Source organism: Lepisosteus platostomus, chromosome 14, assembly GCF_059453375.1.
Source record: "Lepisosteus platostomus isolate fLepPlt1 chromosome 14, fLepPlt1.hap1, whole genome shotgun sequence".
NCBI lineage: Eukaryota > Metazoa > Chordata > Actinopteri > Semionotiformes > Lepisosteidae > Lepisosteus > Lepisosteus platostomus.
In genome coordinates this window covers 34,904,533-34,962,871 of record NC_142624.1, presented here as the reverse complement: position 1 = coordinate 34,962,871, position 58,339 = coordinate 34,904,533, and the positions used below count along the sequence as shown (strand labels likewise).

Below are 58,339 nucleotides of genomic sequence, written 5' to 3'. Positions count from 1 at the left end.
AGACCTCTTGACTCCTGGCTCCAGATCTCCGTCTGCCACCGCGCCTCACAGACCACGCAGGCCCCAGCAACTTCGTTCCAAGCCCCACCGGTGCTTCCAGAGGCTCTCTGGAATGCTGAAACCTTCCTGAGCGGCCCTGATGCACTGCTCATTCCCACCTGCTGCTGCAGACAGCTTCCTGAAGGTGCGCAGTGGGTGGCACACCAGATATAACCCCCAGGCCTGCAGGCTGCATGGGTGATGTCTTGCCTGGCCCTTTTGACAGGCAGGTTAATGGATCTGAGGACCTCACCCAGATGTTCCTTGAAGGCAGCCAAAGAATCCATGTGCAGAACAAATTTGTTCCATCAACACTCAGGTTGCCCATGACCCATTTTCACCACGGCCCCTTCACACACAGATTCCAAGCACCGGCAGCCAGCATTCCTGGAAACACGGCTGAAGGATTGCCCTCATCACGCACACCAGTGTCAACAGCGGGTCCCCTCCCGGGGTGCGATCTTCCATTCTTTACTGCAACTGCAAGCATTTACACGAAGCAGAGAACACCCCGCTTCCCTCACGTGCTCTGGCGGATTTACAGTACCACAAGCTTGTGAAACGCACAAAACTCACAATAAATGTAGGAAGGCCCCGTCCGATAAGATCCTGCACATTCCGCACCTTGCCCTAAAGGCTCTAATGGAACGTGCCGGTGGAATGTTAAAGATTCCCGGCATTCCTGAGTTCTGACCTCGCCCGATTGAGGAAAAACAACGCAGGCAGCAGACAGGAGTATTCAGGGGAAACAAGGCGATGCATTTCAAATACATTCGGGAGCACAAACTAAAGTACTTGAATGCGATTTGTAAGATAGGATGATAGCTTTTCGGGACACTGGTTCCATCACGCAGCGTAAAAAAAGGGAGAGTTTGGGCAGCAGACTCACACGACCCTGGATTCCTCCCCCATTACAACTAATCTGCTATTCGATCCCTGGCCTCATCAAAAGACTGTTAAAACTACGAGCAAATGGGGAAAAAAAACTGGACAAAATCTTTTATACACAAATGTTTATTCTGCCAAATAAAGAACATCCCATTAAGAACAAAAAAAAATGGAATATCTCAAACAGCTGATCCACAGAAAAAATAAGTCATGATCATAGAGTTTCTCACCGACGCCTTTCACAGCGGTGGTGCCTAAGCCCTCTAGTGATCCGTTAAAAAAAAAAAACTACAGGTTCTAGACCCCTTTAAATTATTTTTTTGCTTTTTTCCACTTTTTTTAAAAACGGCTCTGGGTGGCCACCACCCTGGCCAAGTGAAGGACCAATCAAATCGGACACATGGAAAGACATCGGGAATAAAAGTTGGGAATTCTGCATGGGGGGGGGGAAACAGATAGCTGGGGGCGGGGTGGGGGGGCTACAGGAAGTACTCGAGCTCGAAGCGAATGTAGGTGTTCTTCTCGTCGTTGTAGATGCGGGGGTAGTGCGCGATCAGCGCATCCTGAGAGCCGATGTAGATGGAATTGTAGATCTTCCAGTAGACGTCCCGCACCTTCCTGGCCGGGTGGAACAGACCCTTTGGGGGGAGACAGGGAGACGGTCAGTACAACAACGCCTCTACGCGGCCCCCTTTCCTCCCACCCTCTCAGCCCCGCCTCCCCCACCACCCCCCCGGCGCACGGCCTACCTGCAGGCAGTACTGCAGCATGCGGCAGGGGCCGATGGCGACGCGCAGCCCCTCCAGTGCCCCCATGACGGCCTGGATGACGTGCGGCGAGGTCTCGAACACGTTGGGCCAGACGTAGTTGAGCAGGTGGTTGAGGGAGTCCTCGCAGCCGAAGCCGTAGACGCCCAGGGACATGTGCTGCACCACGGCGCTCGCCGTCTGCCTGTGCACCAGGTCCCTGCGGGAGGAAAACGGAGCAAAGGAGAGTGAGGGGGTGAACGAGCGAGAGCCCGGGGTTTCGAACGTCAGGGAGGGAGACGCTTAAAGGGATTCGCGGTTAGCGAGAGCAGCGAGGAGTCCGAGACCAAACTGAAGATCCAGAGTTAACGCGGAGAGAATTTAAACACAGAGATGAGGGTCAACACTGATGGCTGGATTGGGAGCAGAGAGATGGAACAAACTCAGAGGGGAGGGGGTGTGAAAGTCATGGTGAAAGAGGGTGAAACTTGAGACAGAAAAAAAATCACCACTGTGCCAATGTTAATATGCAAGGCATTGAAAAGGAAGCCCCACCAACCAGTTCAATTCTGACTCAGGAAAGAGGAAATCTGTTAGTGCACTGACTCAGAGAGAGGAAGCATCGTCTGCCTCTGCGTGTTCACCACTCAGGACGCAGGAGGCACTGGGTCTGCCGGAGCCCAGCTCAGGCTCACCTGTCCATCAGTGCGTCCTCCAACAGCGGGGTGACGGCATAGATGTAGTCCTTGCCCATCTCGCCGATGTACTCAAACAGGAAGGAGAGGGACTTGAGCACGCCGTTCTGCACGTTGAGCTCGGGCACGCGGTACTCGTTCATCAGTGCCGGCAGCACCGTGAAGGGCGAGCAGGTCTCGGCCACGATGGCGATGGCCACCGTCGTGCACACGCGGTTCTGCCGCTCCTGGACCTTCAGGTTGTTCAGCAGCGTGGCCAGCACGTCGTGGGGGCTGCAGGGCGGAGAGAGACCCGTTACACCCCAGAATCATTCATCTGACAAACCCCCCCCCCCGCTGAACTTCAAGCAAAGAGCTCTGGGATCCTCCCAGAAAACAGCCAACTCGCAAAAGGCAAAATTATTTTACCCTAGGGGAAACAAAATCACATATGGAGGCACAGGGATTTTGAGAAGCCATCTGTGGTTCTGTTCTATACCAAGCGGGACACCCAACACACGAGTACAAAGTAGGGCACTATGTGAAGGGTAGAGGGCTGAATTTTGAAATGACCCTGCCCCCAGGGAGCAAAGAACAGGCCATGCACACTGACCCGATAGCCTTGGCGATGTAACCGAAGGTGTTGACAGTGGCTCGGCGGATGGCCTTCTTGTGAGCCTTCAGCAGCTCCAGCAGCTCAAAGCAGATCCTCATCCACTCCCTGGCCGACACGTACTCCGCTCCCCTGTGGACAACAGACAGGCAAGTCACCGGCGGCTCCTCAACGGGGACATTCGATGCGTCAGGAAGCGCAACGCGCCCCCACACACGCGTCTATACAGAAGCAGAACTGCATGCAGCCAGTTCCCTGATCGGCACACGCAGACCGTGCCAGCAGGCGGCGCTCTACTGACCTGTCCGCAATCCTGCCCACCAGGTCGATGCAGTTCTCCTGCACCTTCTCGTGCCGGTTCTTCAGGATGGGGGTCAGGCGGGGCAGCAGGTCTTTGATGGGAGGGGTCATCTTGTGCATTCCTGTCGAGACCAGAAGCGCATTGAACCTGGGCTGAGGGGCAGGCACACTTAGCTGCACACAGTCCTGGACAGCTGCTACACACATGGGTACAGGAGGTGGCCCTGCTTATCCACCCCTCCTAACAACTACTGTAGCTATTAATCACTGTCATACTCATACTGCCTGCAGTACTGCGATGTGTATCATGATTTTTGCATTATAACATGCAAACTGAAAAGGCACAAATTAGATTAGAATCATACACACACATTCTGCATAATACTGTGATAAAAGAAACTGCCATCAGAAGAAATATCCTAGTTTAGAGCTGTCAGAATTGCAGCTGTGAAATGAATTAGTAGAAACTGAAACCAGTGTGTTTGAATGTGGAGGGGGGCTCTAAGAATTAAAACATCTCAGGTTGAAAATGTAGAAGTTCAAGTAGAAACATATTTGGAAAAAGATGGTTAAAATGGGGGGAAAAAAAGTGTAGGATATCCACCTTGGTAACAGAACAGAGAATGATCCAGCAGACAAGGGAGATTGGGGATAATGTTATGTTTGAACATTACAACAAAGTTAAAGAAAGTGACAAAAAAGATAAGATAAGCTTATCAGCAGACTGGAAGTTCAGCTGAAGCTGTCTGGGCCTACAGGAGACGTGCAGGTCATACCAATGACGTTGACAATGGCCTTGAGTGCTCCCAAGATGCTTCCCAGGACTTCTGGGTACTCCTCTCCCAGATACTCATACAGCACTACACCAAGATGACCCATCAGCTTTTCCTGCAGAGAGGAGGAAGAGGAAAAGGGTCAGCAGGCCGTTAGGAGGAAAGATGTAACCGACGTAAGCGAGGTTTCAGCGCAGGTGAAACCGCTGCTGTGCCGAACCTGCCAGGCACCACTGCTAATTTTTAAAACAGTTTTCTTTTCTCTGCGAAGAACCTGTTTTTTTTAAAGCTGTTTGCTGACAAGAGCCCCATGAAGACTGTAGATATCACCCCCCCTCCCTCCCCCCGGGGGTCCCACTAGACCTCCTGGCCTCTCACCTCTTGGCAGGTCTTCATGACGACAGCCGTGCGGGAAATGAGATCAGCGGCCTGCTGGCGGACTTTGGCGGATTTGTTGTTGAGTCGCCAGAGGACCGTACCGCAGATCTGAGGCAGGTATGGTTTCACCCTCTTGCCCAGGGCGTTCACCACTGTGCCAAACCCGTTCAGCATCACCGAGTCCTGGAAAGAACGCGAAAGGGGGAACGGTCAGATGTCATAATAGAGGGACGATAAAAACCCCACCCAGTCCTTAAATCCAATCAATGCGACTTTCATCAAGTCTCCACCCTAGATGAGCCGAATGGCTTCCTACCCTGCATTACTCCGGCAAACCCCTCGAAACTCCCCCTCACCTCAGTGGTCTGCTCCTGGAAGGCGTAAAGGATGCCGTCGATGAGCTGCTCCTCCAGCTTGTGGTCGATGTCGGCGGCCCCCAGGTTGCCCATGATCTTCTCGATGGTCTCCATCACCATCTTGCGGTACTGCTCCGCCTCATCCTTCAGGTCGTCCACGATGCGCGAGATGATCTCTGCGGCCCCCACCTTGTTCGCCAGCTCCACCGTCGTGTCGACCAGCTGGGTGAGGGAACAAGGCCCACGGACGTTAACAACACTGCCAACACCTCTCCCCCACAGGCACACGCAGGACTAGAGAAGAGAGCGCGGGGTTGTGGGTACCTGTCTGTAGTTCCGCCTGTCCAGGGCCATCCTATGCTGCCAGAAGTGCTTGAAGAAAGGGGGCAGGATCTCCGTCTTGATGTAGTTAGCCTCCACACCATCTGTGCCACAGCACTGCTTCACCACCTGCGGACAAACAGGAGAAGGTCAACCTGGGACCTAAGAACTCCGAAGTGCCCGTAGGCCTCTCCGACATTCTGCTGGGAAAACACTGGGATTAGGAGACGCAGGAGTCACGCAGGCCAGCCCTGTGGATGTGCTCAATTAATAAGACACAGGAGGTAACCTTACAGCAGACAGGTCTCACGTCCTGATAGACACCGCTTCGCACGGATGCGATACTTCACTTCAGACCACAGCGCCGGTGCCTCTTGCTTACCTTGAGCACAATCTTTTTCATCTCTTCGTCGGGGGACTGGAACTCTCGAATGAGGATCAGCATGACCTCACGGGTGTAGTAATTGGCGTACTCGGCATCCATCAGAGGGATGAGGTATCCAATAGCCTTCAGGAAAGCAGCCAGACCCTGGGGACAGAAAGTCAAGCCTGAGGTTTCTCCGCCTCAACTACTGACATCGGCTCTGCTCTTTAAGAACTTGAGATGCAATATTTTAACCCGAGCAACCTTGCACAACACGGAATATTAAAGTCTGCACCAAAACAAAACGTTGTTAGTTCTCCCTGCCATTCTCTGTATTACACTCAGGGTAACAATCCAAACAGGTGGGGATGGAACTGGAATGCTAAGCTAGCAAACATAATGCGTTTAAAGACCACTTATTGTGATTTCTGTGTAACACTTCACACTAACAGCACACACACACACAACAGTAGTATGTATACAAAACAGTACCAATATATAATAGACTAAAGGCAATGGAAAAGAGGTTTCAGTATAGATATGCACATTAAGAGCCCCCCCTCCACAGAAATGAGAAAAGCCCTTTTTCTCCACAGATCGCCTTTACCTTGCCTCTGTGCTGTCGGATGCCCTTCCACAGGGGCTTGAGCACGGAGTCGAAGGACTCGATGCCGTAGGGGGTGGCGGCCTCAGCCAGAGCCGCGATGGCCAGGGCGCTGATGGTGCGCACTTTCTGCTGCTCGTCTACCAGACCTGCGGCACACAGAGCACACGGACCACACCATCACAACACGGCCGCTGACCGCCATCTAAAAGGCACGTCTCAAACCTGCACACCGGGGCCATGTTTTTTTAGAGACAACGATAAGAACGGTTACAAACGAGAGGAGGCCACCCCCCCCCATGGTAGTTAGGAGACAATTTATTCTGAGTATGCCGTCCTCGACAACATGCCTGGGAACTTATACAATTTTCTCAAACCTTTTGGTAGAGGAGGGCATCCTGTTCTCTGAAGCACGCGTCCCAGTAATTTCCACTTGTGCCCTCTGAATCGTGTTCAACTGCTCATCCTGGTGAGCTTTCTTCGCTGTTCAAGAAGCCCACTGGACCGCCACTCTCAATGCTTGCATTAGATTATGCCCACTCTTAACCTCTGCTCTTCCCCTCCCGACTGGTTTATCTTCCGTGTTAATCAGAGAAGCGAGAGCCCCGAGCCACACACTCACCGTGCTCAATGATCTCCACCAAGCTGCGCAGATGGGGCAGGATGGCACAGCCCATGAGGATGGCGATCTGCTGCACGATCTTGATGCCGGTGTGCCTCGCCTGCCACGACTTCTTGCTCTTGCAGACAGCCTTGAGGAAAGGCAGGAGGGAGGGGATGCCGAGCGCCGAGGCCACGACGGCGAAGGCGCGGGCTGTGGTGTTTCTCACGTACTCGTCCATGTTGTCGATGTCGGGGCGCATGGTGGAGATCATCGTCGCCAGCCCAGCTGCCTGCAGGGGGCAGACAAGAACAGAGCCTCCTCACTTTTTGAACACTTGCAAAAAAAATAAATAAATAAAAGACTCCATGGCGCACTAGCATATAGTCACTATCCTCTGGAAATGGTGGCAGTCTGGCCCCTTCAGTCAAACTAACAATTCTTGTTTTCCGTGTACCAGTGGATGGACTGAAAAGCAGCAACTAGAAAATGCTATATACTCCACACAGGCCATTTTAATTCACCCTTATTCCATAGGACTCCAGTGTATATCCCAAGGTACAAAAATTAGGAACAACTGATGATGATGTTATCCGGTCAGTCGGATCCGACTCTCGGCGATTCTATATATATATATCTATCTCTCGCCACGCTTTCTGGTCTTGGACTTTCCCTTTCAGATGTTCTATGCCTAAGCCAGTGTCCGTTTTGATGGCGTTGAGCCACCATTTTCCCCCTCAGCACCTCATACCAAGAAAAAGTTAAATGTTTTTAAAAAACGATGTTCCACGCCACAGTGGGATCAACACCCCTAGACTGCAGCAGCAGGGACACTCACCTTCGCCAAGTTGGAGATGATTTCCCTGCCCTCCACTCTGGCATAGTAATCTTCATCAATCAGCAAGGGCTCAATCACCACCAGGATCTAAGACCGCAAAAAGCATCACGTCACACACAGCATCACAGCACGTGCTCTGCCAAGCAGTCAAGATTTTTTTTTTAGAAGAAAAACATTTAACCTAGATTTTTTGTTTGAACAAAACGTCACAGAATTACTAATAAAGAAACACCGATTGAACTTCATATAGTTGATCACATTCAAAATAACATTTCATTTGGAGCACAGAGTTGAGGAAATCAAAATAGGAAAACCTGGCAGAAGCTACTAGGCTTGCTTGCCAGAACTCACCCGCACAGCTCAGACTAACCTTGTGCACATAAGGTCTGACCAGGTCATCCAGCTTGTAGAGGATTCTGTCAATGACCTTAACCAGCAGGTGGCGCTCCTGGTCCTCCAGTGTAGGGGACATGAGCAAAGGCAGGATCTGATTGAACAGAGGCCCAGCGCCAAACTCCCGTGCCTTGTCTGTGATCTGACGTAGCGCTGCCTATGGAGAGACAGAAACACATTTAGAACAGACATGAAGTGACATTTGGCAAAAGCCAAGCAAAAAAAGCGCTACATGGAGAGGGGCGTAGTGTGTGGGATGAACACAGGGAAACACTTACCTTTCTCATGGGAGGGGTGCCATTTTTGATCTTCAGCAAGAGCTTCATGATCTTTCGCTCTTTCTGCTCCTCGGGGCTTAGAGTTGACTCATCTACCTCCACCTGAAATACAGAAGAGACAGTCAGTCACCTCGTGGCTCTTACTGCCAGCACCATAGAAACCCTTTCTCTCCCGTTTCACGGGAATAATTTAAAATCATTTTCACCAGTCACTGGTCACCTGTCTTCATCTCATATCAGATCATTTATCTTTTGCAAGCTTAGCTGGTTAATGCAAACACCGGCAGCCTTCACAAGCACTTCTGAACACTGCAGTCCTGTGAAAACCAGACACTACTGAGCTTTCCCCAATTTATCATCTTTATCCTATCCCACATCCCCATTCTGAGAAATCCATGATCCCATAATCCCCACCGCCCTGCTCACCAGCAGCTTGTCGAAGTACTGGATGTCGTCGGGCTTGAGGAAGGGCAGGTTTCCGGACGGCTGGTCGTTGACCGCCTTCATGCTGCGGTCCTCGGTCTGCATGTGGAAGCCCGTCATGCCCCCGATGGGCGTGGGCGTGGCGGTCAGCTTGCGGGCTGGCGTGCGGATCGGGACGTACCCCGCCGGGGGGGGCAGCACCTGGCCAAGGGGAGGAGAGAAACTATTTAAAAAAAACGCCCTTCACGTACACTTCCCGTGGGAGAGGAATGGTCAACAGGCAAAGGCCGTGCGACTAAAGTTTGCAATCTGCCGAACGGGATGGTTCCACGTTTGTTTAATGGAATGGGAAAGGTTTAAAAAGAAAACTAAAAAAAAGTCATGGCAGCTTATTCAGATTTAAGTGCTCATTTAAGTACTGAACTACCCATAAGAACCATCAAACACATATCTATCAAGTAGGTAGCTGCCTTTACTTATGTCTCAAGCTACAAAGGAACAAGTAAGTTTATTCCATGTTGAAAAGAAGAGAACATTTCAGCTGTGGAGCCTTCTTCAGATGTAGCCTTTAGGTCCACAGCCGAAATGTCTCTCTTCTTTTCAGCATGAAACAAACCTTTACTTGTTCCTACCCATCAGAAACACCCTGTAAAGGTGAAGGGTTGCGTCTCCGAGCTGTGCAGACTAAGATGTACCTTGTAGCCCTCTGGGAACATTGCGTCCAGCTCCTCATCCGTGAGGGGCCTGTTCCTCTCGTCGATCTCCCTCTCCCAGCGCCAAGCCTGCAGCTGTTCCGGCGTCATGCTCATCAGGTGACCTGTGGCAGGGCAGGCAAGCAGCTCAAACAGCAGCACACAGTGACCGAGCACTACGGACTTCCGTGCAGCCTAAAAGGCTGGCAAACCGATTTTTTTTTCGGCTAATCAGGGCCTTGAATAATGACAGGCAGAAAACCATGGCCGAGGGTAAGGGTTTAAAGAACTTCAGAAAAGTACATTCACAGGATTCAAGCGATCAGCCTAACTGGGTGTTGGGAGACATTACGAAAATCACTACATTGGATATTTTATGTTTAAAATCTTTGTTATTCAAAGCTAAATCTAATTTTTGACGCTACAAGCTTTTGAGAAGTGGTACAATGGCTCCATGCACAGGCACAGAAGGGGTTCGGGGCTCAGGCGGCCTACCTGGTGTAGGGGTGGCCATGTTCATGGCAGGCGTCCCAATGGGGGTCTTTCCCGGGGTGAGCAGGGGCGTGGAGGAGCCCATCTGGCTGGCAGGCGTCTCATCCCAGCGCGACTTCCTCTTGCTGGCCCCCGGGGTTGGCGTCTCCCCCACGGAGTCGCCCCCTCGGTCGGTGCGGGGGGTCTCAGCCCAGCCGCTGCCGTGGCCCGGGGTCTCTGCGCCGGAGAGAATAAAGGGATACTGTAGGAAGAGCGGCACAGCAGCTAACAGTGTTCCGAGACCGAAATGAGAGGGAGAAGGGGGAGGAGTCCGGAGGTCATGCAGCAGGAATGCACGCGGCGCTTCTAATGTTACTCGGTCTCATTAAAAGTTAGAAACGACGGATCTAAAATCAGAATATAATAGAATAAGAACAGCAAAGACTAGCGACAACTCAATGAGCACTTTGCAAACAATGTGCCTAATACAGCAAAGAGTAATAGCAGTGACCAGACTGAACCTACGTCCCGCTGAACTGAAGGTAATGTTAGCTAAAACAGCATGCATTGAGACAATAGCTTACTCCAGAGTCAATACAGAGCTTCACACTACAGAAGAGCAATTCTATCAAAAGAACACTTCTGAAAGTCACACTTTCAGCTGCTAGACGTTAAGTCCCCCCGAGCGCTGACCTCTCTCGGTCTTCGGCGTCTCATCCCAGCGGTTTTTGCGCACACTAGAGGAGGCCCCTCCGTGGCCCGGCGTGGCGTGCCCTGGCGTGTCTCCGCGGCCCGGCGTGGCGGCTCCCGCGGGCGTGTGGCTTGGCGTGGGCTCCCACATGCGCGTGCTGGGCGTGGCGCCAGGAGTCTCGCTGCCCCGGGCCCGGCCGGGGGTCTCGTCCCAGCGGCTCTGAGACGGAGTGTGCCCTGGAGTCTGGGACAGAAAGAGACAGCTCCGTCACCTCTGGACAAGCCACACTCTTGTCCAACATACAGACTTCCACACAAGCTCCCTACAGATGTGACAACCACCACAAAGAGCCTTTAATCACGCACTAATCTGAAAACATAATTCACCACATCTGTCAGTCTGCAAAAGCCACCCTATTTCACCCGAGTACCCCTTCAGCCAGTCTTGCTATGCCTGCGGCATTCTGCTACAAAGATTTATTCTGGCTTGACTGTGATCTCTCACTCGGCCCTGGCATCAGGCGCGCGCTCTGGAGAGAGACCGGCGCCCGTCCCCCAGCGCCCGTGCGTACCTCAGAGGCGGTGTCCGCTTGGTCCCAGCTGGAGGCCTTCTTCGGCGTGGTGCTGGCGCTGCCGGGCGTCTGGTCAGCCGTCTGATCCCAGCGGCGCTTGCGCTTGGCGGCAGCCTGAGACGCCGCAGAGCCGTTCACGGCTTTCAGGTCCCCCGACTTGGCTTTCTCTGCCAGCTGCTGGCGGATCTCTTTCTACAGCGGGCACAGGAACACAGAGAACACAGCTCAAGAGCAAGCCCTGCTCACGAAAGCCCGCCATGCCTCGCTTATAAGTGTAAGAACAGATTGCCGTCGTTGGCTTATCTTTCCAACGTTGTCTCCTACAATTTCATTTACTTATCAAAAATATGACCAAGACAAAAGACTCATATAAAGTAGACTTCTATATAAAGTGAAACTGAATTGCAGCGTTCGGAATTCAATCCCCAAAGTCCCAGACTGACGGTATTAATAGCGGTGTATTGGGAACGTCAAGTGGAGTTGTGCTGGCCAGGCTTGGGCAGCGTGGGATTGCACAATGGCCTCCCACCCCACCTGGCCCACAGGCGCAGAAGGGGCCGCCTACCTCCTCCTTCGTGAGGTGCTGCTCTCTCATGACGTCCATGTAGGTTCGTGCCTGCAGCTTGGGGTCGGGCGTTTTGCCTCCTGTGGGTGAAAAGAGCAGCAACAGGACACAAAGAGGTGAGGGAGACAGGACCCGTAATGCCACTAAAATGCACAACACACACGAGCATGAGTATTCACAAGAATAATCAGCTGCTAACCTAACTTTTCAGCAGTCCATTTTTACTTTTTTTAAAAAAAAATTACTTTTGCAAACAAAGCGGATTAGCTTTTTAAATAATATTGCATATCAAAGACCTAAATACATAAATACAAACATTTTAAAGGCATAAGACTTGTCATAACATATTGCAGATACAACAAAAATGCTGACAATTATAAGAGGAGATAAGGAGAGGATATAGCCATCACTGAAGCTGGGGGTCCTGGGCTGTGCTCTCCAGAATACGTACACTTTCTGTGCCAGGGTCCTTCTGCAGTGTCAGACTTCAACCGGCAGAAAAGAAGCCTAGAAAATTTATCTCTTTACCATTAGTAACACTTTGGAAAGGGTTTGAACTCAAACACACAGCATACCACCTGTTATGTAACTTTTGAAACAATTTTAAACCCTCCTTGCACTTAACCACAACCATACCTAGTTTATTTTAGCCTAGCTTCAAATTCAAAATCTAATGAGAAACTGAAAGTCCATTTTTGTTTCCATATTCCAATCTAGCTACAGCTATACTCAAACTGCACTCCGGGCCTTTTTTTCTTTTGTGGAGAAGGACACAAAAATTACGGCTCATGCTTATAAGTTGTCCGATTGTCTGAAAATGACGAATCGTGCAAAGACAAATGCTAAAAATCGGTCCCAAGTAAAGGAGATGGGTTTGAATATGGAAAAGTCAGAGCAGACAAACCGAAGGTTACAGTTATCCATCTGACAACCTTAGGAAACCTACAGCCCTGAAAAGCCAGAGGCTGGTCTTTAAAGGAGCTGCCCTAACAGCCAAAAAGTGGGACGGCAGGGGTGCGAGAGGAGACGGAAAGCACCCTGTGTGAACCACTGCGACCAGAGCAGACCAACATCTGCTGCTCGAGGGACGACTCTCCTTTTACACCAATGGAGCCTGAAGAAAAAAAAAAACTTTTCCATCTATAAGCGAAGCAAGAGAAACGGTCGGGTGTCAAAAGGCTGGAATGACACATTCCATAACCCCGGCGTACAAAATACGCAGAGACAGCGCTGTGTGGCGCTGCATGTCAGCCACAGATGTGCAGAAACACAGCCGCCTCTCTGGAATAGCCTGCCAGCAGACCGAGAGATCTCCCCTTTTCTCAAACTCCATTGCTGAGACTGTACCGAGTACGACAAGCTCAGCTACTGCGCAGCCGAAGTGCTAGACAAGAGCTCACTCCAATTTTATCCACCTTTGTGAGGCGGCAGAAAATGGGTTCTTCATTTATCCTGCCAGCAAACTATTCACTTCACATCCTCCAGGGTGAAATTCGGGCTTTTTAGATCCCGAGTTTAATGTTGGAAAAATATGAGTCCCAGACTTGTCCTTAAGTGGTTCACACAGGATGCCATACATCACCAATTACTAACAAAAGGTAATAAAAAGGTTGCAAAAAAGTTAAGCTAACATTAGGTCTTTGAAGTTTTTTTTAAACCCTTAAACACTCTTGAAATTTAAAAGAGATGAACTATTACCATTTTTATGATCAAACAGCTGAAGGGACTTATCTGCGTCTGCTGAATGAGTATATACACACTATCGCCCCACCATGATGGACCATGTTAACCTTGGTAGTTGTAGGAGAATACAGAGAAGTTGTGGCTAAGGAGGTATAGGATCCCCTGTCATGCCAAGTCAGTGAGCCCACGGGCCCTGACAAACTAAGAACACTCCCTTGGGGGCAAAATCTTTTTGTGTTCACCATAACCTACACAGGATGTGTTGCGCTGCACTCATAAGAATGCAGACAGGACTGGCATAGCAGTACTGCTGTAGGAGAGAAATTAAGGACAGTTAGTATGGGCCTGTGGAATTGTAGTACACAGTTTTATAATTTCTTTACACAACAGTTTTTTTGCTTGTATGACAAAGACAGAAGTCCATTATAAGCTACATGCAGGCTTAGTAATTTAACCCTACCCCAAAGTTAAAAAGCAGCTACCCCCTCCTGCTGCTGTTTACTGATCTAGAACTGTAGCCTTTAGGCTGCAGGAGAACATGAATAGACTGGCTGTTTCTTGAATAAAAAAAATGAAAATACCTCCACTGTGTTAAAGAGGAATGCACATGGAACTTCTGATGTTACTTAGTCTCATTAAAAGTTAGAAATGATGGCTCTAGCATAAGCTATAGGCCATTACAACAGAAGGGCTGCTGAATTTTCGTATAGTACATACTATACAAGATTGCTGAAACACCACCCATTCAAACTATTGGTACAGTAATTATAACTACAGTGGAGGCACTCATATGCTACCACACCTCTTAAGCCCTTTTCACACTGGCAACCGGACCCAGGTCACAGCATGGTTCTAGCTGTCTGGGTCACCCTGACCCAGTTTGGAAAAGAGCTGACCCAGCTCATCAGCAACCCACCTCAGCAAGCAGGATGGCGGCAGGCTCACAGTTAAAACCTGCTTTCCCCATTCGCTATTTATGATTTTGAATTTATTTTACAAAGCCTGACACCAACAGGTGCGACTATTATACACCCTAGCTGAAATGTCACTTTCTGTCGCTCCCCTCTCCATTCACTGCGTTTCCTACAACAGCAAGCTCCACACAGTTGGTAGGCATCCCCCCCCCAGAATTCTCTTTTAAAAGACATGACACCAAACAACACAAATGAAAAACTAAAAAGAAAATTATATTTGAGCTAGAAAACCTATAATTCTAGAAATGTTAGATTAAACCTCTCTTGCTCACATTACACTGGTGTGCCCTTATCAGAGAATGCATGGTTCTCAGTTGCACTTCTGTGGCAATATACCAATGGGTTTTTATATAAACTTCCAAATCCTTCTGTGTACAATGTTTATCACAAAGCACAGTGACGTATAATTCCTTCAGAGCCCCACTTTTAACACCTGGGGTAGCAATTCAGTTTGAAGACATCAACGTGAGAGTCTAAGGTTAAAAAAAAACTGTTCCAATAGGCTGATCCTCCTTGATTGACCTTTAAGTTGAGAGCGGCCTAACTGAACCACATGAAACCATGTCTCAACCCGGGGCTGAGTCTGGCCCAAGCAGAGTCTGCTACTCAGTGTGAAAGGGGCTGAAGTGTGCTTAACAGACAGCTTAGAAATGCAAGCTGCATGCAAAGGTCTGGAAACAGGAGCCGTGCAGTTCTGCAGCAGTCTGAAGGCTATACCCAGACACAAAAGTGGACTGGAAACCCCACATCGTGAACCTGTACACCTCTCACTTCCTTCAATCCTAAGTTTGAGGCTCCCTTTACTCTGTAGTGGTGCCATTTGTGCTACTGATGTAAGGTAAAACATGTGAGATACCCCGAAGATGTCTGCAGCAAGAGATCTCCCAAGGCCTCAGTCACAGCTGGGTGAATAGCTCTGTGCAACATGGTGAGAACTCTGTCTCCACTAAGACTATCTTTATTGACTGACTGAATGGGACACTGGGACAAACTGACTATGCAAACACTTCATTCATCTGTGTAATGCAGCTACTTTGCTCTCTGCCAACGTTTTGACAGTTTATGTATCCTGCAGTTACGGTAACACACTACTTACTGGCTTAGAACTCTGCACCAGGTCTGTCAACCAAGTCTTGGCTTTCAGATTCCTGAGCAAGCAGGTTCCATCCCAGTCTTATTAAACCGAGAAAAACTGCACTGTTCTGAACTATACCATTCCATATGGACAGCTTCAGACGGAATCTAAAAAGCTAGCATTTCCCAGGACACTATATCACTCTGAATACTCACAATCCTCTCACCTTAAGTGGAAAAAAGAGCACATTGCTGATGGCAGACTTGGCCTGCTACAAGTTTTTAAACCAGATGCGTGTCAAAGTCTTAACTGTTCTTGTCATCTGCCTTAAAGTAAATCAGAACTTCATTAGGGGTTATTAGTAGAACTCCTGTCATATCACCCTGCACCACCTGACTCCAGTCTGTGTGTCTGAAGTAAGAGTCTAGTGTCAGATCTGTGCTGCGCTACATTTCTGTGCTTCCACCTGCTGCTGTTTTCAATCCCTCCCCCTCGTCCCAAAGAGTCTGGAGCCAACCGGGAGTAATGTACCATACTGACCCCCCTTGCAGCGAACGCCGCAGACCTCGACCAAGACCAGGAAGAAAAGGTGGATCTCGCCACCAACTTTCCAAATCAAAATAGTTGGAAGGCTCACACTGAAATAACCCAGCTGCTGCACACATACTGATCTGGGCAGTGGGCAATATAGTGCCAAATACCCACAGCGGCGCCAGCAAATTTCTGCAGGGACAACTAGGCTGAACATGCTTTTAATCACTGGGGAGCCAAGACTAGGCAGGGGGCATCACCACAGCACGGGGGGGCTGGAGCTGCATGCTGCAAAGGTGGGTAAATTATTCCCTGAAGGTGACTGCAGAAACCTTAGGCGATTCACAAACCCACTTCATTACCAACGTTACAATTTAAAGGTACACAGCTTTTAAAACAAAAAAAAAAGACCTAGAAAATCTTTACTTTGTGGCACATTTTGCACACCAGAAAAAGGCCATTAACCCTTCGAAACACACTCCATGGCAACCCAAATCACATGGCGTTGGTATGAACGCTCGATTGTCTGCCTCTCAAACCCATTTCAACTGCTGTGGCCAAGGGGCCCTTGTTCATCGTCTCAGGACCTCGGGGCAAGCCGGATTAAGAGAGAGCGCAGCGCAGGCTGCACCACAGAGCCCCCGAGAAAGGCCGTACCCAACAAGGCAGAATTAGCAGAATGCCTTGCCGCGGATTTGTGGGGCAGCGTCACAGGATTTGCAAGGAGAAATCTTTTGTCCGGCAAGTTGGGCTGCAGGGTGGTGCTCGAAGGGCTAAAGCCCAAGCAGGCTGGACTGGCGTGTTTATCCCTGACATGGGAGGACTGGGAAGGGGCAAGGGGACCTGAGGGGAGCGGGATGGCGGCGAGGCATGGAATTTACCGTCTGCGAAGGGGTCGAGCCGCTCGGGAGAAATGATCATCTGGCGGCGGCGAGCTTTATACTCGTCCTCCCTCTCGGCGATCTTCTGGGGCCTGTGCTCCGCAAAGGGGTCATACTGGGGGGCAAAGGGAGAGGCGGTCACTGGGAGAACACGCAGCAAGACACCCCCCCGAGGCACGAGGAGCAGGAGAAAGCAACAAACAGAACATCTGCATCACCCTCCAGCCCACAGCTGGCTCCCCGCTGAAGCTCACTACGTGCGAGCCAGGTCAGGACCTGGATGGGAGACCTCCTGGAAGAGGCGTTAGTGGGGCCAGCAGGGGGGCCTCACCCTGAGATCTGTGTGGGTCCTAATACTCCAGTATAGTCACAGGGACACTATACTGTAAAAAGGCACCATCCTTAAAATGGGACATGTAACCCAGGTCCTGAGTCTCTGCGGTCACGAAAAACCCCAGGGTGTTACTCTGCCATCCTGGCCAAATTTCCCCCAGGCCTTTACCAATCATGGCCTCCTCATAATCCCCCTCTCTGAACTGGCTCCATCACTCTGCTCTCCTCCCCACTGAGAGCTGGTGTGTGGGGAGAGTACTGGAGCATCATCCAGGAGGGGCTACACACTGGTGGCGCTTTGAGTAGTGTGCAGAATAAGTATATTACCGTTATTAACAACACGAAGCTAAATAAAACGGGGGGTGACAGCGAGCCACCGGAGGTACGGACCTGTTCTGCAGACTGGGGGATGTCGTTGAGCAGGGCCACGGGAGCATGGTACCCCGGCTTCTTCTGTCCCAGCAGGCTGGTGGAGGAGTCTTCCTCGTCATCCTGCGACCAACACAGAAAAAGCAACAACCTCATCAGTCCGGCTCTGCGGCAGCCCGCCTCGAGAGGAGACATGACACCACCTCCAGCGCCGACTTAAACATCAAACAGGTACGCAAAGGAACAAGGAAAGGTTTCCTCCACGCTGGAAAGGGGAGAAGAAACGGCGGTGAAGGCCTTCTTCGGGGGATAAAGAAGGATGGTCCAGTTTCTTTTCTTCTCTCTTCAGCATGGAATAAACTTGTCCTTGTTTGTTTGCAGCCTATGCAGCTCCCTGCTTGAATTAAACCCAACGGGTATGTACACTTTCACAAATCTTACACGGAAACACGAGAGAGTCTGCAGAAACACTGCAGGGCCACGCTACACACAAATCACAGGGCACTTTGCGTCTTGCTGTTCTAAAAAAAAAAAGGCATCGGACTAGTAACCGATGACCGTCAAAATACCTGAAAACGTAAAGAGATCCTGGGAAAGCACACACAACTGAACGGATAGGGAGGAGCATCAGACCTTGGACGACTTGAACTGTTAAAGATCGTGCACCGGCCCTTCATTCACGCATCGCGAGTTAGCCTCGCGAAGCAGAAAGTCACGATCGCCATTTCTCCCCACAATAATAAACGCCGGGTTCCCTCTTTAAAAAAAAAAACAACTCACATCCTCGTGCTCGTTGGCGGCGATGGAGGTGACGTAGCCAGTGAAGCGACTGTCGCTGCCGCCGTAGATTTCCTGGTCGTAGTAGCCAGTGGAGTCCAGGCCCACGCCCCTCTCGCCCTCCTCCAGCAGGGCCGCCTTCATGCCCTGGATCTCCAGGATCTGCGCCTCGATGTCTGAGGCAGGCAGGCAGGGGTGGGGGGGGGGGAGAGTGAGGGAGAGTTGTGAAAGCAGAGAGGAAGAACCGGATCATCAGAAAGAGCACCGATGAGGGGAGGCCACTTCGCCCCTGGCCATTGCCCACCCCAGCAACAGAACAACAGAAACATCCCATCCTGACCCCTCCCTCCCCTTAAAAAAAAATCAAACTTTTTTAGCAAAAACCCATGCACACAAGGCAAAATATGCGAGCTCCACACAGATGGGTGCCCCCATCTCAGAATCAGATCCCAAATCACGAGGCACTAATGTCCCTCCCACAACATCACAGTGCCACCACACCAACGGGGCGCTGAGCAAAGAGACTTCGCTTCACTTCATATTTCAATCTCTCAGCACATCACACCCCAGCAAAGGCTCTGATCCCAACAATCGCACCTTAACAACTGAGCCTTGAATGTGCATCGGGAATAAAGAATGGTCATTGAAGCGCAGATTTCAGAACACACCGAGAGCGGATATCAAGTCGTAACACCCACTGACACTTGTACGACAACATACGCAACGCCTGTTTTGTACTTCATGCTTGCTACCATGTTCTCAATAACATTTACAAAAAATAAATTTACACGACCAAGGCCTTCTGACAGAAAAGACCTTTGCACATGCCACTGAAGGGGCTCAAGATGGAAGATCACAGTGGTGTTTAAGCGTCTAGTGGCGTGCAGTACAGAAGGAGGTCACTGCCCAGGAAGAACAGGAGACGCTCCAGGGTCAAGACTTCCCCAATACAGATGTAACGGTACAAGCTCTTAGCAGAGCATCAGCAATTAACAAGACAAGGTAAGGGAGGCTTCCCGCGGAGCTGGGCTAGCTCTGCCTCGAGTTTAAGCGCGACTCGTAGGACCGGCTGGACTGTGGCTCTCCAGGCCCAGCGCTGGCCACTCCTGCCCGCACCTGCGCGGAGACCGCGGTGCAAAACCACCCGATTCCCATCTGAACCGGATACCAGACCGCAGCCTGTTTCACGCCAACTATTTCGAAGGGGGGGGCGGCGGTTCAGGGAATCGGGTGAATTTAACCCGAGAGCCGGACTGTTAGCTCTGGCAACGCTGCGTCAGGGACCGAGGACTTGGAAGTTTCAAACTAGCAGCCTAGACCAGCCTCGTTGTTGAAATGAACGACATGTTGCCCCCCCTGGGGCCATCGACAATTAAGATACTTCACGGGCAAATTTAGTACCATTCACAAATGCACCGAGAGGCGAGCCCGCATGAGCATGACTTTGGTCGCAGCTTGTGCACAGCTGAGTGGCCCTGGCTGGCGTAAACACTAACACGCCATTTTTATTCAGCCGGCGCTCGCTGCACCGCGCGTCTGATGCCAACAAACAACCCCCACGCCTCTCGAGGGGCGATTACACGAATGCCCTCCGTTAAAAGACGGCTGGAACGGATGAGCTCGCCTGAGCATCTGCTGTTCTTTCTGTCTTACGAAACGATGCCACATGTCCGACGGGCATCTCAATGCGCATTTTGGAATCGTAGGGCTACCTACCGAGAACGCGCATCACGCAGTTCCCAATCAACTCTTTATACATTCGCGTGCAGCTACGGATATTTAGTCTAAAATTACGCAGGTTTTCGTTTTGGACAGGTTAAAAAACAGCGTCGTTTGAAATCATAAACTCCCTGCGGAGGCGAGTCTGCGGGCGCCATTATCTCTCTCTCGGTTCACACAGCGATCACACTGCGCGGCCGGCTCCCCTCACACTCGACAAAAAAAAAACACCTAAACCTGCTACACATAACCCGACTCTGCTTTCGCAGGGTGCATTAGGATCTTTACCCATCCATATGAACGATTTACAGCGATTTACTTTGAGGATTTCCTCTTATTCTCCTTACCTTCGTGTGTTTTGGCGATCTTCGCCATTTTCGTAAATCCGAGAGTCTGTCCGGAAGGCCAAGCTCGAGCAACTTCCGCTCTCGCTCTAAAGGAGAGGTTTATGCGCCTGCGCAGCAGGGAGGAGGGGTAGGAGGGGCTTAAGACGAAGAGCTTTCGCGCTTTGGGTGCAAGACGCCACCTTGTGGTGTCCTGCTGTATCGCCGGGGTTCAATCTGTTAATTGAATAACAACGATGTTGATGTTCAGATCAAAGATGATCAGAGAAGACCGGCGCTCAAGCTCCACCAAAGAGATATTACATAATTAAACAGAAATGTGTATGTTCTAATTCATAATTAAACATAATGAACAGGTTTTTGAACCAGGACATAATAAACTAACCAGGCTCACACCCGGAGGCTGGATACATTGCAGAGCTAAATAACGAGTCTTTGTCCGTACCCCGATTGGTCTCGTGAATAGGGTAGTGAGAACCCGAACTTTTGTTTTCTCTTGAGTTATCGAACCTAAGCCCTCATCTGAACATCGCATCTGGTTCACAATAATTCACTGAGCATTAAACTGTGTGTAATCACTTACTGGGTCATTAATTAATAATTAATAATAATTGCTTACACTTATATAGCGCTCCACTCAAAGCGCTTTACAGGTAATGGGGATCCCCTCCACCACCACTAATGTGCAGCCCCACCTGGATGATGCGACGGCAGCCATAGTGCGCCAGAACGCTCACCACACATCAGATATCAGTGGGGAGGAGAGCAGAGTGATGGAGCCAGTTCAGAGACGGGGATTATTAGGAGGCCATGACTGGTAAAGGCCAGGGGGAAATCTGGCCAGGACACCAGGGGGCACCCCTCTACTCTTTTCGAGAAACGCCCTGGGATTTTTAATGACCACAAGGAGTCAGGACCTCGGTTTTACATCTCATCCGAAGGACGGCGCCTGTTTACAGTGTCCCCGTCACTCACGATACTGGGGCATTAGGACCCACATGGACCACAGGGTGAGCGCCCCCTGCTGGCCCCACTAACACCTCTTCCAGCAGCAACCTTAGTTTTTCCCAGGAGATCTCCCATCCAGGTACTGACCAGGCTCATACTGCTGAGCTTCAGTGGGCTGCCAGTTGTGAGTTGCAGAGTGATATGGCTGCTGGCTCATATATATTAGATATATTAGTATATATATATAGCGTTTTAATCATTTTTCTCTCCAAACCTAACCACTCGGGGTTTATTAGCATATTGTGCTTATTTTATATTGTAATCTCTTGTAAATGTTTGAATCCTATCGCCTTCCCTTAATTGTTAATTATACTGGGGGCCTTTATTACCATTAACCGTGGTTATGGTTTCTCATGAACCGTAAAAACACTTTGAGAAACTGCTTACAAACCATGCATTAGTATAAGAACGAAGACCTGTTGACATTCAAAGAATGTAAAAAAAAAAAGAGAAGATTGAGCGACTGACGCAGGGGGACTGACTTTTACACATTCACATTTCACGCACAATTAGATAACTCCCCGTGCCCTCACCCCAAATTTAGCCATAACCTTTACTTAGAAAGGCAGGGCGCCCGGAGCAACTCAATCCAGCATCTCGTGACAGGCCGGGGCACACAAACACCGCAGAACACACACGCGCCCCCCCCCCTCTCCAATGACGGGCGGCTGGAGCCGCCAATGACGAGTCAGCGCTCCGGACCAGGGGCCAATCAGAGCCCCGGCCCTGCAGGGTGTGCTCGGAAAGGGGGGCGGGCCGTCGCTACAGAAAGTGTCGCCTGCGCTGGGCCTCACTTTGTTAAAGCGAAAATGGCGAGAGGCTGTAGGAGCCTGCGGAGAGCTGTTGCCGAATGTATCAATCAGTTACCGGCCGCCGCTAGCCGGGAGAGGCCACCCAGGAATGGCGTCAGGTAGGGTGTCACCTTTTTTTTTTCCAAAAAAAAAGTTTCTTCGCTCCTGCAGTCTGTGTAAAATTTCCGACCTCAAACTCTGCTGGGGTCAAGACGGTAAAACACATTCGCATATTTTTTGTTTGTTTGTTAAGAGCCGACATATGTTTTAACGAACGTGTACTCGCATAACATCTGCGTTTGTCATGGCCACTTGTTAGACGTCTTCGGAGTATGGAGATGTTTAAGTTCACGAAAACTCTGTGCACTGTGTTTTATTAAATAAAGTACTAACAGCAACATAAGGGACACTTTCGTTTTTAGATGATTTTCTCGCTTCTCCTTGAGATTTCGAGTGTCTTTGCAGCGTTTCGGTGAGTTTTAGCCCTGTGTTGAATAGTTTAAAAGTCGACAGCTGTATCGCTTGACTTGATTAACTGTGCGGAGGGGGGAAAAACTTTTATTTTTCCGGGTAGCTGGAGGACAGTACTTCGGAGAAATAGTTTTAAATCTGCAGTCACCTCTCGAGGCGGGTGGGGGGGTGGAGATTATACAAGACCTCTGCACGATTAAAACAGCTCAGGCGTACAGACGCCGGCCGAAACAAACAAACAATACAGTTATAATCACTTGCAAATATGGAAGACAGAACTGCATTCTTTTTTCTTAAGAAAAAGGCCCCTCTCCAGAGTGCTAAATGCCGTGCATAGTTTCTCAGTACCGCATCTGGGAACATCTCTCTGGGAGAGCACGGTGCTGTGAATCGGTGGAGGAAAAAAAAAATTAACTAAACGATCTTAATCGCTTGTAAGATTAACGATCCGGATCAATAGATATACACGCCTGAGATAAGGTGGGGTTCTGTTGCGGTCAAGCAGAGAGCTGACGGCTGCAGGGACAAGATATCGCCGTCCGGTCGGTCCAGGCTCGGCCTAGGTCCGGTTCCCCTCCCCGGACCCCACGGGTCGACAGGGCTGCGGTGCCCGTGTGTGTGGGGGGCGGGGGGTGTAGTCTCGGTGCCGGGGTGTTACAGACCGGTCCGGTTAAGTAGCCAGTAACCAGCTGGGTCAGTTCGCCAGGAACCGGAAACGGCACAGAACCCCTCCCCCCGACCAGCGAGGAACACCCCTGGATCAGGGGCTCCGCACTTGGAATTTTGGGGGGGTCCTGGTGTTGTGCCAGTGGCCAAGCTTGACCTGCTCTCTCCAGCCCTGTGTGCGTCAGTAGTGACCCAGGGGGCAGCCGGGTGGGTCACTGCGTTTGTGATGTCGGTTGGGCCGATGGGGGGGACCGTGGCTCTGGGCAGCAGGAATGGGGGCTGCAGGGGCCCTCCGGGACTCTTCCGGGCCTCTCCTTCACTGGGGCTGGGGGACTGGGGGGACTGACTGACTGGCTGACAGGACGGGGCCTTCTGGCGCTGTGAGCTAGAGGGGGGTCTTCTCCAGAGGTCAAAGGCATCCGGGGAGCCCCGATTTTACCATCCCCGGGGGGCAGGGAGAGCCGAGGGGCTCCACGCGGAGCTGGGGCGCAGGAAGAAAGCCCGGGTGTCGGCTGGGGCAGGCCTCAGGTGTGTGGTGGTGGGGTGTGAGGCTGAGGTGTGTGGGGGGGGGGGTGAGGACAGGCGGCTGGTGGGGAGGCGACGGGAGCTTCAGAGAGATGGGAATCAGGCAGGCGAATTCCAGGGGCCGAGCGGAGCCGGGGATCTGGGAGTGCCCTGGAGGGAGGAGCTGATCGTTAGCGCGAGAGCCGGGGGGGAGGTGTGATCCTGCTGTTCGGGACAGCCGTGGTTCGTGCCCCGTCTGTGAAGCAGGAGCGGCGCCTGGTGTACTGCCGCAGGTGAAACGGCGACTGCGTCTGATGTCTGTAGATTAAGAAGAACAGAAAGGTCGCAGACGAGGGGGCCGTTCGGTGCAACGTGGTTGTTTGGTCGTTCGGGGCTAAGTGATCCCGGGATCCCAAGCAGTAAGTCCTTGCAGGAATCCGGGGAATCCCCGTTGACAATATGGCTGGCCGGTTTGCTCCCTGAATGTGGTCAGCCATGTGTTTCCCCCAGTCCTGAATTCTGAAGTGTCCTTCTGCGAGATCTTCTCAGCTGTCCTGTGCTGCTTTTGCAGTGTTTGCTAATCCTCCTGTTTTGTTATGTGAGCCTGACTAGTTGATGAACTACATCACTATCAATGATCTACAGTGATATCAACAGCAGTGGTCCTAGTAGAGATCTCTGTGGTACGCCACTAATTACATCAACCCTGAATTGAATGATCATCACTGGTCTGTGCTGTGTTTGTGTCCATTAACCAGTTCCCAATCCAAACATCCCCCTAGAACCTTATGTAACAGAGGTAAGACTTGTTGATTCATAGTTAGTCTTTGGTTTTTATAAGTAAGAGGTACATGAGCAGTTTGCCAGTTCAGAGATATGATCCTGGTCTTGAGTGACTGGATCGCATTGCTGCTTTCCTTTCATACAGCTGGTAGAAGAACATCAGCTTCTGGACGTGTATACTGTGCTTTAATACTGCTGGGTATAAAACTTTTAAAATAATACATATAAAACTCTTTCCTGAGCCTGAAGTGGCCTCAGGCATGTTGTCAAGTTTCTCCCTGGTAAGCACCTGAGTACAATAATCCCCAGTATTTTCTCTGGCACGCTTAAAGGGGAACTGCAACATTATTTTTATATTTCGGGGTTTGAAAGAATCAGCATTGATGAGTGCATTTCAAACTGCCATGAAAGTACACTAACTTGTAAAAGCCTGCAGACTACATTTCCAGGTATGCGCAGCGCCGTGTTCTGCGATTCAGAACGAGTCAGGAAAATGTCTGGTAACGTGAAGTGGCCTTATTACATTGGAAATAAGCAAGCTTGTGAAGATATCTTTTTTTTTTTAACTCGGTAGAAATATTACTCTTGACTTCAAGATGGTTTTGTCGATAAATACTGTTTAACTCTTAACTCTGCACGCAGATCGTGTTGGAAACTTTCTGCTGTATAGCCTGTATTTACACACTCGTGTGTCACATTTCATTCGTTATCAGAGTGACTAGTGAGCAGGAGGGGCCACATCAGGTCACAATTCTCACAAGCTCTCCGGGGGTCCCGGGGTTTGTGACAACATGGTGACTTTGAGTACTTTCCGAAAGTTCTTGTTTGCTCTTAATTCGAAATTTGTAAATAAATGATCACATCAATGAATTCATTTTGTTACAGAGATTTAATAACTGGTCTGAACATATGAGGGCTGCCGTATGCCTTTAATGCTTCACCATTGTTTTGAAGCTGTATACTGAGAGTGTTATCTCCCATCTCTCTTGGACTTTAATATCTTCATAAACCTGTGCTTGAAATTCTTTGTACTCCATTTCTTTTCCTGCATGGAAAATTCGATTCTATTTTTTTTTTTTATCGTTTCACAAAGTGCTTCCTTACACTATGGTGGACGTGCAGTAAGCTGACTACAAGTATTTGTTACACCCGGGCTCTGGGCACCCGTGCACGAGCCCACCCCACCGGGCTCTGGGCACCCGTGCACGAGCCCACCCCACCGGGCTCTGGGCACCCGTGCACGAGCCCACCCCACCGGGCTCTGGGCACCCGTGCACGAGCCCACCCCACCGGGCTCTGGGCACCCGTGCACGAGCCCCGTTGTGTAAATCAAAAGCCCTTGTGTGAATCGCACTTGCTTCCACAGGAGGTCAAGGGTCGGGGGAATCTGTGGCAACATGCAGAAGAGCCCTCAGACGGACGCGTGTCCTGTGGACGTCAGAGAGTCTCTGGCCTCAGTCTCTTTCTATCTCTGTCGGTCTGTCAGATTGTAATATTAACCCACTCGGAAAAACACAGGCTGTAGTGTGGTTAGACCACAACATTTGCCCGGAAGACTGTTCAGTGCATTGAGCAATACTATAAGGACAGAATACATAAGGTGTCTTCATGGGTGGTTGTGCAGGAATATATACATATATGGAGGCAATTAGGCACAGTAATGTGTCTTTAAGGTCATAATAAGGGATAATGCAGACTCTCTGATCTTGGTTTTCTCTTGTGTAGCTGGCGCTCAAATGCCGGCTCTGGAATAGGAATGTATAATGTATGTGATGGTGTGCGTCTGGGGTATCCAGTCCTGGTCCTGCAGCTTTTCCAATTCAAAGCGACAGGTCTCTGCAGAGCTGGGAGAAGCTATTGAGCCAGTAATGAACCTGCCCCTTCAGGACCAGGCTGGCCCATGTCTGGATACACACGGGAATCCAGCGCGAAGCGGGTGGCTCTGCTCTCTTCCACTCCTGTAGAGTCTGGAGGGCGATAGCTCTGGGCTTGACTGTGCATGCCCAGCTTGAACCCAGGGCCCTGCATCTCGCCCGTGAGCAGCCGGGGGTTCTCGGTGCAGCAGGCTGATGTTGGAAGCTCCGGTTGTGATTCTGCAGCTCTCGAACCCTGGGCAGGGCTGAGGGTGGCCTGCCAGTCCCCGTGACCGCTCACCGACTGTTCCTCGGTAGGTGAGCAGGCAAGGGTCAGTCTGCCTGTCCTAGCCCTGCGGCAGCAAAATGAGCAGGGGAAAATTGCTGCTGGTTTTAATTGCCCCGGCGTTTCAGCCAGGAATGGATGATGGGTTTGGAGGTAGCTCCGGTAATTCACCTCCGCACGATCTGGTCTTCCTCTGTCTGCCTGCTGTCCAGGTACCTGTCCTCCTGTGGCATCCTGATGACCCGAGGGGCGCCCCTCCTGGCGCCGCCGCCCGGGCCCCCTGTCCTCGCGTGCAGGCGCAGCTTCCTGAACCTGGCCGCGCCCCTCATCAACAAGAGGAAGGAGTACTCCGAGAGGCGCATCATCGGGTGAGTCGCGTCGCTGGGCGGCACGGCGCTGAGGTGCTGTCAAGCAGTCCCGCCGCAGTGTGCCGGGGTGTGGCTGGTGAGTGCGCAGGTGTTAGCACAGCGTGCGCTGGGCTGGTGAGTGTACAGGTGTTAACGGTGCGGTAAGGTGTGTACAGGTGGCTGGTGAGCGTGCAGGTGTGCGCGAGGCCGTTAAGGTGATTGGAGAGTGTACCGGTGTGCAGGAGGCCGTTAAGGTGGTTGGTGAGTGTACAGGTGTTAACAGTGCGACAAGGTGTGTACAGGTGGCTGGTGAGCATACAGGTGTGTGCGAGGCCGTTAAGGTGGCTGGTGAGCGTACAGGTGTGTGCGAGGCCGTTAAGGTGGCTGGTGAGCATACAGGTGTGTGCGAGGCCGTTAAGGTGGCTGGTGAGCGTACAGGTGTGTGCGAGGCCGTTAAGGTGGCTGGTGAGCGTACAGGTGTGTGCGAGGCCGTTAAGGTGGCTGGTGAGCGTACAGGTGTGTGCGAGGCAGTTAAGGTGGCTGGTGAGCATACAGGTGTGTGCGAGGCCGTGAAGGTGGCTGGTGAGCGTACCGGTGTGTGCGAGGCCGTGAAGGTGGCTGGTGAGCGTACCGGTGTGTGCGAGGCCGTGAAGGTGGCTGGTGAGCGTGCAGGTGTGCGCGAGGCCGTTAAGGTGATTGGAGAGTGTACCGGTGTGCAGGAGGCCGTTAAGGTGGTTGGTGAGTGTACAGGTGTTAACAGTGCGACAAGGTGTGTACAGGTGGCTGGTGAGCATACAGGTGTGTGCGAGGCCGTTAAGGTGGCTGGTGAGCGTACAGGTGTGTGCGAGGCCATTAAGGTGGCTGGTGAGCATACAGGTGTGTGCGAGGCCGTTAAGGTGGCTGGTGAGCGTACAGGTGTGTGCGAGGCCGTTAAGGTGGCTGGTGAGCATACAGGTGTGTGCGAGGCCGTGAAGGTGGCTGGTGAGCGTACCGGTGTTAACGGTGTGATAAGGTGTGTACAGGTGGCTGGTGAGCGTACCGGTGTTAACGGTGTGATAAGGTGTGTACAGGTGGCTGGTGAGCATACAGGTGTTAACAGTGTGATAAGGTGTGCGCCGGGCAGCACGTCTACAGGTGTGTGCGGTACCAGCTGTGTAACGGCGGCGCTCTGCCCTCTCTCCCCAGGTACTCCATGCAGGAGATGTATGACGTGGTGGCGGGGGTGGAGCAGTACCTGCACTTCGTGCCGTGGTGCAAGCGCTCGGAGGTGATCTTCCGCAGGACCGGCTTCTGCAAGGCCCAGCTGGAGGTGGGCTTCCCCCCGGTGCTGGAGCGCTACACCTCCCTTGTCACCACAGTGCGCCCCCACCTGGTCAAGGTATGGCAACGCAAGGCCCCCCCGATTCCAAGCAAGGTTAGGTCTAGGAGCCTCAAACCCAGTCCCCACTAGCTGTGGCCTTGTAATTGTGAGTTTGACTCTTAGAGGGCTGCGGGTTGGGTCTGCTGCGTATTGTGATGTATTACCTAACAGGATTCATGTTCTGGGAGTTGGCTCTATAGAGAGGCCTTTGAGCCCCAAAAAGAGAGGCGCCTGGCGCAGGAGGAGGGAGTGGAGGTTGTAGGGTGTGTGGGACAGGGGTCAGAGGTTGGGTCCCTGAGCCGCCGCCCAGCTGGCCTGTCGCGAGCGCGTTCTTGAGCTGCCCCTGCCTCGTGCTCACCCTTCCAGGCGTCCTGCTCCGAGGGCAAGCTCTTCAACCACCTGGAGACGGTGTGGCGCTTCAGCCCAGGGATCCCGGGGTACCCGCGCACCTGCACCCTGGATTTCGCAGTGAGTGCGGTTAACCGGCCGGTGGAGGTGTTACTGAGTCCTTACTGACGGGGCGCTCAAACACTTGCACGTGCCATATTCACAGTCTTATCATTTTGAATATCTACAGAACTGTAAATAATTGTGCATTCAAATTTGGCAGAAAGATGTCATGCTTGTCCCATATGAAGGTTGTCAACCTCTTTTCACTTAAGAGATGCGCCGAGATGGACACTTTGACCAGGGGGTGCCTGCAGCGTGCGGATGCTGCTGCCCTTTGACCTCTAACCTTTAACCCCCCCCCATCCCCCATCCCAGGTCTCCTTCGAGTTCCGCTCGCTGCTGCACTCCCAGCTGGCCACCGTCTTCTTCGACGAGGTCGTCAAGCAGATGGTGTCGGCGTTCGAGCGGCGGGCCGGCAAGCTGTACGGCCCCGTGACCACCATCCCCCGCGAGCTGATGTTCCACGAGGTCCACCACACGTAGCCCCCCCCCCCGGCGCCCGCGGGGGCGGAGGGGGGTGGGGGTGGGGCAGGCAGGCGTCTGCAGCCGCTGTCCCGACAGCCACGGTGGGACCGGGTCCCGAGTCAGGAGGGGTGGTGGGGGGTTCATTTCTGCTCCCCCGAAGCCCCCCGCCCAAGTGCCTCATTCGCCCCACACGTCCACCCTCCTCTCGCGCCCGCCCCACGGCAGCGCGGTCCCCGCCCACTCCACGGGACCGCCGCCGTGCCGCTGTCCTGCGCCTGCACAGAGTCGGCACAGATCGCCGGCCGCCGGGACAGCTCCCGCTGAGGGGCGTGCCGGGGCAGGGGGTGGAGGCGTGGACCAGTCCCTGGTGTGTGGCGGCGGGGGCCGGCTCATGTTTTCTGAGCTGCCGAAATTTGTAAATAAGTCAAGTTAGTGATGGATATTTGGAGTGTTGTCTGATGGCAAGGGTTAAAGACCAGTGCTGACATGTTCAGGGTGCAGGGTGGGGCACTGTGGACCCCCCACTGGCCCTGGGCACCCCAACACACCTGCTGGGTTTGGCTCTACCCAATAAGATGTTTCATCTGTTTGTAGGAAGTTGCTCATTTAAAATTCTTACACTGCTGTGATAACTTCATACTTCCATACTTGAGCAGAGAGGGAGGGAAACAAATTGCAGAGGTTCCAGCAAAGCAAGGTTCGTTCAGTGGAGGGCTCTTTTCGGCAAGAGCTTGGCTGAAGTGAAGCCCAGCAGGTGTGGGGGTCCCTAGCGCCAGCACTGGGAGAGCCAGACTGTAACTCATCACAGTTTCAGTGCTGCAGGCTGAAGGAGAGCTTTGTGGATGGAGAGCAAGAGCTGCTCTCGAGGAGGTGCTGGGAACTCGGCCCCAGGCAGGATTGTGTTTACATAAGCTCTAGTAAGTGTTTGGGACACCAGATATCACAGTTGCACAATGCATGTTTGCATGTTGAGTGTGGTGAAACCGAGGGAACGCTGACTGCTGAATGTTGAGTGTCTGGTGGTTCCACACAATGGCAGGTGTAATTAGTTTTTGTTCCGCTCGGGCACAGACGCTGGCTGGAGTCTGTGGATGTGTCGAAGCCTGGGGCCTCAACGGTATTGTCAGCGCTGGCGTCTGGGTTGTGCTCAGGATGTCGAGCTGCACAGGGGAGGGTCTGAAGCTGTGATCAGAGGATTCCTGACGTTCTCCTTGCTGGGAGGGGGGGGGGGGGCGGGTGTGACCGTGCTGAAGTGTGCAGGGTTCTTTTAAACGTTGAATTTGGTTTTATTCTTGTACACGTCTTTTACAAACCTCGTGTTGGCGCCCTGCCCCCAGTGACCACTCTGTGATCCACGCGGTGTGCTGATTGTGTACTGTACATCTGTTGTTGTAGAAGACCAACATTTTTTAATACTGTAAACCTCACCCCTCTATAAACCCTTTCTGCCCCCCTGCTTGTTCCCTTATTTTTACTTAGGCTGTATATTGGCACCTTTGTTAATTTATTTAGTTCTTGGACAGACACATGTATATACAGTTATAAAGCACAGATAAGAGATGGAGGGGAGACATGTTTTGTTGCCAAACTGTTACCTTAAATGTAATTAAGATGTTATGGATGAAGACACAAATGCATTCTGGTTGCATGGTATAATAAACTATTTTTCTATTAAAGTCTCCATACAATTTTTTAAATGTAATATAATGCATGAGTTTCAGAGTCCTTATTTTCTTCTGTAAATGTGAATTCATGTAAACTGATATGAGTGGCTGCTTGTATGTGTGCGCTACCTGGACTACAGGGGAGTGCACAGGATTGTAATGAAGTTTTAATTTCCAATTACATTTCTTTTAAAACTAAACTTGGGATGGGAGTTTTATTTAGCAAGATGTCTTTCATCTTCATACCAGAGAACTGGAATGTTCCAATTGTCTTCATTTGTGTGTTGTAGTGAAGGATGGCTTGTCTTCAGGCCCCTGCATGAACAGCCCCTTGCACATGGGACATACTGGACCTATGCAGCCATCTAGTCCTATTTTACAGGTGGTAGCTTTCTGCGAGGGTCCCTGCTGCCCAGAAAAGGGCGTGGAGTATTGTCCTTGCCAGTGCCATAGCTGTCTGTATTAATTTACCCCATTAGCAGACTGCCGCTGGAAGTTCATTCTCATGAATCCCCCGCACCCTGGCCAGGGATAATCATACTATACAAATCATGTTCCAAAAGCATGAATGTGGAGTGGACTTGCACCAATCATGGGCCAGTTCACCGTGGACCAACCCAGTCAAGACATCTAGTCCAGTTGGTAGGTAGGTTCCACATCCCCATTGCTGTGCAGTATCCAGTGTGGCCCAGCTAAGGGCTTCATCATGGATATGAAATCTCTTATCGGGTAACTGCTTGCTTAATTGGCAGCTCTATTGCATACATCTGTTACTCTCATGCATTGATTCCTACTGTATGACACCTGGTGGCTTTGTTGGTGTATGTGGCATCTACTTTTCCACGATTCTGAAATCCTCTGCCTGTTTATAAATGCATGTGTTTTAAAAAAGGAAAAGTTCAATGCATTAAAAAAACCTCAGAGCTGAAGCAACCCTTTCCCCCCCAGCAGTACAGTGAACAGGATCTTAGTCTTGCTCTAAAACTTAAGCCTAGTTTGTACAGTTCAGAGGCAGAATATTCTTTTACATTGACTTTTAAAACTGCAGGGAACAATCCTCCGGTCTGCTGTCAGGGGGGATACACTCAAAGTGGAAAAGGCCCCCTATTCCTGCAAGAAGGATTTGTTAGATTTGTCTTGAATGGGCTCTCCCAGTTAGTCACATGGCACAGCTGCATCCAGCCCCAGTTTGGGAACTAGTGCTGCTCTGTTCCATCTAAAGGTCTAAAAAAAAAAAAAAACCATGGTTGAACTACAATAAAAGTTTGGAAGGGTGAAGCACATAACTGTTAACATTGTGAAGGTGTTGGTCTGCAGTTGTGTTTCCCACTGGACATCCATTCTCACATCCAGGTGGTGATCATTGTAGGAAAATAACACAGCTGGATCTGTCGCAGATTATTTGAATTTTATTAAATAAAAAAAACTGACTATTGTACAAAAAAAGTTTCATAACTTGCTCGCTCCCCCCACCCCCAAAAAAAAAAGTTGAAAGAAGTTACCAACGGTCTGTCGTCATGAAGTTGAACATTCAGCTGCGATTCCCACCTCCTCCTCCACACACGCCCCCCAGCACAGGAAGTGGACTGAGGTGGGCAGAGTGTACCGGGGCTCCGACACCTGCTCCACTGTCCCCTCCCAGAGCAAGATCTCACAGGGCTCAGGCTGGGACAAAGGGCAGTGGCCTCCCCAGCTCATGCAACCCCTACCCCCCCATCTCCTGCCCCCAGCCACAACTCAACTCCCCTCCAGGACAAACATGCTGCCGGATCAGGGTTCCATGCCTATCAACCCCTGACACGCCCAGCAGTTCAGCAAAAAGAGCCTTTCCTGTCCTGTATGTGCCCAGGCCTATGAGCCGATCATCCCAGCTCCAACACGCCTGGTCCTATCCCTCAAAAAAAGGTCAGGGTTATCATCTCTGGGTAAACTGCTCAGGCCAGAGGAAAGTTAAAACTTCGCTTCAGCAAAGAACTGAGGGCCCCTGATACTCTACAGTGGAGGTCTCTTTGGCCCACAGTCCCCCTACTCTGCCACAGAAGCCTGCTGTACACACAGCTCAGGGGTCCTGCTCCACAGTACAGAGCTTTGAACAAACAAAAGTAATTCAATAAGGCAGCTCTCCAACCTGTTACAGGATAAACACATACTTCAATCCATGCGCGTAAACAGCAGAGATTTAATGACAACTTGTGAATTTTAAGTACCAAAGGAAAGTTGGGACAGTAGTGCACAAAACAAGTATTTTTTTTTCCATAAACACACACATATAAAAAAAAAAAGTTACAGAAGAGGATGAACCAGCATGGGCAATGGAGGACAAGCCATTACTGGGCACAGAGAGGATCAGCCTGAAACTACAGTCTCAACCAGAGGCCATTCGACAAGATCAGGAGCAGGGAGCTGTACTGGGTCAGCACTAGCAAAGCCCTGGGGGGGGGAGAAAGGAGAAGAGACCACCTGACCTGGAGGGGCAATCTTCCGAAGCAGTCCTGGCTCACGACAGCCCCCCTCGTCCCAGCAGGGGGCAGCAGTGGGAAAGCAGAGGTGCGCATGTGGGTGGAGGGGGTCACAGTTCCCCAGCAAACTCTTGGCCACCACGTCCGACAGGGAGAAGGCCAGGGAGCGACAGGGTATGAGAATACAGACTCCCTAGCGACCCCTGGCCACTGCCCCCCCCAGTCCAGTCAGTCCATCAGAAAGCAGGAAGGGGGCCGTTCCCAGTTTAGAACATGCCCCCGCCCATGCCGCCCATGCCACCCATGCCCCCGCCCATCGCGGGCTCCTTCTCCTCCTTGGGCACCTCCGTGACGACCGCTTCCGCTGTGGACAGCAGAGACGCCACCCCGGCCGCGTCCAGCAGGGCCGTCCGGACCACCTGCAGGGGGCGCCAGAGAGACGACGTCATCGCCGTGCAATGGGTGTGCAAGAGGGGTAACATACCGTCCATGCAAAACGCCCTTTACCAACAGCAACCATGGAGCGCATCTAAAGTGGGGGGCTGCTAGTCACAAGTTCAGGATTTTCCTTACAAAGTGAAAGTTAAAAGATCCAACATTTTCAAGAGCTGGGAAGACAGTTCAACGAAGGGTTTGGCTGGAACAAAAACCAGCAGGTAGGTGTGTGTGTGTGTGTGTGTGTGTGTGTGTGTGTGTGTGTGTGTGTGTGTGTGTGTGTGGTCATTAGGACCCAGGACCAGCAACCCTGTGACAGTCCCGTTTGGACCAGGAACCACGGCTCAGTGTGCTGCACAAACCCGCCTACCTTCGTGGGGTCGATGATGCCCTTCTCCACCATGTTGACGTACTCCCCCAGCATGGCGTCGTAGCCGATCTCCGCCCCGCTCTGCAGGATCTTCTCCACCACCAGCGAGCCCTCCACCCCCGCGTTCTTCGCGATGGTCATCGCCGGGATGCGCAGAGCCCGCCGCACGATGTCGATTCCTGGAACGGGGAAAGGCGAGCGGGACGGGTTGGCGCTGGCAAGCAAGGGGAGGATTATGGGAAGGAGGGGAGTACGCTGGGGCTGTACGCGTCTCTCCACTCACCGATCTTCTGGTCCGCGTTGACTGGCTTGATGCCGTCCAGGGCAGGGATGCAGCGCAGCAGGGCACAGCCGCCCCCGGGCACGATGCCCTCCTCCACCGCCGCCCTTGTGGCGTTCAGGGCGTCCGTCACCCGGTCCTTCTTCTCGTTCACCTCCACGTCGCTCGTGCCCCCAACCTGACGCCCCGACGGGAACACAGACGTTTGCCATCAAAGCTCCTGGCAAAATCCCTCACCCGCCACACCCTGCCCCCTCCCAGAATTCTCCACTCTTCTTTTCACGTTCCACGAAGCGAGCCCCCTTTCTCTGCCCCCCATCTCCCTGGGGTACTCCCCATCCCACCCCCCCCTCGTTTCTCTCCTCCCCTCACCTTTCTTTCTTTCTTACCAAAATCCCACTCATTGAAAATCTCCCTCTACCATACATGTCAAAAGCTCCCTCCCCATCATTTCCATCCCTTTATTTTATTCTGTTGATGCATATTTTTGCACATAACCTGTTACTTTTTTTGTTGTTTTGCACATCGTCTGTTGTTTTTTGCACACTGCCCGTTGTCTCTGTCTTTCTTTTGCTACACAATTGTATTGTTGTGTTTTTTTTTTCCCTCTTTGTACTACTTATGTTCATCTTCCACGAAGCGAGCCCCCTTTCTCTGCCCCCCCCCATCTTCCTGGGGTACTCCCCATCCCACCCCCCCCTCGTTTCTCTCCTCCCCTCACCTTGAGCACAGCCACCCCGTCGGACAGCTTGGCCAGCCTCTCGTTCAGCTTCTCCTTCTCGTAGTCGCTGCTGGTGACCTCCAGCTGCTCCACGATCTCCTGCACGCGCTTCTCGATGGCGGCCTTGTCGCCCTTCCCCTTCAGCAGCATCGTGTCATCCTTCGTCACCAACACCTCCCCCACCTTGCCGAAGTCGTGCGCCTGGATGTCCTCCAGCGCCAGCCCCAGGGCTTCGTCCCCGAACACCTGGAGGGAGAGGGAGAGGGAAACAGGAATGAAGAAGTTACAGTCTCTTCACTACAGTACTGAAGGAACTGGGTGGACACTTCCGGACACAAACACCAAGTCAACAGTAAAAAGAAGGTTGCAGAGATACTCTGACTGAGAGAAGGAGTAAAGTGCAGAGAGATGAGAAATCAGAAGGCAGACGTGATGGTCAAAGAAGAGAGAATCCGCAGAATTACATTGAATGTGTGAGCACAAAGGATTCTGGGAGAGAACAGACAGCCTGACCAAGAAAGGAGGAGGGGCCTGGGTGGGATACTCACAGTGCCCCCGGTGGCGATGGCCATGTCCTGCAGCTGGTTCTTCCTGTTGTCTCCGAACCCAGGAGCCTTCACTGCCACCACCTGCAGCCCCACCTTGAGCCTGGGAGAAAGATCACACCGTGAGTCTGCGGTGACCCCCGACAGCCCAGTGGGAGCCCTAACGACCCGAGAGACCGACACTCGGGAGCAAGAGAGGGGCGGACAGACGGACCTGTTGAGCACCAGCGTGCTGAGAGCCTCCCCGTCCACATCCTCGGCCACGATGACCAGGGGCTTGCGGTGCTGGTTGGCGATCTCGAGAGCCGGGACGATGGACTGGACACTGGAGATCTTCTTCTCACTGAGGAGGAGATAGGCATCCTGGAACTCGCACTTCTGACCTGGGGGGGCAGAGAGACAGGACATTGATAAGAACACACACGAGCGTGTCTGTCGCTGTGCGGATGGGCTCCCCGATGACTCCCGTTTCGTTTCTACTTACTATTACGAAAGACGCTCAAAAGAAAGGCCACGAGGAAAGAGAAAACAGCCCAAAACAAACAGTTTACAGTTCTCAAACAGAAGCCACCTTGCAGAGAGGAAGTGTGGCGGGGACAGGGACGCCGGGGCCTGGCAGAGCGCCCTCACCTTTGGCAGTGTTGATGAAGTACGGGGAGATGTACCCACGGTCGAACTTCAGACCCTCAATGATCTCCAGCTCGTCGTGCAGAGTCTTACCATCCTGAAAACACACATCCAAGAACACGGCATCAGCCGGCACACCGGACCCACCACACAGCTCACACACCTCTCTCCCAGGAAAGACCTGCGACAGGCTGCTTCCCAGATCACTAGACACGGATTCCCGGAGCACTTCTCCCAACTCGAGAGCCACGGGCTAGTGGAAAAGCAGTCACCTCCCCCCCCCCCCGTCTCACTTCACCAGCTCCTTTAGAGCAACAGCAATGCAGAAGCCAGGAACACTGCTGTCGAACTACCCCCATCCGCTACTCTTCCTCTGCCTATTCCTGCAGGATTTCCAGGCTCTTTAATACATCAACTCTTACACTTCAGGGGAAGGTGAACAACTGAGCAACACGCTGTCGCTCTCCACATCTGGATTGAGAGCATCATTCTTTCCAATGGCCAGTGCTGTGGCCAGTTCAGTTCCCACTGGACAGTTCCTAATGGACACTCTTTACTTGGATCGAACCCGGGCATGGAGCTCAGAGTGATGCCCCGCCCCACCGCCCCCTACAAAACAAGCCCCCTGCAACCCACCTTGACGGTGATGACCCCCTTGCGACCCACTTTCTTCATGGCGTCGGAGATGATGTTGCCGATCTCGCTGTCCCCGTTGGCAGAGATGGTGGCCACCTGAAAGAAGGCCAGGAAAGAGAGAGAGGGCCGTCAAGCGGGGTACCCCTCCCTTTTACCCTGGGGGCAACGAGGCGCACCCCTTCCCTCACGCAAGGCCTTACCTGGGCGATCTCCTCGGGCGTGGTGACGGGCTTGGAGAGCTTCTTGAGCTCGGTGATGACCGTGTCCACGGCCAGCATGACCCCGCGCCGGATCTCCACGGGGTTGGCGCCTTTGCTGATGGTGTCGAAGCCCTCCTTGGCGATGGCGCGGGCCAGCACGGTGGCGGTGGTGGTGCCGTCGCCGGCCTCCTCGTTGGTGTTGTTGGCAACGTCCTGCACCAGCTTGGCGCCGATGTTCTTGTACTTGTCCTTCAGGTCGATGCTTTTGGCCACCGTCACCCCGTCCTTGGTGACCTTGGGGCTCCCCCAGCTCTGCTCGATGATGACCGTGCGACCCTGCACGAAGGCACAAGGCGCTCGAACCAGGACAGAATCTCAGGCCTCAGGCATCCAGCTCTGCACAACATGCTTCAAACCCACAATCCATACACAAACAACCCACCGCTACACATTTCCTGCTGCACACAAACGTGTACTTGCGTCGCTGCCAAACAATGCGTATTCCACACACACACACACCAGGTGTCCCACCCCCTCCTCGTCTCCTCTTCCGACCCCTCTCCTGCCAGGTGTCCCCACCCCCTGCTCCTCTCCCTGCCCCCCCCACAAGGTGTCCCACCCCCTCCTCCTCTCCTCTTCCGACCCCTCTCCTGCCAGGTGTCCCCACCCCCTGCTCCTCTCCCTGCCCCCCCCACAAGGTGTCCTACCCCCCCCCCCTCTCCCACCAGGTGTCCTACCCGCCCCCTCTCCTCTTCCGACCCCTACCTTGGGCCCCATGGTGACGGCGACGGCATCAGCCAGCAGGTCGACGCCCTGCAGCATGAGGGCGCGGGCGTCGGCGCCGAACTTCACTTCCTTGGCGTAGCAGCGCGTCAGGTGGGGCGCCAGCGCTCGGCACGCCGGGCGCATCCGTCTCATCACGGTGGGCAAGCGCAGCATTTCCTGCAGGGGTGCAGCAGAGACAGGCCTGAGCGGCGGACAGACGGCGATCCCGCGGATCTTGCTTTCCAAGGAGCAACGGTGGGGCCTCGGCCTGGACCCGTTCCGGCTCCAGACCCCAGCTGTGTACCCCGTGACGCGCACGCTCACCCCACTTCTGCCACGGCGCGGGGCTGCACTGCAAGCTCACCCTGCCCGGCCTGTCTCCATGGCAACACAGCCTGAGCGGCTCCAGCGAGCGCAGGGGCCTGCTTCAGCACTGACACCCCGGACACGCAGGGCCAAGGTCGTACCTGTAAGGACACGGCCTTCCCTCGAAAACCCACCGCCGGGAGAAGGGAATCTGTGCCGATTAGACAGCTGTGTGGAGACTGCCGGATTATCGGAGCTCTTAACCGTGAAGGCACACAAGGCCAATGCACTGTAAACGCACGACCGGGGTAATAGGCTCGAAGCGGGCCGCAGATTACTCAACCACGACACCTTGAGCGCCTCCTGCGACAGGACAGACCCGACGCCCTCTTATTTTACTGTGTAATTACACTTTCAGCAGGTGTAATTTTAAAAGCTAAAAGTCGATGTGGGGGAAAGGGCGGCTCGGAACGCAGAACTGTTCTTTATAAAGACCGTGGGGGGGGTCCTAACTGTTTACAGACAAGAAGCCAAAAAAAAACAACAATCAAATCCACTTCAAGTAAACCCACTACAAACCACCCCTCAGTCTTGTGACAGCGCCTAATCTTTCACGGCGTCTTTTCGGCATGAAGGTCCGTCCTTCCGCCCGCGTGCGTGCGTGCGTGCGTGCGGGGGTCACGCACCACAAGGTCAAAGCCGTGGCTGCGTCGAGAGCGTGCCGGTGCGCAGCGGCGCACGCGGAGCTCGCTAGAACGGAGCTTCATCGGCGCGCGCCGCACGTTAGCACACGGCGCCCCCCGCTCACGAGGACATCCCTGCTCGCGGTGGAAGCTACTATCTGGACTGTCTGGCAAGACGTAGCAGAGCTTACGACTAATCACTATCCAGTGATGAGTTTTTAAGTTGACCCAAATCTGACTGTCTTAATGAGAAGAGTGCAATAACCTCCTTAACAAAGCGCAATCTTTGAAAACGTTAATTCCAACATAAAACCCCCCGACCTCTCCGAATACATGCAGTTCATTATCCTTCTAGCAGTAGAGACGTAGCCGTCTCTGACTGGGATGGCGAGGTTCAGTCAGAAGCTGGCGAGAACAGACTGGAGCTCTCACAGCACTACACGGTTCCGCAGAACCGCTCGGCTCGCCCGTTTCACGCGGCAGGCGCTTAACGCCGTGCTGGGCGATATTCGAGATGTGCAGCGCAGCAGCGGGCAGGCAGCAGAATCTCTCCCCCCTCCACAGCGTCCGTTACAGATGCAAGCGCCCATCATTCATGTCCAGTCCAGCCGGAAAACTACAGAAGGACAAACGAGCCACCCCCAATCCCTCACCTCGGGGTGTAAAGTGGAAAACACAAATAGGCACAGAAAAGCGGACGAGTTACACCCGAAGCGGCCAAGGGCAGGCCCACACGAAATGAGGACGTTCACGGCCACAGCCGAGCGAGCCACCGCTGCAGACACGCGAGCAGGCACGCACGCACGCCCGCCCGCCGCCTTCAGTCGGCTCGAACCGAGCTGCAGCGCTCCGCTCCGTCACGGCAGAGACAGGACAGGCTCCCCAGGAGCGGCGTGCGGAACCGTGCTCCAGCGGCGAGCGAGCGAGGAAGGGGAGCCCGGGTACTTACTGTCGGGGTGGATGGGATGAGGTCAGGAGGGAACAGACGACCGCCGCGCAGTGGGCTCTGCCAGAAGAAATAAGACGGCGAGCTGCGCTGCTGCCTAAAAGCGCCTCCTCTCCGGCCTCTGAGCGGCGCACATGGGCATCTCCATCCGGGTAACGCTTGGGGGCCGCCCCGAAACCTGTATAACTGCACACACTCGCCCCGCTGGGGGGGGGCGCGCAAGACTGTGGCGGTGAAGACCCCCCCCACACACACACACACACACACACACACACACACCTCACTGGGGCCCGCCCGTCCGTCGCGTTACACGGCTCCGGGAACGTTACTTTAAACGCAGGTGGGATAGAGCGCGCCAGGGGGGGGAACCTCCATGCTCGTTCCGGGGCAGGCGATTTCCAGAAACTTCTCGGACGCCATTGGAGGAGGAAAAAAAGTTCGAGGGGTCGAAGGTGAATGTTGTGTAATTTTGATGCAATGGCGGGGGGGGCGGAGATGCACGCTCTGCTGCCAAATGCATCGCTTTGAAACACATTGCACCCGTGTATGAAGCAGTAATTCCGCTGTATGCACTCACAGGAGGCGGGGGCGGCTGTCGGTTTGCGCGCTGGCTGCAGGGCGCGCGGGGGATCGTGTCGGGAAGGTTCCAGAAGGCTCTGGAACCCGGGACAGGGGGAGGAACCGGCTCGGAGGGGGCGCGCATGCGCTGTCAGGCGCCCGTATTTCTTCACGTGGGGCGGCGATTCTGGTGTGTGAGAGAAAGCTAAGTCTCACGCGTGGAGAAGCCCCGAGCGCAGGACACAGGAGGGTCGCGGTGGAACCACGCTGCTGTGTGTAGAAACGTTCATAGAGACACGTCGGCATGGTAAGACTCTCTGCTCCGTACGCAGGCCGTGCCGTAGGGCGGCTTGCAATGGAGCCATTTTAAAATGTCTAGATATCCAGATCAGAAGCTCCGATGCGCCTTCTCTAGTACTTTCTACTCCGTGTAAGCTGAGCAGCACGCTGGTGAGCGCTGTAAAAGCAGGTCACTTGGACACTTGGTATAAAGCGGGCTCTCACTGGGCGCAGAGGGGGGGATACTGCTCCATACTGACGATAGGATCGGCGCGGTCGCAGGTTTTTAACACCTGCAGCCGCACGGACTGGGCCGAAGGGCGGGCGGGGGAGTCCGGCGACACCGGAGACGGAATTCGGGCTTTACCGAACCGACAGAGACCCGGGGGTCAAGGTCGGCGCCCTCAGACCGGTGCTAGTGAGCAACCCGGCGGGCTGTCTTGCCTTTGGCATTAACGTTTTCCTTTTGGATTATTTTCCGTGTTCCTTCCTAGGTGACCTGACAGAATCCGGCCTTTAAAGTCCGCCCTCTGCTTCCTCGGCGGAGGCGTTTAGTTGTTACGTCCCTGTAAAACGCATGCATGTGTTAACCCCGTAGACCATCGACAGACGTCTAAATAGAAGTGTTGCTCTCAAAGATGGCTTTAAGAACACAATTTTTAAAAAAGGGAACTTAATTTTGTGAATAAATACGTTTTTTTGGTTAATTCTTTGTAAATGCTTGTGTTTAAAAGTCTTCTTGATAGCTGCCGTACGTGTGTCAGCCGGCTCGGCACGCGTGCCCTTGTAATCACGCAAGTTGCTACACGGAAGAACAAACTGTGGCTCCGGTTTATCTTCAATCACATCCGGGGCAGATATGAAACGTGAACTCGGCGTTTTGGAGGTCCCGCTCGTTTCGGAAGTGACCTCCCTGCTCTTTCCGAGATAGTCGCACATCTAAGCCTTTAATTGAAGCCTTCCCAGTCTCCAGTAGTTACAGGGAGTTACGATGATCTCTTCAATCAAGTAATTAGTTAACCAGATGTGCTCTCACGCAGCACAGAAAGTCTGAGGCTGGGCTTAAAGTCTTAACACCCCCCCGGAGAGGAGCAGAACTTTCTGGGTGGACATTTTTAAAACCTGTGATTGTACTAAAACACGACTTGCCAGTTCCAGTGGTGCAATTTGCATCTGAAGGTGCATGTCGCCTTGGTGACCCCATTGCACTTCTGGGATGAGGTGCTAGTGTGCAGGAGAGGAGGGGGAGGCCCGTGTCTCTGGCAGGATCAATGTTCCCTGCCCTGTGCTCTGCTGACGGCAATCATTAACGATGCTTCCTGTCTGGCTGCCTTGACCACGCGTTGGGAATTAATTCCCTACAGAGCTCACAGGCTGTTGGCAAACGGGGCGCCCCTCCCCCCTGCTCCGCTGTTGTCCGTGCCCTTGAAGTGACCTTGATCCAAGGTCGCGCGCACAGCCCTCCTCCTCCTCCTCCGCGCGGGCCAGGGACAGGACCTCGTGGATCCCTGATCACACGCCGCTTTATCTGTCTGAGCTGCGAGACCTCGGGCGCTCTGCGACATTCCTCAGCCGGCTCCTTCCCCTGTCTTTGCTCCCGAATTCCTCGGCTCCTTCTGCCGACTCATCGCGAGTGACAAAGCTGTTGTTGTCGCGGGTCTCGGCACCCGTGATGCCCAGATCGTGGTTTCATCCTCGTTTTTAACCTGTTGTTCACACCTCTGCGTCGGCACCTTCGGAGGAGTAGCTGAGCAACTCGATGTTTCTGCTCCTCCTCCTGGGCATCTCTCTGCTTCGCCACCCAGATGTACCGCTCGCAGTGAAGTAAAGGTGTGAACACGTGCAGGACTTCCCTCCATGCCCTGGGCCTCTGGGGGAGAGGGAGTGTGCTCTGCCCCCTGGTGGCAGGACAGCAGGACTTCCGCCCTTGGGGTCAGAGTGGCCTGCGCTCGTTGCTTTCCCACTCGGGACGAGGATGCTCTCTCTCCTGCCTCTCTTCTCTCTCGGAGTCGCAGGGCATCAGTGGTGTGACCAGTGAATTAGTGTTGCCAAACCAGATACAATTAACATAACATTTACAGACATGAATTATTGGACATTTGCATTAAACATAAAACTTTATTGAGAGACTGTCTGTCCTCAGGCTGGGACAGGAGATCACACACTGTATTATTATTATTATTATTATTATTATTATTATTATTATTATTATTATTGAGAGACAGGCTCAATGTCAGCAGATCACACACTGTGTTGCAGCTCTCTTGAGTTTCTTCCCTTTTCTGATTCCTGTGGGAGTGGGAATTCTGCGATTGGATGTGTTATTTCTGGGAATGGCGCTCGTCTCATCTCTCCCCCCCCTCTCTCTCGGACCCTCAGGCGTTCAGGAAGTTCCTCCCGATGTTTGACCGCGTGCTGGTGGAGCGCTTGGCCGCGGAGACCGTCTCCAAGGGCGGGATCATGCTGCCCGAGAAGTCGCAGGGGAAGGTGCTGCAGGCCACCGTGGTGGCGGTGGGGCCCGGGAGTGTCAACAAGGTGATTTCGGGGGTCCTGCTGGGGCGGTCCCGGTCCGCACGCATGAAAGTAGCGCTGCTTCGCTTCAGAAGGATAAACTGCTTTTTTTTTATGTCAAAAGAAAAAGACAGAGGGAAAAATGACATACTGGGTGACCTTTTAATCAAATTGTTAGGTATTTTGTGTTTACAACCAGTTGAGTAAACTCACATTTTTTTAAGTGTGTTTTTTTATGTACATTCCTAATTCCCAGCAGGCACTTGTCTACAGGAGGGGCCCCAGGGCATTATGGGATGTGGGGAAGAGGCATGCTGCAGCTCACGCTGTTGTGCACCACTGACGCCACCCCCTCTGTTACAGGGCACCTGTCGCAGTGTTAAAATGTGTCGCAGCTGGGTTCTAATAGACGAGATTGGGGGGGGGTACAGTTCTTGAGGTGTACTAGATGACCGGTTTCCTAGGCCTCTTTAAATCTTGGACAGCTTGAAGAGGTGAACTACGGCTGGGTCTTGAGCTTTTGGAGATGGGCGGAGATCTGAAGGTAGCCTGAGGGACTGCAGGCTGGATGCCCTCGTGTGTTAAGCTCTAAAGCGGTCTATCTGCCTGTGCATCAGTGCAACAGAGTGGGCTGGAGATGCCGATACTCCCCTGCCTTTCTGATTTTAATCCCGAGAGGAGTCCGCAGCAGGCCGTGTGGACACCGAGCGAACATAAAGTCAGCGTCTGTCCGTCTCTCTCTCTCTCTCTGGCCAACAGAGTGGTCAGCTGCAGCCGGTCGGCGTCAAGGTGGGGGAGAAGGTCCTGCTGCCCGAGTACGGGGGTACGAAAGTGACGCTGGATGACAAGGTGTGTCCCCGCGCAGCTGCAGTCCTGGGAGGAGGTCAGGGGCCGAGTCTCTGGGCGGCGCGCTCACTGGAATGTGTGTTTCTGTTTTCAGGATTACTTCCTGTTCCGTGATGGAGATATCCTGGGGAAGTACGTGGACTGAAACTCCCTCTCCTTCTCCCCCAGCCCCCGCCCCCATTCCAGCAGAGAGGAAGAAGGCTGCCCCGTATTTGTATTGTTTGTTTTCTCTTTCACTCGAATGTAAATACGAATTGTGTTTTGTTACCATAATAAAGCGGAACCGCTGGACCCGGCTGTGTTGTCTGCAGTCGGTGAGACCTCAACGTGTCGTTGTTGCTTGGTTAACTCTCGCGATCCTGCACCAAGACCCTGTGCTTGTGTTTCATGCACAGTTGTCGATTCTTGAGGTCTGTTGTTTTCAAAGCCTTCGTCGATGTTGCAGGGATACATCTGCACAGGCCCGCTCAGGAGTAGGGCCACACCGTCGGGGACAAAATAGCTCTGGTTTCCTGGAGGAGTGAGCACCGTGGGCAGAGTACAGGTGTTTATAACTGTAATCACTAGGACTGCCAGTGAACGTAGCAATTAACTGTGAGCTCATAACTATAACGAAATGCCCTCTTTCGTTCCTGCGCTCTCGCCACCACCAGCAGCTGCTGTAGGGCAGTGGTGACTATGAGTCATCCCTCTGACCCTCTCCTGCCAGCCTGCTGGGGCGAACTGGATGCTGTGGTTTAATTTCCCTTTTAAAAAAAGACATAACTGTGCTTTAACTTCATGACCTCCACCTCCACTGAAGATGAGTGGTCTTCGCTGCAGAACTCTCAGCAGTTTCATTCCCAAAATGTTACTGGTGTTACTCCTGCATGTTGAGCTTTTATTCCAGGTCGCTCAGGAAGATTGAGTGAGAACATGAACAGAATAGATGACGGGGAACCTTAGTCTGGCTAAAACAAACTAGCGAATTTCCTAAACGTACATCAGATACATACAAAAAGGATTTATTAAGTAGCATTTGAAAACATACTTCGCAATGCAAATAAGCTCCACCATAAGGCAAGGCCATCAAAAAATTAATTTAAACATATACTGTTCCCCTCCATGGAAATCTTGAGTAATAGGGACCTTAATTCCCTTCCCTTGCAGCCTGAGATCATGTTCTTCTTTTGGCTTCTTCCAGTTCTGATAAAATCTCACTCTTGGGTTTATTCATCTTTGCAGAGGAAGCCAAAGAGAACTGATCACAGCACTGAGATGTGGTCAGAGAGGAGGAGAGTGACGTCATCCCGGTACAGGGACGTCTTTACCCCTCCTCCCCCACTTCCAGGCACTGGTATCCCTTTAATTCAATTCAGCTTTATTTGTCATTATACTTACACAGGTGCATAGTATAATAAAAAAGTGTTTCTCATTAGTCCCTCGGGTGCAGTGTTTATAAATATATAGAACAGCAGACGACAATAGGCAGTAAATGCAATAGCAATAACAGTGTAAACAACAGTATGGTACCAGTGGCACAGCACCCATATCTGTTAAACTAACTGTGCAGAAGCACACGAAGAGAGCAAACAGTGCAAACTAATACTATGATTATCAAATAGTAAAACTACAATCAAGTACAGTTTTAATGGTGCAAGGCACAGGCTAAGGGCTCCATAACTAACATGAATAACAAGGGGGATAGTGGGCAGCCCTGCCTCACCCCTGAACAGAGTTCAGAGGGGCGTTACCTATAGCCATTTACCATTTTCTTACTGTTGCTACGTGTGTACAGCACGTTAATCCATTTACTAATTATGGGGCCGTAGCCGTGGCCTAATTGGCTATCGTTGTCGTCAGACCCTCTTAGGGCTATCTACCGCTAAGTCTTTGGTTTATTAGCTAACATGTATATTTATTAGCCAAAACAAATGCGTATATCTACGTTTTTCAAAAAGCCGCCTGTAGATGACCAGAGCTGTCCCGAAACAAACAAGACACATGAGATGTTACAAGTTTCGGAATGCATGAATAACATAAAGATAATAAATATAAGTATAAATAAATATAACAAGTGAACGACTTTACAGAGTTAAAATACATCCAAAGTATGTATTTGACGCTTTTATTAGCAGACCATTCTTGCAATTAAAGGATGAATTGGTTAGCACTCTAATGCGACTATAACAATTCAGTGTTTAAGTCTTGTGGGAAGTCACAAATTTCTAAATTAGGTGTCTTTTGGCATCGAAAACAGAATACTAATTTCGTGGGTTTCATACAAGTTTAAAAGCATCATGAAGGATCAAACAAGATCTTAATATTTTAATACCTTCGCAGTTTTTATTCTCATGACGCCTCACTCGATATTACCGTTGGGTCGATGCATTTACTCCAACCGCTGAATATTTAAAGGCAAATTAAAGGCTCCGTGAAGTTGGCTCCCTACAGACAGCACAAACGACGAAACCCACTTCTTTCATTAGTGCTACGTTTGTGCCGGTTTGTGCCGTTGAAAGTACCGTTTGTGCTGGTTTCGTTCCCGAGATACAGAGCCTTGAGTTTCCGGTGATCACGTGACCATGCACGGTGACTTTGACCTCCAGTGACCCCGTCTGCCGAGTTCAAGCGTCTGTTACAGTTTAGCTCGTACCCTTAACATTTTAAAGACAATCAATATCGATAAACATATGAGCCTCCTTAGATGTAAATAATACTAAAACATGATGCATACCAACAAGTTAACCATCTATGACATAAACCTGTGGTTGTAATGTATGTAAAATTACCGATATTGTAAGATCAATTGTAATCAATGTAAGATCAAGATAAAAGATCAAGGCACGTTTTCCTTATATATATGGACTTTGTGTCCCGACATGGGATCAGCATATCATGTCCTATCGCAACATATGGCTCCATGTCCCGACATGGGAGCGGGGCATTTTGTTGGGGAATGTCATATCGCGATATATGGGGCTTCATGTCGCGACATGGGCGTGACAGTTTCTGTCATTTCGCGATATAGGGGCTTTCATGTCGCGACATGGGGGCGGGGCATTTTGCCGGGGTATGTCATATCGCGATATATGGGCTTCGTGTCGCGACATGGAGGCGGGGCATTTTTGCCGGGGTATGTCATATCGCGATATGCGGGCTTCATGTCACGACATGGGCGCCAATGACATTTGTCATATCACGATATGTGAACTCCGTGTCGCGACATGGGGGTGGGCGTTTTGTCGGGGGGTACGCCATATCGCAATATATGGACTTAATGTCGCGACAGTGGAGCCATGACAGTGCGCCAGTCGCATTGGATATCGCGATGTGATCGTGTTGCGCGCACTCCTATCGTGACATGCTATCGGAGTCGTGAAAGCGTTGTGGATGTCATGACACTCTTTGTCTGCTATTCAGTTTTGACCTCAGTGCGACTTCTCTTAAAATGAATGTGTTACTGTATATCCAGCATGCTCATACAGCACACACGGTTAACCGGGGCTACAGTATTTGGACCAAGAAGAACGTCCATCACCTGTGTATCTACATGTTCTCGGAACTTCCGCTGTGGCGCTGTACCCAATCAGAGTGTCGATTCTCACTCTTCACCCAATCGCGGCCCGAGCTGTTCGGGGGTTTAGCCAATCACGGGTCTGAGAGCTGTTCAAGCGAGCAGCGCCAGGTGGATCGGCTTGTTTACTGTCAATGAGAATCTATTTTTACAATGCTTTACCTATTTGCAAAATAACTACATCGGCTTATTTTTTAACGTCTTTATTGATTCGCAATGTCCCGTACTCTCCGAAATAAATACATTTTTTATTTACAATAGAACTGTCTCCGCTGCTTTGTGTAATAAATATATGGTATTTTAATTTTTTTATATTTAAGGTAGGGGAAACACCTCCTACTTTGTACTTCAAAAATGAATAGAAATGTAAAGTCTTTGATCTTTATATTATTATGCTCGTGCTTTCAATTTTGTTTTTTATTGTTAAATTATATCGATCTTGGAACTAATACCTGAATATGGGCTCTCGTGTTGTACCAGCGGTAATTTGGAAACTGGTGTCTCGTCACCAATGAAAAGAGTACACAAGAAAAACATTTTCGAGAACATGGTTAAAAATTTAAAGAAAACTCCTAACCCAATGAACTCATAGTAACTCCTCCCTAAATGTAAGACTGTTTATTCGCGTAAAGGCTGAGTCTGGGGTCAACTGATCCAAATATCACAACTGAAAGATCTGGTGGTCGTGACTTTGCTGTTTTGTACGTCACAGATTGACGTCACAGCCAGGAAAAGAAGGCGCTATATTGAAATATATACCCCACCCGACCAGACAGACTCGGAAAACAAATTGCCCCCATTGTTTTCATCACAATCGGGAGTTCAAGTACCGAGTTTGTTGGTACCTGTAAACTTCCTTGTAGATAGTCTACAAGGCGATAAAACATAGCGCTATATCCCGGAAACAAAAGCGGCACAAACGCTATTTACAGCGACACAAACCGGCACTAACGATTGCGGTGAGTTTCGTCGTTTGTGCTGTTCGAAGGGCGGGTGGGCAACTTCACGGAGCAGGACAAGCAAACATGTCTGAGTCTTTACATTGCAGACTGCACGTGAATCGTAACACGTCCTTGGTGCGCGTGTTTAAGGAGACAGTGAGAAACTGATCATTGATGTTTAAAAAAGCACACTGCTACGAAGTATTAAGACGTGCTCGTTTAAGCCTCTTGTTAGAACATGTAAATGTTTGCTAGTGTTCGCTTTTTGAGACTACACCCGCAACTCTTCTGATTAGGGTATGTGATATTCGTGACAAACTTAACTTTCCTGCTCACAGAAACGCACAAAAGACTGATATCAAATGCAAAATCCACCGCCGCCCCCCACCCGGGCAAACAGAGGAACACAATTGCAGACTGTTACTCTCGCACCGGTAACAGACGCTTGAACTCGGCAGACCCGGTCACTGGAGGTCAAAGTCACCGTGCATGGTCACATGATCACCGGAAACACAAGGCGCTATATCTCGGGAACGAAAGCAGCACAAACGCTACTTTCAACGGCACAAGTAGCACTAACGAATGAGGTGGGTTTAATAGTTTGTGTTGTCTGTAGGGGGGACAACTTCACGGAGCTCAAGGTAAGCCCTTGCCTGGTATTTTAAATAATATTTCGGACAGATTTGGAATCTTGCGTTTTGCAATAAAATCTTAACTTCAGAGTAACTCGTAAAACTACTGAACAATCTAAAAGCAGGCATACGAAATACTTAGAACTGTTACAAGCAACAGGTGAAAATGAGCTCTTGCAGCTTTTCTTCAGCTAAAGACAAAGTCCTCATATGAGAGACTTTTGCAAACTAGCTGTCATTTGAACGGGAATTTGCAGACTCTCTAGACAGTGAGGAGATTATCGCCATATTCAATTCCAAGCCCCGATGCCTGCGTCTGGTCTAGAAGACCAAAACCTCACAACAGAGGTAGGCACTGATTGTTTTTTTGTGCGTGTCAGCCGTGGCACTGTCGTGTTCGGCAGCCTAGGTAATTGTTGCTTAACCTGTGTGTGAGTGAGTGACAGTATATATAAGGTTCCGCTAATTCTGCTGTTTAATTATACCGCTGGAGGATTGCATTGTAAATTGGAGGGGTGCCCCTATGCTGGCAGGACAGTCAGTTAGAGCACAGGCCCACCCAGAAATCAATTCCTGGCTATGCCCCAGGTACTGATGGACGGATGTCTCTCTGAGCTGCCCACTATTGGAGACACCAGGCTGTGGTCACGTCAGGTTTGTGTGAACTTCGATATCACGGCTTGTACATGGAGGGTGTCAATATTTTATAATATGTCTTTGTTGTAAATGTCTGTAACATGTCTGTAGATTTTATTTTACTTCTATTTTTTGTCTTGTTCCATGTTAATTTTATTATTTTTATTTGCTTTGGCAACACTGATTGTACCCATCGGTCATGCTAATAAAGCACCTTGAATTGAATTGAGAGGGTGTTTTTACACAGAGTTTCTGTGGGGTGTTCATCCCCCTTTTATGTAATCCTGGTGTGAGTGGATCCCACACTTCACTGTCATACAGGTGGAGGGGGTGGATGACACGCTCAGATGTTTGTAGCCAGATTTTGATTGGCGGGTGATGTTGCAGTAGGACTCCCTGCTCGCCTGCTCCTTCAGCGTCCTCAGGGCCAGGTGAAGTGATCGTCAGTCCGAGGAAGGCGCTGTTGCTCAGTAAGACGTAGAACCTGTCTCCCTGAAATCTCTTCTTCTTCCTCACCTTCGAGACACTCCGAGTCTTCCAGCTCGTACCGGCTGGAGCAGCCAGGGGGCGACACAAGCTCAGAAAACAATTTAAAACACAGTTTCAGTATTTTTTCCTGAACAACGGTCTGTTTCAACTATTACCTAGAAAGAAGCATCATGAAGCTATTCGATAGCTATCAAACATCATCATGTTAAACTTAACTATATTTACTTGAATTTGTTTTTCACAATATCAGGAGACCCCACCGCAAGGCAGGGCGATCAAAAAATTGGTTGGATCTCATATTGTTCCTCTCCACGGAAATCTTTAGTAAAAGGCGATTTCGATTTTTAAGAACTTTATTTTCTTTTCACAAAAAAATACAGGAAATCACAAATCAGAAAGCTTTACATTAATATACATACTTAAAACAGTATATATGATCACATCTCATTACATTTTGACACGGAACCAGTTACATAGCAACAATTTCTTTTTTTCTGGTGCAAATCACATTCTTTACTTAAACATGATAATGTTTTTCACAGTTTCTTGAGATACTGTCCAATGCCCTCTATTTCCCACAGATTTTCTGCTTCCTCCCTCCCTTCTCTCCACAGATCTCTGAGGTAATAGTTCTCTCGGGTGATGAACAGGGCCAGGCTACCTGCTGCCTTGACTGGGACCTCGATGCCTTTGAACAGCCCCATGTTCCTCACTCTCCACAGGGCGTCTTTCCCACTGTTCACCACGGCCCAGATCCTGTCAAACACGTCAGGAGGAAGCTTGACAGGAGAGATGCCGTATATGATGAAAGCAGCGGTCAGGGTAAATTGGGGCGAGAGAGCCTGCAACCAATCTTCAAACTGTGCCCAGAAGGCCTTAGCAAAAAAGCAGGACCACAGGAGGTGGGTCACAGTCTCCTCCTCGCCGCAGCCCACCCTAACGCAGCGAGGGCTGGGGGTGAGGCCCCTACGGTACAAGAAAGTTCGTACCGGTAAGCACTGGTGGACGACACTCCAGGCTAAATCTCTGTGAATGTTGCACAGAAATTTAGAGGATGTGTGTTTCCACACCTTCCTTGTTTGGGCTGATGTTAAAATGCCCACAGGGGTCTGCCTATTGTTCTGGGGTGCTACGAAATCTTCCAGTTTTTGGACGCTGACATCTCGGAGGGGAATATGGCCAATTGGGTGAGATCTTAGAAAACTTTTAACTGTCCCATAAATTGCAGGGCATGTGTCAGAGAGTGGGACGTCCAGCTTGGGTCTGACACCCCACACTCTGAACACCTCCCTACCTACCCAGAGCCTGGAAAAATAAGTCCAGGTACGCGCTGCAGGTGCTGTTGCAAAGCCTCTCAGCACAGAGGCCAGGAAAATGCACAGCAGCTTCGTAGCAATATCTGGGACAGACTTCCCCCCTGAGGGTAGCGGCCTGTACATTATTTCCCTTCTGAGTCTTTCCTGCTTCCCACCCCATAGAAATTGAAACATCAATCTCCTCAGCACCGCCGCAACACGGTGTGGGATTGGGAAGGTAGAAGCCAGAAAATTCAAGACAGGCAAGAGCTCAGCTTTGATGACCAGCACCTTCCCTGTCATGGTGAGGTCTCGGTCCTTCCATTGCATCAGTTTTTTGTTTAAGATTGGCAATTTGTTCTGCCAATTTACTGTTCCCATCTCTTCTCCAAAATACACCCCCAGGACCTTGATTCTCTTCTCTTGCAGCCTGAGATCATGTCCTTCTTTTGGCTCCCTCCAGTTCTGATAAAAAATCTCACTCTTAGATGTGTTAATTTTTGCGGAGGAAGCCAAAGAGAACCGATCACAGCACTGCAGAGCTCTGCTAATTGAGGCATTGTCAGAGAGGAGCAGGGTGACGTCATCCATGTATAGAGATGTCTTTACCTCTCCTCCCCCACTTCCAGGCACTGGTATCCCATTAATGGCCTGATCCTGGCGCAAGGCACAGGCTAAGGGCTCCATAGCCAAAACGAATAACAAGGGGGATAATGGGCAGCCCTGCCTCACCCCTGAACAGACTTCAAAGGTGCGTGATCTATTGCCATTAACCATGACTCTGCTGTTGCTACCTGTGTACAGCAGGTTAATCCACTTTCTCATGATGGGGCCAAACTTCATGTGCTCAAGTACCGATGTTAAGTACTGCCGGTTTAGGCGGTCAAAGGCCTTTTCTAGGTCTACACCTAAAATGCACAGAGGGAGGGAGCGATCCTCAGAGTACAGACAGACATCCCTCAACAAGGCCAGGTTGTCGCTCATCAGGCGTCCTGCTATCCCACAAGTCTGTTCTTTCCCTACCAGTGAGGCCACTACATTTTGTAGGCGCAGGAAAAGGGCTTTGGACAGGATCTTAGTGTCCACGCCTAACAGGCTGAGGGGTCTCCAGTTCTTTATGTCATTTTTTGCTCCTTTCTTAAACAAGAGAGAGATAGTGCCTTCTCTTAAGGAGTCAGGCAGCAATTCTGTCTTGTAGCTTTCCTCGAATAGGAGCAGTAGCGGATCCTGAAGCAGATCCCAAAAGGTGCAATAAAATTCTTTAGGGAGCCCGTCAGCACCCGGAGTTTTCCCCTTCTGTAAGCTCTCCATAGCCTGTCTCAGCTCTTCTACTGTCAAATCCCTCTCAAGTACTTCCCTATCTTCTTCACTCAAAATGTTTTCTAGCTTTGAGGTAAAAAAATGAATATCTTCATCCTTTACCTCTGTAGAGCTGTACAGTCTTGAGTAGAAGGCCTCGGTGCAGGAGAGGATAGCACTCGGCTCTGTTCTCTCTCGTCCCTCCTCATCAACTACACTTTCCATGACAGTCTTGGAGCCTACCACTTTCCTGAAAAAGAAGCGAGTACACTTCTCATTTTCTTCCAAGAACTGCACTCTGCTTCTTAACAGCACTCCTCGACTACTTTCTTCGGCTATGCTCCGGATGTCCTTTTTTAAAAGGGCGATATCCTCGAGCACATCGAAGCCACTGTGCAGCATCGTGTAGAGACGCTGCAGCTGCCTCTGTTTCCTGGCTAGCACTCCTCTCCGTCTGGCAGCAGCCTTCCTTCCCTCAGCCATGAAAAAGGCCTTTGTCCTCACCTTCACCTCCTCCCACCACTCTCCTACTGACCCGTACAGACACTGCAAGGACAGCCACTGTGATAGTTTCTCCTTGTAGCGGGATACTACCCCCTCGTTCTCTAGCAGTTTTGTGTTGAGTTTCCAGAGGCCTGGGCCAAAGACAGTCCCGCCCTGGAGTTCCACTCTACACCCTAAAGCCTGATGATCTGAGAAGAAGACAGGCTGAAGAGTGACCCCAACAACTTTCACTCTCTCTGAGGCAAAGCAATAGTCAATTCTGGAGCTGCTATTCCTCCCTGACCATGTATATCCTGCTGTTGTGGGATATATACATCTATATGTGTCTGAGAGTTTAAAGTCTTGAACTAAGTTTTGCAGGGCCAGTGAGCTGGAATCCAATTTTATCGGCGAGCTAGACTGCCTGTCTGTGTGCTCTAAGATACAATTAAAATCCCCTCCCACTATCACGTCTGTGCTGCATAACAATAGGGGGGAGAGTGCCTTGAGTAGCTCCACCCTTCCTCCTACGTCAGTAGGGCAATACACATTGATTAGCCGCAGGTTAACGGTCCCCCATTCCACATCCACACACAGCAACCTGCCATCTATGACCCTCTGAATACTTTTCAATTTGAATGCCCATCCTTTGAAAAGAATGGCCACGCCAGAGGCTCTGTTGTTATTGTCCCCTGACCAAACAGAAGGCCCTTTATCCCACCTATCTTCAAAACTTTTATACCTCTCTTGATAGGCTAAAGCACACTCCTGCAACATCAACACATCTCCCTCTCTCTGCTGGAGGTAATCAAAGACAGACTGGCATTTAACTCTGTCATTGATACCTCTTGTGTTAAGAGAAATTATGTTAAGAGCCATATTACATAAGAAAGTGGAACCAGTCTTTACAAAACACATTTCTCTTCGGTCTCACCTGTTACCTTTTTCTTTTTCTTTTTCTTCTTACCAATTTCCTGCCAGCCATCCTCTGAATGAGCCTTCATCAGGGTGGCAGCAGTAAAAGCGTTCACAGAGTCCATTTCAAGGAAGGGGGTAGAGGGAGGGGTGGAGAGGTTCCAGCTGTCCCCATCGCCATGCTCTCCTTCCTCCTCGCTCGGGGAGAAAACAGAGTCATTTTTTCTTTTCCTCAAGTCCAGCTCCTGGGAGCACTGAGGGGAAAGGGGTGCAGCCGATGCACCAGTCTCCTCTTCCCCCTCACCCACCAGCTGCTGCAGATCCTCCGTGATGGACTGGATGGAGGAGAGGAGGGCATCTGTAGCACTTGCAGAGTCTGAGAAAAGCAGCTCCGCTGAATCCTGGGTATCCTCGCTGGACCCGCTCCACCGGGGGGCCCCACACTGGCCCTCGTTCTGAGGAGCAGGAGTGGGGGAGGGGTCCTCGCTGTTCTCGGGGGTTTTCAAACCCTCGTGCTTGTCTGGTGCAGTCTGCGGTTGTGGGGGCGTAGTGGATTTCTCTTCCACCAGCCCCGGAGCCACAGCAGGACTGATCCTGGCTGGAGGCTGAGAGTCTTTGTCCAACAAGGGTTCTTTGTTTGACTTGTTGTTTGCTTTGGATTTTCGGGCCGGTTTGGCTGAAACAAGCACTGCCTCATCCTTTCTCATTTTGAGTTTATTGGCGTAGGCGTGAGGGCAGTTCTTAAAAACGTGTCCTTCCGAGCCACATAAATTGCACTTTGGCAGCATTGAACAGTCAGAGGCTAAATGTCCCTGTTTGCCACAGGTCTTGCAGCATTTCACAGTGCAGGACGATGCCAGGTGTCCCACAGCACCACAGCGCCGACACACCTTTGGTTGTCCCACATAGAACACATAGCCATTGCAGGCGCCCAGCCGGATTGTAGAGGGCAGGTGCCTTAAGCCTCCATTTACGCTGTCCGGTAGCAAGCGAACCTCGAATTTCCTTGCTCCTGTTTTTATACCATCAACATCTCTAACCTCAGTTCCATGGTGGACGGTGCAGTACTGGTTAAGCCAGGTGTGAATGTCCTCCGTCTTTGCCAGTTCCGAGAACATAACAACATGCACCGTTTTCCTCTCTCTCTGTGTCAGAGGCTGCAAGTTGATCTTCTCAAGTGCAGGAACTTTGCCTCTTTTTGCCTCAAACACATCCACGCATTGTTCAAACAGAGGATAGGTAGCAAATACAACCTCAAATGCTTTCTGACCTGGGAGAGCGAAGATGAAATCCAAGTGCCGAGGTTCAAAGCCAAGTTCCTTCTGTAACACTTTTCTGCTGAACTGCATACGATCCATGAAGAGGTCATCCAAGAGCTCAAAACGTACAGCATTCTTACGGGATCCAAAGGTTGCCATTTCAAAAACCGCAAATCGAACACTGCTTCCAACAAAAGAAAAACAATCCAACTACTCCACCTACAGGCTGATCAAGGTATCTCCCCTGCCAGGTTAGTAAAAGGCCTTTTAGTAAAAGGCGAAAGATTTATACGATCTGAAGAGAAACCAGAGTGTTAGCCTGCAGTTGACGAGCCGGAAGAGTCACCCCATCAGGACATTCTTACTCTCTCAGGGCATCACATTTTTTTTTTTTCCTGAAACCGATCGGCCAGTTAGTCCTCCTGCGACACAGCATGAACCGCAGACTTTATCTGCGAAGGCAAAAAGGTGTTTTCGATCGGAAACGTGTGACTGTTGGATGATTATTTATCTTAACATGCTCCTTTAGCGCCGAGAGAAGTGCACTATGGGAGATGTATGCAAATGAGCTCTTAAGAGCCTGCCCAGTGACGTCATCTCTCGAAAACTTGCTTCACGCATTGATGTGGTACAGTAACAGTGAAACACACAGGATTTACTTATTCGTCGCTTTTTAACGTTGGATTGATTAATGTACTGCTTTGTTTTGCGTACACGCTTGTCTGTGCTATTTTCAGCTTCTGCCTTGTTTCATTGTAAAGCGCGTTTAGAGGTGGTCCGAAAGATGCAGTATAAATTGAAGCTTATTTCTCGCGTTTTCTTGTTATGCGACCTGAAGAGAAGTGAATTATGGCAATAATTCACTTTCGTAACTTTTGAAAGCAGTTGTCACGAAGACAGATGCTAAGCAATCTCGAAATCCTGCATCACAGGTAGTCACAACGCGGAGGTTAACCCAGAATGGAGAAACAGTGCCGGAATCACCAACATCGACAGCTCTCTTCCTCCGTCACCGGCGAAGGTCAATCTTGCCAACTTGCAAAAGTGTGAAAATGAACCATCTACCTAGTCCAACTACAGATCATAAAATGCTCACGCTCAATTAAGAGCAGCAGTACCAGAAAAACATAATATTAATTATAACAACAACCGGAGAAAGCACTACAGCAGGAACGTTGTTTCCTTTTTCTTCTGCACTCAGCATAGGCAAAGACTATTGTTCGTTTCTTTACATAACAATCAAGTGATGTTGTAGAGTTCTTAACATCTCGTAAAGAGCCATAATCCATCTTATTTTGCACAGCCCTAATATGCCCAAAATGCCAAAACGCAAAACATCAAGTCTCCTCCCACACACAATTGTACCACAAATTGCAATAAAGACTTAAGCGACTTATTAGCAAAAGCTCCAGTAATATATATTCCCAAGGCAGATACTAGGTATTAAAACTGAACTGCGGAATTGTACTCGGCATCATCACTTGCAAGGGAGTTAACGTATTTGAGAGTTATTACCTCTCATGCCCTGCAATTGTCCTGTTATTTTGTTTCTATCTTTTACAATATTGGGTAGCCCCACCGTGAGGTAGGGCGATCTAAAAATTAGTTGAAACTCATATTGTTCCTCTCCACGGAAATCTTTAGTAAAAGGCGAAAGATTTATACGATCTGAAGAGAAACCAGAGTGTTATACCACTGTTGGCGGGCCGGAAGAGTCAGCCCATCAGGACATTCTTACTCTCTCAGGGCATCACTTTTTTTTTCCTGAAACCGATCGGCCAGTTAGTCCTCCTGCGACACAGCATAAACCGCAGACTTTATCTGCGAAGGCAAAAGGGGTTTTCGATCGGAAACGTGTGACTGTTAGATGATTTTTTATCTTAATATGCTCCTTTAGCGCCGAGAGAAGTGCACCGTGGGAGATGTATGCAAATGAGCTTTTAAGAGCCTGCCCGAGTGACGTCATCTCTCGAAAACTTGCTTCACGCATTGATGTGGTACAGTAACAGTGAAACACACAGGATTTACTTATTCGTCGCTTTTTAACGTTGGATTGATTAATGTACTGCTTTGTTTTGCATACACGCTTGTCTGTGCTATTTTCAGCTTATCATTGCAATAAAGACTTAAGCGATTCATTAGCAAAAGCTTCAGTAATATGTTCCAATTTAAAATTGATGCCCTGAGAGGGTAAGGATGGCCTGATGGGGTGAACTCATTAGCAAAAGCTCTAGTAATATATATTCCCAAGGCAGATGCTATATACTAAAACTGAACTGAAAAATTGTAGTCAGCAACAACACTTGCAGGGAATGTATCATATTTGCAAGTTACCCCTCATATACCACAGCTGTTCTATTATCTTGTTTCTGCCTTTTACAATATTGGGTAGCCCCACCATGAGGCAGGGCAATCAAAAAATTGGTTGAAACTCATATTGTCCCTCTCCACGGAAATCTTTAGTAAAAGGCGAAAGATTTATACGATCTGAAGAGAAACCAGAGCATACAGAATTTTGCGACCCGGAAGAACCCTTTCATCAGGAGGATCTCGTCCTCTTAGGCCTTCAAATTCACCATTCTGTTTCCTGAAACCAAGGGGCCAGTCAGGCCTCTCGCAACACGAATTGCGGACTTTTTCTGTGATTCATAAAATGTTTTAAGTTGGAATACTTGACTATAGGATGTTTATTTAACGTAACATACTCTTGTAGGCCAGAAGGAAGTGCATCATGGGGGGATTTATTCAAATAAC

At 50.9% G+C, this 58,339-nt stretch overlaps 4 protein-coding genes, 1 long non-coding RNA gene and 2 other non-coding genes across 10 annotated transcripts; 2 read left to right on the top strand and 5 right to left on the bottom strand.

The window, feature by feature from the left end:
• Positions 1-1,037: 1,037 nt before the first annotated feature.
• On the bottom strand, positions 1,038-20,369 carry sf3b1 (splicing factor 3b, subunit 1). 2 transcript variants are annotated; one of them, XM_088605882.1, is made up of 25 exons: positions 20,269-20,369; positions 18,206-18,378; positions 17,447-17,548; positions 16,724-16,838; positions 11,580-11,659; positions 11,015-11,206; positions 10,446-10,686; positions 9,777-9,989; positions 9,285-9,406; positions 8,593-8,790; positions 8,167-8,268; positions 7,866-8,045; positions 7,496-7,582; positions 6,679-6,949; positions 6,060-6,205; positions 5,471-5,617; positions 5,092-5,217; positions 4,768-4,989; positions 4,412-4,594; positions 4,037-4,148; positions 3,262-3,382; positions 2,961-3,092; positions 2,369-2,641; positions 1,677-1,893; positions 1,038-1,565 (listed from the first exon to the last, which is right to left on the bottom strand). In XM_088605882.1, the coding sequence occupies exons 1-25, from the start codon at positions 20,294-20,296 to the stop codon at positions 1,407-1,409; spliced, it is 3,942 nt and encodes a 1,313-aa protein (XP_088462008.1). In that variant the 5' UTR covers positions 20,297-20,369; the 3' UTR covers positions 1,038-1,406. The 2 variants fall into 2 exon arrangements, with proteins under 2 accessions (XP_088462008.1, XP_088462009.1); XM_088605883.1 differs by lacking the exons at positions 16,724-16,838; positions 17,447-17,548; positions 18,206-18,378; positions 20,269-20,369 and adding an exon at positions 12,031-16,553.
• Positions 20,370-22,027: 1,658 nt separating this feature from the next.
• Positions 22,028-30,925, top strand: coq10b (coenzyme Q10B). Its single transcript, XM_088605864.1, has 5 exons — positions 22,028-22,183; positions 26,840-26,995; positions 28,160-28,352; positions 28,701-28,802; positions 29,100-30,925. Exons 1-5 carry the CDS (start codon positions 22,083-22,085, stop codon positions 29,265-29,267), a joined length of 720 nt encoding a protein of 239 aa, XP_088461990.1. The 5' UTR covers positions 22,028-22,082; the 3' UTR covers positions 29,268-30,925.
• A 1,377-nt stretch (positions 30,926-32,302) lies between these two features.
• Positions 32,303-40,046, bottom strand: hspd1 (heat shock 60 protein 1). Of its 2 annotated transcripts, none has more exons than XM_088605862.1 (11): positions 39,890-40,046; positions 37,952-38,128; positions 37,187-37,522; positions 36,987-37,082; positions 36,354-36,447; positions 35,938-36,106; positions 35,727-35,826; positions 35,179-35,424; positions 34,461-34,635; positions 34,178-34,356; positions 32,303-33,791 (listed from the first exon to the last, which is right to left on the bottom strand). In XM_088605862.1, exons 2-11 carry the CDS (start codon positions 38,123-38,125, stop codon positions 33,639-33,641), a joined length of 1,722 nt encoding a protein of 573 aa, XP_088461988.1. In that variant the 5' UTR covers positions 38,126-38,128; positions 39,890-40,046; the 3' UTR covers positions 32,303-33,638. The 2 variants fall into 2 exon arrangements, with proteins under 2 accessions (XP_088461988.1, XP_088461989.1); XM_088605863.1 differs by lacking the exon at positions 39,890-40,046 and adding an exon at positions 38,830-38,848.
• A 521-nt stretch (positions 40,047-40,567) lies between these two features.
• On the top strand, positions 40,568-44,406 carry hspe1 (heat shock 10 protein 1). Its single transcript, XM_088605865.1, has 4 exons — positions 40,568-40,751; positions 43,103-43,258; positions 43,994-44,083; positions 44,175-44,406. The coding sequence occupies exons 1-4, from the start codon at positions 40,749-40,751 to the stop codon at positions 44,223-44,225; spliced, it is 300 nt and encodes a 99-aa protein (XP_088461991.1). The 5' UTR covers positions 40,568-40,748; the 3' UTR covers positions 44,226-44,406.
• A 657-nt stretch (positions 44,407-45,063) lies between these two features.
• Positions 45,064-56,160, bottom strand: LOC148649332 (uncharacterized). 2 transcript variants are annotated; one of them, XR_015926336.1, is made up of 2 exons: positions 55,932-56,160; positions 45,064-50,396 (listed from the first exon to the last, which is right to left on the bottom strand). It is a non-coding gene; the product is annotated as an uncharacterized LOC148649332 (long non-coding RNA). The 2 variants fall into 2 exon arrangements; XR_015926337.1 differs by having other exon boundaries at positions 55,951-56,160.
• A 996-nt stretch (positions 56,161-57,156) lies between these two features.
• Positions 57,157-57,273, bottom strand: LOC148649331 (U5 spliceosomal RNA). Its single transcript, XR_015926576.1, has one exon. It is a non-coding gene; the product is annotated as a U5 spliceosomal RNA (small nuclear RNA).
• Positions 57,274-57,975: 702 nt separating this feature from the next.
• On the bottom strand, positions 57,976-58,092 carry LOC148649330 (U5 spliceosomal RNA). The gene has a single exon (XR_015926578.1). It is a non-coding gene; the product is annotated as a U5 spliceosomal RNA (small nuclear RNA).
• Between the last annotated feature and the right edge of the window lie 247 nt (positions 58,093-58,339).

Coding starts and splice junctions, on each gene's coding strand:
- sf3b1 (XM_088605882.1), bottom strand. CDS start 20,296: ATGGCGAAGATCGCCAAAACACACGAAG. Junction 8,791..9,284: donor TGTTCCCAGAGGGCTACAAG/GTACATCTTAGT, acceptor CCCCTTGGCCAG/GTGCTGCCCCCCCCGGCGGG. Junction 1,566..1,676: donor TGCTGCAGTACTGCCTGCAG/GTAGGCCGTGCG, acceptor CTCCCCCCAAAG/GGTCTGTTCCACCCGGCCAG.
- coq10b (XM_088605864.1), top strand. CDS start 22,083: ATGGCGAGAGGCTGTAGGAGCCTGCGGAGAGCTGTTGCCGAATGTATC. Junction 26,996..28,159: donor TCCGAGAGGCGCATCATCGG/GTGAGTCGCGTC, acceptor CTCTCTCCCCAG/GTACTCCATGCAGGAGATGT. Junction 28,353..28,700: donor TGCGCCCCCACCTGGTCAAG/GTATGGCAACGC, acceptor TCACCCTTCCAG/GCGTCCTGCTCCGAGGGCAA.
- hspd1 (XM_088605862.1), bottom strand. CDS start 38,125: ATGCTGCGCTTGCCCACCGTGATGAGACGGATGCGCCCGGCGTGCCGA. Junction 34,357..34,460: donor CAACGCGGACCAGAAGATCG/GTGAGTGGAGAG, acceptor TCCCCGTTCCAG/GAATCGACATCGTGCGGCGG. Junction 33,792..34,177: donor GCATCATCGACCCCACGAAG/GTAGGCGGGTTT, acceptor CGCCCCCTGCAG/GTGGTCCGGACGGCCCTGCT.
- hspe1 (XM_088605865.1), top strand. Junction 43,259..43,993: donor GGCCCGGGAGTGTCAACAAG/GTGATTTCGGGG, acceptor TCTGGCCAACAG/AGTGGTCAGCTGCAGCCGGT. Junction 44,084..44,174: donor AAGTGACGCTGGATGACAAG/GTGTGTCCCCGC, acceptor TTCTGTTTTCAG/GATTACTTCCTGTTCCGTGA.